The sequence below is a fragment of the Anolis sagrei genome, chromosome 12 (genome assembly GCF_037176765.1).
Source record: "Anolis sagrei isolate rAnoSag1 chromosome 12, rAnoSag1.mat, whole genome shotgun sequence".
NCBI lineage: Eukaryota > Metazoa > Chordata > Lepidosauria > Squamata > Dactyloidae > Anolis > Anolis sagrei.
The window spans coordinates 4,403,895-4,471,511 of NC_090032.1; the positions used below are offsets into that span (position 1 = coordinate 4,403,895).

The 67,617-nt window shown below is 45.1% G+C and overlaps 5 protein-coding genes across 5 annotated transcripts in view; all 5 read left to right on the forward strand.

The window, feature by feature from the left end:
- Positions 1-4,906: 4,906 nt before the first annotated feature.
- On the forward strand, positions 4,907-16,614 carry LOC132764193 (methanethiol oxidase-like). Its single transcript, XM_060758076.2, has 12 exons — positions 4,907-5,017; positions 5,530-5,586; positions 5,693-5,805; positions 9,463-9,648; positions 10,704-10,824; positions 11,033-11,215; positions 11,422-11,600; positions 14,730-14,808; positions 15,007-15,128; positions 15,294-15,386; positions 15,571-15,689; positions 15,832-16,614. Exons 1-12 carry the CDS (start codon positions 4,954-4,956, stop codon positions 15,992-15,994), a joined length of 1,479 nt encoding a protein of 492 aa, XP_060614059.2. The 5' UTR covers positions 4,907-4,953; the 3' UTR covers positions 15,995-16,614.
- Positions 16,615-26,431: 9,817 nt separating this feature from the next.
- LOC132764197 (methanethiol oxidase-like) lies at positions 26,432-32,155 on the forward strand. Its single transcript, XM_067472634.1, has 9 exons — positions 26,432-26,686; positions 27,561-27,681; positions 27,894-28,076; positions 29,163-29,341; positions 29,548-29,626; positions 30,791-30,912; positions 31,079-31,171; positions 31,466-31,584; positions 31,732-32,155. Exons 1-9 carry the CDS (start codon positions 26,519-26,521, stop codon positions 31,892-31,894), a joined length of 1,227 nt encoding a protein of 408 aa, XP_067328735.1. The 5' UTR covers positions 26,432-26,518; the 3' UTR covers positions 31,895-32,155.
- Positions 32,156-36,899: 4,744 nt separating this feature from the next.
- LOC137097707 (methanethiol oxidase-like) lies at positions 36,900-44,550 on the forward strand. The gene is made up of 12 exons (XM_067472335.1): positions 36,900-36,990; positions 38,213-38,269; positions 38,363-38,475; positions 40,400-40,585; positions 40,922-41,042; positions 41,261-41,443; positions 41,656-41,834; positions 42,057-42,135; positions 42,411-42,532; positions 42,699-42,791; positions 43,384-43,502; positions 43,655-44,550. Exons 1-12 carry the CDS (start codon positions 36,927-36,929, stop codon positions 43,815-43,817), a joined length of 1,479 nt encoding a protein of 492 aa, XP_067328436.1. The 5' UTR covers positions 36,900-36,926; the 3' UTR covers positions 43,818-44,550.
- Positions 44,551-50,144: 5,594 nt separating this feature from the next.
- Positions 50,145-60,424, forward strand: LOC137097708 (methanethiol oxidase-like). Its single transcript, XM_067472336.1, has 12 exons — positions 50,145-50,227; positions 51,785-51,841; positions 51,937-52,049; positions 53,492-53,677; positions 54,014-54,134; positions 54,339-54,521; positions 54,735-54,913; positions 55,134-55,212; positions 55,488-55,609; positions 55,777-55,869; positions 59,026-59,144; positions 59,581-60,424. The coding sequence occupies exons 1-12, from the start codon at positions 50,164-50,166 to the stop codon at positions 59,741-59,743; spliced, it is 1,479 nt and encodes a 492-aa protein (XP_067328437.1). The 5' UTR covers positions 50,145-50,163; the 3' UTR covers positions 59,744-60,424.
- A 6,711-nt stretch (positions 60,425-67,135) lies between these two features.
- LOC137097731 (methanethiol oxidase-like) overlaps positions 67,136-67,617 on the forward strand; it is a 10,610-nt gene continuing 10,128 nt past the window's right edge. Inside the window, exon 1 of the mRNA XM_067472635.1 lies at positions 67,136-67,218. Within this exon, the coding sequence (XP_067328736.1) occupies positions 67,155-67,218 (64 nt within the window). The 5' untranslated portion in view covers positions 67,136-67,154. The remainder of the gene's footprint in view (positions 67,219-67,617) is intronic.

Consider the following 67,617-nt stretch of genomic DNA (forward strand, 5'->3'; position numbering starts at 1 on the left):
TTTTACATTATGCCACAAGGAATGGGCATCCAAGGGAATGAACCGATCTCCCCAGAGATCTTTGGGTTGCTTGTTCAAAGTGATGTTACCAAAATATCACAAATATACTCATTGCTAACCAAGACCACTAAAAAACAAAGAGCAGTAGAGACAAGAATAGTCATGCTGAGATAGTATTGCTACCTTGAGTCTCCTTTGGCAGGGAAAAAGCAGGGTATAAATACATACAATCATCACCATGTTTGTATACTCATAACAACTGCAACACACTCACATATATACATGGTAAAATGCATAAAGCAGATTCTGGAGATGTCACGTTGCATCCCTCTTACTAGCTTGGGTACCTGGCAATGCCTGGCTTATTTTAAAAAGTCATTTTTAATTTTTTAATGAATGATCCCATTAAGAAAATGCATAACATTGTGGATGAACTACAACACACAATTCAAACTCCATCAGTACTTAAAGTTGGTCATGTTGGGCATGAATGGCAAGTTTGCTCCAGATGCATCATTGGTGGAGTTCAGTGTGTTCTCTGGCTGCAGGATGAACTACAACTCCCCGCACGGTGGGTCAGTTCCCTCAGACCCCTCCAGTTTGAGGGAACCCCTCAAAGCAGTGTAAACCTGCTTTGAGTCCCGGTCTATTGTCGGTGGGGATCACAGCTCCTCTGGATGTAGGTGAACTACAACTCCCAAAATCAAGGTCAATCCCTTCCAAACCCCTCCAAGTATTCACATTTGGGGATATCAGCTATGTGTGCCAAGTTTGGTCCAGATCCATCATCGTTTGGGTCCACAGTGCTCTCTCAATGTAGGCGAACTACAACTCCTCCAAATCAAGGTCAATTCCCCCCAAAGCTCTCCAGTACTTTTTTTTTGGTCACGGGGGTTCTATGTGCCAAGCTAGGTCCAGGTCTATCAATGGTGGGGTTCAGGATGTTATTTGCAGGTGAACTATAAATCCCTGTAGCTACAACTCCCAAATGTCAATTTCCCCCAATCCTTACCAGTATTCGAATCTGAGTATAGCAGGTATGTGGGGCAAGTTTGGTCCAGATCCATCATTGTTTGGGTTCACAGTGCTCTCTGGGTGTACTACAACTCCTATAAATTAAGGTCAATTTCCCCGAAACCTCTCCAATATTTTTCGTTGGCCATGGGGGTTCTGTGTGACAAATTCCTCCCAGGCTCATTTTCGGCGGGGGCCACAGTGCTCTGTCTTGATGTAGGGTGAACTACAACTTCCCTCATGTTGAGCCAGTCCTCCAAACCCTTCCAGTATGTTCAGTTGCTGATCAATTCCACTATGTTTGTTGTGAGTTGTAGAAAAAGTAGGAAAGGGTTATAGGAGAGGCTGTGGATTGGATCATGCAAATTCTGGACCAATGGAGAGAGTAAGAAACACTGAGATGTCTGTGGAGGAGGAAACAAAATCTAGGATGAAAGCATTCACTTGGATGGTGGGCAATACTGTGTTTGTGGAAGACATTGGCAGGGGTTGGCGGCTCTTGATGTTCACAACACTCTCTATAACCTACAATGTATTTGGAGGGAGGGTCTTTAGTGACTCCTCATCACTGGGAGTCATGGTTTTCTGTGAAAGTGGGAGCCCAAGCCACATACATACATATATATATATTATGATGCAGGCAAAACATCAGGAGAGAATGCTTCTAGAACATGGTGATACAGCCCGAAAAACCTACAGGTAGACATATGAAGATCTAAACCTGATATTGTGTTCCTATTGCTGCTGATTTAGTTCTTAGTTCAGAGAAAAACCTATTTGGTTGAAAATCCTGGAGGTGGTTAAGAATTGATCACTGGTATGTATTAGCCGTGATGTGACATATTTATAATATTATAATGCAATATAATACTACTAATAATATATTATAATTACGGTATCTATCTATATAAAAATGCTCTGTGCATAATGAGTACAAAAGAACCAATGAACGAAATCACACCATATTTGGCAACAAAACATCTCACAAGGAGTGACCATCACTCAAAAAATTATGATTTTGTCATTTGGGAGTTGTAGTTGCTGGAATTTATAGTTCACCTATAATCAAAGAGCATTCTGAACTCCACCAACAATGGAATTGAACCAAACTTGGCACAAAGTTCTCCCATGACTTACAGAAAATACTAGCAGCGTTTGGTGGGCACTGACCTTGAGTTTGGGAGTTGTAGTTCACCTACATCCAGAGAGCACTCAAACAATGATGGATCTGGACCAAACTTGCCACGAATATTCCATATGCCCAAATATGAACACAGATGGAGTTTGGGGGAAATAGACTTTGGCATTTGGGAGTTGTAGTTACTGGGATTTATAGTTCACCTACAATCAAAGAGCATTCTGAACCCCACCAATGACAGAACTGGGGCAAACTTCCCACACAGAACCCCCTTGACCAACAGAAAATACTTAAGGCAACTCCCTTCACCAGGGCAAGAAAATGTAACCAAAGCCCTCCTGACAGAGAGCCATCCAGCTATAGATATAGATAGATAGATATGATTCACATACACAGAGATATAGTGTCATAGATTTGAAAGGGACTCCTAAAGTTGGACAATTATATGTTGCATGTTCCAGAGTAGGCAAACCAGACAATGTCTACATCAACACTGTCAAAGAAACATCAAGAAATACTGTTCACCCACAAGAATAAAGACGTTACATATATTAGAAACCAGCACTTTCTAATTACTTTATTTTCCATATCATCAGACTGGGCCACAGCAAAGCGTGGCAGGGGACCGCTAGTATATTTATATTACATGTGACCTTACTAATAATATTACAATACATATAATGGTATAGCACAATATAGTAATATGTAATACTGATATTGTACTATGCTAATAACATACTACTACTACTATTAATGACAATAATAATAAAAATAATAAACTTGATCTATACCCCGCCACCATCTCCCCAATGGGGACTTAGAGCAGGTTACATGAGGCCAAGCCCAAACAGCAAATTACAATAAAACGAAACCAAAAACGCAAACAGTAAACAACAACATAATTACATAAAACATGTGAAAACATCACAATATATCATTACAATAGGCACAATCACAATGACAATGGGCGGGCTACATGTCATAATGAAAAGAGAGACTTATTAAACCTAATTAAAATGCAGGCGAGATAAGAAAGAGACAGATTATTTTCAGAGGAGGACTCATTATAGTGGGGGTTGTGGAATCAGGCTTTCCCACCAAGGGGGACGGACAGAAACATATACTCCAATGACAAAATGTTGAGGCTAAGCAATAGTGTGAGAATGTAAACCTATTCATCAAAAGCACAGCGGAAGAGCCAGGTTTTAAGGTCCTTTTTAAAGGTTTCTAGGGTAGGGGCTTTCCTAATTTCTCCAGGTAGTGAGTTCCAGAGTCGGGGGGCCACAGAGGAAAAAGCTCTCTTCCTTGTACTTACCAGGCGAGCTTGTGAAATTGGCAGGGGCAAAAGAAGGGCCTCCCCAGAAGATCGGAGGGCCCGAGTTGGTTCATGGAGGGAGATACGGTCCCAAAGGTAGGCGGGTCCCAAACTGTTTAGGGCTTTGTAGGTGATAACCTGCACCTTGAATTGGGACCGGAAAATAAACGGCAGCCAGTGGAGCTCCTTAAACGGGGGGTTGACCGCTCCCTGTAAGTTGCCCCAATTATTAATCTGGCTCCTGAACGTTGGACAAGTTATAGTTTCTGGGCCGTCTTCAAGGGTAGCCCCACGTAGAGTGCATTACAGTAGTCCAGTCTAGAGGTAACTAAGGCATGGACTATCATGGTCAAGTCAGACTTCACGAGGTAAGGTCGCAGTTGGCGCACAAGTTTTAATTGTGCAAAGGCCCTCCTGGCTACCGCCAACACCTGCGCATCAAGTGTCAGTGCTCAGTCCAGGAGGACCCCCAAACTGCGGACCTGTCGTTTCAGGGGGAGTGCGACCCCATCCAGTAGAGGTTGCCACCCAATACCCTGGTCAGCCGAGCGACTGACCTGGAGGACCTCTGTCTTATCCTCAGCTTGTTCTTCCTCATCCAGGTTGTCACAAGAGCCAGGCACTGGTCCAATATCCTAGGGGGTTCCTTGGAGTCAGGTGGAAAAGAGCAGTGGAGCTGGGTGTCACTTGCGTAGAGATGGCACCGCACCCCAAAACTCCGGATAACCTCTCCCAGCGGTTTCATGTAGATGTTAAATAGCATGGGGGACAGAATAGAACCTTGCGGGACCCCACAGGTCAATGGCCAGGGGTCCGAGCAGGAGTCCCCCAGCTTCACCAGCTGTGAGCGACCCTCCAGGAAGGACCGGAGCCACAGTAGAACCGTGCCCTCGAGTCCCATCCCAGCGAGCCTCCCCAGAAGGATATCATGGTTGACGGTATCAAAAGCCGCTGAGATACCCAAGAGAACCAGCAGGGTCACACTCCCCTTATCCAGTTCCCTGTGGAGGTCATCCACTAAGGCGACCAAAGCTGTCTCGTGTGTGTGTGTGTGTGTGTGTGTGTATGTGTGTGTGTATGTGTATATATATATATATATCTTGTAAGCCGCTCTGAGTCTCCTTTGGAATGAGAAGGGTGGCATATAAATGTCGTAAATAAATAATAAAAATATATACACCAACCTAATGGGAGAAAAACACAAGGAGTTCATCGGAAGAGGGAAGGTGATGTTTACGCTCTCTGTAATTAATTGAATCAAACAAATTGGGACCACAATGAAAAAGGCCACACCTGATATTGTTCCCTGATTTGTTTTCTGGAGTCAGCCCTATCCTTAATTAGTTCTTCCGGGGAAGAGGCTTTCTTCCTCAGCATTTCGATGCATGGTAATAAAGATGGACAGATATCCTCCACATGTATATAAGTTCCTTTAGGGAGTAGAGAGACACTTCTTGTTGTCAGATACATTGAGGCTGCAAAGGAGATGTCTCATATGCAGACCAAAGCATTGGATGGAAAACATCCAACCCAGAAGAACCCGAATAAAGGTAAGATGTCCGGCCATCTCAATTCGGGACATTTATTGTAATTTAGGGATTCATCCCTGAGTTTATTACATCCTCAAACTCAAGACTGTGTCTATGTCTGGATCCAAAGAGTCTCCAATCCTGGCTCTTGCTTCACTTCTTATCTTCATTGTTAGATGACTGTTTTTCTTATATGGTTCATTGACTTATTGCTTAATACAGAGTTTGCTTCCAGGATTTTCAAAACATTATCATCTATTAATTACTTCATTCAGTGGATCGCTGGCATTGGCTGGAGTCTGGACTCCTTCCAGGAAAATTGGGATAGACTCCCAGACTATGAAGCATAAGAGAAAATCAGCCAAGATTTTATAAGGTTTCATTTATCCACATCTGACAAAATGTGTTCTCTCTGGACGTGTTCCAGGTCCTCCATCATGACTCTAATAAGCCAGGTGCTCCTTTGATCCAAGGATTTCATTTTGATGTGAACAAACCAGATCTTTATCTTTCATTTTTCCCCAAATGTATAGGGAGGTATGGCCCAAGCCATGGACACGGCTACGCTTCGCCACTGGACGCCATGAAAGGTAAGTCGGGTCGATATTTTCTATCCAGAATCAGGTTCCAACTCCTCATATCCAACAAAATACATCCTTGTCTTAAAGATCCTGATACTAAGCTTTGTTTACACAGGCCCCAAAGAAAAACTGATGTATGTAGTGTGCGTTCTAAGTGGAACCAAGGCCCAGAAACCTGACTATTTGGCCACGGTGGACGTGGATCCGGAATCGCCAACTTATTGCAAGGTAAATCTTATTCCATAGCCTATATACTTGACACTACTTTTCCCCTTCTCTATCTTTGAGAAAGTCTATCTCACATTTTTTTGTCATGTCAGGAGTGTCTTGAGAAACTGCAAGTTGCTTCTGGTGTGAGAAAATTGGCTGTCTGCAAGGACATTGCCCAGGGGATGCCTGAATGTTTTTGATGTGTTCCCATCCTTGTGGGAGGCTTCTCTCATGTCCCCGCACAGGGAGCTGGAGCTGATAGAGGGAGCTCATCCACGTTCTCCCCAGATTTGAACCTGCAACCTGTCAGTCTTCAGTGCTGCCGGCACAAGGATTTCACCCATTGCTCCCCGGGGGCTCTGACCTCAAAATGCCTGAATGGCATGAATCTAGCAACTCTCCTTCTTTACTTCCTTCTCTCCCTTCAAACCTTCCCTCCTTTCCTTTCCCCTTCCTTCCTTCCCTTTTCTTTCTCTTCTCCCTCCATTATTTCAGGTTGGAAAGGTTTGGTACAGATCCATGAAGCCACGGAGGAGTCTTTGTGGCACAATTATACTGACAGAATACATACATACATACATACTTACTTATTTACTTGGGGAATCCCTCGTAGTCCAAGGATGATGGTCCTCCAAGTGTAGTATCCTGGGGGTGGATCCGTAGGTAACTGTGGAGCCCTATTCTTGATCTGCATCTTCTCCCGCAGTGAAGGCATCGGTTTCCAGGTGGAAAGCGGTCCCAGTCAGGGTTGGCTTGACATGCCTTGACGCGCCTTCCTCTTGGCACACTTCTCTCACCCTCCATTTGTGCCTCTTCAAATTCTGCAGCACAGCTGGCCACAGCTGATCTCCAACAGGAGTGCTCAAGGGCCAGGGCTTCCCAGTTCTCAGTGACTATGCCAGAGTTTTTAAGGTTGACTTTGAACCCATCGTTCAATCTCTTTTCCTGTCCTCCAACATTCCGTTTTTCATTCTTGAGTTCGGAGTAGAGCAACTGCTTTGGGAGACGGTGGTCGGGCATCCAGACAACATGGCCGGTCCAGCAGAGCTGATAGCAGAGGACCATCGCTTCAATGCTGGTCGTCTTTATGACATTTGTTCGCTTGTCTTCCCAAGAGATTTGCAGGATTTTTGCATGTGATGTCTGTAGACAGTCCATGTCTCGCAGGCATACAGCAGGGTTGGGAGGACTATAGCTTTATAAACAAGTACCTTGGTCTCCCTACGGATGTCCCGGTCCTCAAACACTCTCTGCTTCATTCCGAAAAATGCTGCACTTGCAGAGCTCAGGCGGTGTTGAATTTCAGTGTCAGTGTTGACTTTTGTGGAGAGGTGGCTGAATGGTAGCAGAATGGTCAACATACATACATACTTTGAAGGATTATCTTGCATGCACTCCATCTAAATTCTTCTTTTAATTTCTTGTATCTCTTGCTGTCACAATATTTCAACAAGAGCCCTCTTGCAAGGTTTTCTTGGCCAGATTTGCCTCCCTCTGAGGCTGAGAGAGTGCAACCTTCCTCCTGGCATCCAGGAGGTTTCCGTGGCTGAATGGGGATTTAAACCAAGATTCCCAGAGTCTCAAACCACTATCAAACTGGAATACTTTGCTTGGAAGATACTTTTTAGCCCCAGCTCGCCTGCCCACCTAGCAGGTCAAAAGCAGGAATGCGAGTAGATAAAATAGGTACCGCTTTTAGCGGGGTGGTAATAAAGGCACCTTTAAGGGTACGGATTGGAGGAAAATTCCTCGGTATGAAAGACGGAGCGACAGCACCCCCGATGGCCAGGGTCGAACACTGTCCCCAAGATACTGGAAATAAAATGGGAAAACTTCCTTTCACTCTGTTTGTGTTGTCTGTTGTTGCTAATTGTATAATCAGAATTGAATTGTGTATTCTGTGAGCCGGTCTAAGTCCCCTTCGGGATGAGAAGGGTGGGGTATAAGTACTGTAAATAAATACAATGCAGATTTCCTAGAAAGTTCTGGGCACAAAATAAGTGGGAGACACTTAAGAGAGTACTTTCAGACGGGCTCAAAGCCAACCTTAAAAACTCTGACATAGACACTGAGAACTGGGAAGCCCTGGCCCTTGAGCACTCCAGTTGGAGGTCAGCTGTGACCAGCAGTGCTGCAGAATTTGAAGAGGCACGAATGGAGGGCGAAAGAGAGAAATGTGCCAAGAGGAAGGCACATCAAGCCAACCCCGACCAGGACCGCCTTCCACCTGGAAACCGATGCCCTCACTGTGGGAGAAGATGCAGGTCACGAATAGGACTCCACAGTCACCTACGGACCCACCGCCAAGACACTACACTTGGAGGACCATCATCCTCGGTCTATGAGGGATTGCCTAAGGAAGTAAGTCTGTCTAAATTTCATCCGTGTGCTTAATCACTCCGGGATGGATGAGAAGTGGCTTCTTTCAGAGGACTGGCGTTGCCACAAAGGCCAAAATTGATGCCTAGATCACATGGAAGGCAAGACTTGAGAGTTAGGAGGATCAACCAGGCAGGGTGGAAACCATGTTCTCTGGTCTTGTGATGCTCTCAAAGCTCGGTTGGGCACAACACTCCCTGCAAAACCAGGGCAGTGTTGGTTTGGATGGTACGAAGCCATTTCATCCACTTCTGGGCATAGGAGTCCTGCCTAGCTGCTCTTCCCTCCGTTGGAAGACATCGGAGACACAGTTGGCATGGACAAAAACTTGTCATCTGGGCTGCTCTTCTCTCCCTCTGAAGCCAGGTCAGTGGCAGTTGTTATTTGCAGGTGAACTATAAATCCCCGTAGCTACAACTCCCAAATGTCAATTTCCCCAAATCCTTACCAAAATATTCAAATCTGGGTATAGCAGATATGTGGGCCAAGTTTGGTCCAGATCCATCGTTTGGGTTCACAGTGCTCTCTGAGTGTACTACAACTCCTATAAATTAAGATCAATTTCCCCAAAATCTCTCCAATATTTTTCGTTGGTCATGGGGGTTCTATATGACAAATTCCTTCCAGGTCCATTTTCGGTGGGGGCCACAGTGCTCTGTCTTGATGTAGGGTGAACTACAACTTCCCTCATGTTGAGCCAGTCCTCCAAACCCGTCCAGTATGTTCAGTTGCTGATCAATTCCACTATGTTTGTTGTGAGTTGTAGAAAAAGTAGGAAAGGGTTATAGGAGAGGCTGTGGATTGGATCATGCAAATTCTGGACCAATGGAGAGAGTAAGAAACACTGAGATGTCTGTGGAGGAGGAAACATATATAATCTAGGATGAAAGCATTCACTTGGATGGTGGGCAGTACTGTGTTTGTGGAAGACATTGGCAGGGGTTGGCGGCTCTTGATGTTCACAATACTCTCAAAAACCTACAATGTCATCCGGGCTGCTCTTCTCTCTCTCTGAAGCCAGGTCAGTGGCAGTTCAGATGGAGAAAAAGCATTTTATCCTGGCTGTTCTGCATTTTCTCAAAGGCCAGCCAATGATAGTTTGGATGGAACAAGGACACTTCATCACGGCTGCACATCTTCCCCTCCAAGGCCAGGCAGTGACAGTTGGGACGGTGCAAATAATATTTCATACCTGTCCATATATTAAGCAGGTTGGATTTCCCAGGTCATGTACAGTCCTTCGCTAACCTTTCCCATATTATTTTCAAAGCTCTTTCCTCCTCGTCTTCCCAATAGGTCATCCACCGTCTGCAGATGACTTCCCTGGATGACGAACTCCATCATTCGGGCTGGGGCGCCCCCGTCAGCTCCTTTGGGGACACCGGAATTGAGCGCAACTGCCTCGTCCTCACAGGCATGCTCTCCGGCCGTGTTTATGTGGTGGACACGGGCTCCGACCTGTGTGCTCCCAGCTTGCACAAAGTACGTAAAAAATTCGCACAGAGATAAGGTCAGGATGCATCTACACTATGGAATGTATGCAGTTTGATGCCACTTTGTGTGTTATAGCTAAATGCTATGGTGTCCTGGGAGTTGTCTTTTGCTGTAGCAATGGCACACTTGTGCACAGAAGGTATAAGCCTTGCAAAAGTTTGAGTCCCCTTTGAGTCTCCCCAGGGGTGAGAAAGGCGGTATATAAATACTGTAAATAAATAAAATAATAAAACTGCATTCCACAGCATTCAGCTAAGGCAATCGGAATAGTATCAGACTGCATTAATGCTAAAATATAGAAGATGTATCTAGATCAGGGGTCCACAAACTTTTTAAACAGAGGGCCAGGTCACAGTCCCTCAAACTGTTGGAGGGCCGGGTTATAATTTGAAAAAAAAAAACCATGAATGAATTCCTAGGACACTGCACATATCTTATTTGTAGTGCAAAAACACTTAAAAACAATATAATAATTAAAATGAATAACAATTTTAAGAAATGTAATTTGACTGATTTACGAGGCCATAAAAATCTCCAGGAAGCATGCAAAGAATGAGGAAGTACTTCATCAGTGTCACAAATGGATGGTGAAGCGACAGTTCCCCTGGTGGCTGGAATCTGGAATGTTAAATAGCCTCTGAGTGTCTGTCTATATATGTTATGTCTCTATGACATTGAATGTTTGCCATGTATATGTACATTGTAATCCGCCCTGAGTCCCCTGCGGGGTGGAGAAGGATGGAATATACTGTAAATAATAAATAAATAAATAAATAATAAACTTATTAGTATTTCAATGGGAAATGTGGGCCTACTTTTGGCTGATGAGATAGGATTGTTGTTGTTGTTGTTATGTGCTTTCAAGTAGTTTCAGACTTAGGTTGACCCTGAGCGGGGGCCAGGTAAATGACCTTGGAGGGCCGTATCTGGCCCCTGGGCCTTAGTTTGAGGACCTCTGATCTAGATCATAAGGAAAAGGGACTTACATAGGACAAAATGCTGAAATGATCTGTTTTCTCTCTCTCTCGCTGACACCTCAACAGATCATCGAACCTCGAGAAATCATCAAGAAAACCAACTTGGGTTTGTTGTACAGCCCGCGTTGCTTAAGCAGCAGGGAGTTTTTGATCAGCGCTGTTGGAGACGGATTAGCAAATGGAAGAGGTACTTTGGGCATAGATGCTCATTTGGGAAAACAATTAGCCCTCCACAATAAGAGAAAACCACACAAAGGAGCCCTAAACCTGCCATGTTGTAATAGGTTGCCTTAAATCCCATTCACTGGGGTGAAAGCAGGACAGAAATCATAAATATTGTTCTTTGAAAACTAATTGTCTTTTGACCCAAGTGGCTCCTGTGTTTTTGGTCCCAGGTGGCCTTCTCGTTCTGGACCCAGAAACCTGGGAAGTGAAAGGGAACTGGGTGTGTCCGGAAGATGGACCCATCGGGATATTTGACTTCTGGTACCAGCCGCGGCACAACGTCCTGATCAGCATAGAAGCAGCGCTGCCCAAGTTCATTATCAGTGGGTTCAGCCTAGACGATCTGAGAAAAGGTAGGAGCCCCCATGTGAAAGGGATCGAGGAGTCCAAGTAGACCACAAGCTGAACACGAGCCAAGAGTGTGATGGGGCAGCACAAAAAGCCAATATGAATCCACTAACAGGTGGATACTGTCAAAATCACAGAAGGCCTTAGTCATACGTGATCCTGCTTTTGTCAGATCTCAATTGGAATAATCCTGGTTCCTGTTCATCCACAGGGCGCTTTGGCAGTCAACTCAATGTCTGGGATTTGACCACTCACCGTCTCCTCCAATCGATTGAACTGGGTGAAGATGCGGCCCCAATTGAGATCCGCTTCTTGCATAACCCCAACTCCGACCACGGTTACGTGGCCTGCGCTCTGGAGAGTTCCATCCATCATTTCTTCAAGAAAGAGGTGAGAAGGGGGAAAGGGTGGCCAGGAGGCCAGTCAAATTATGTAACGCTTTGGGAGAAAATCCAAAAGGATATGGAAAAATGGGGGAAGCAAAATCTATCCTTCATGGGTAGAATTGCATTAGTAAAAATGATAATACTACCACAGTTACTTTTTCTTTTTCAAACAATTCCGGTCATTAGGAACAATTTTCTTTTTAAGAAATGGAACTCTGACATCTCCAAATTTATATGGGCAAATAAAAAACCGAGGGTAAGCCATAAAATCCTAACAGATGACATAAAACGAGGAGGCCTAGGACTACCAGACTTAAGAAGTTACTATGAAGCCTGCAATTTAGTAGCCATTAAAGATTGGACGAAACTCCAAAATAATCACATTTTAACCCTAGAAGGCCACGATCTAAGAGCTGGGTGGCACAGCTACATATGGTACGACCAAAGGAAAAAGGAAAAAAATTTCACAAACCATTTTATTAGGGCAGCCCTTATTAGGACGTGGGAGAAATATAAAAATAGATTTTTTAGACACACACCACTCTGGATCTCGCCAATCGAGGCAAAACATAAAAAGGAATTAGGGACGGAAATTTGGCTAACCTATAGCCAGATATTGAAGAAGAACGAAAAAGGAGAAATTATACCCAAATCTCATGAGGAACTCCAAAAGCTAAACCCAAAAATCACATGGTTAAATTACTTCCAAGTTAGGGAAGTCTTTAAAAAAGACGAAAAATTAGGCTTTGAACATGAAAGGGGAATTTGGGACACAGTCATGGAGAAAAACAAAAAAATAATAAAATTATTATACAAACAATTACAAATTTGGAATACAGAGGAGGAACAAGTTAAAGAGTGTCAAATAAAATGGGCTCAAGATTTAGGACATAATATCATGACAGATCAATGGGAGGAAATATGGACAAAAAAAATTAGATACACTATGGGCAGTGACATAAAAGAAAATTGGTTTAAAATGTTCTATCGATGGCACTATACGCCAGTAAAAATTGCAAAATTCCAAAAGAATAACCAAAAAACTTCAGTCAAATGCTGGAAATGTGGAAAGAAAGCAGGCACTTTCTTCCACCAATGGTGGGAATGTGAGGAAATCAAAAAATTCTGGAAAAAAGTTCACCAAGCCGCTCAAAAAATGCTAAAAATGAAATTCCCACAAAGGCCAGAGACCTATTTACTAGGGATCACAACAGAAACTAAAATGAATAAAAACCAAGATAAAATCCTATTTCTATTAAGTACAGCGGCTAGAATAGTAATAGCCAAAAAATGGAAACAAAAAGAAACACCAACCTATGAGGATTGGATTACCAAGGCATTCGACATTATACAAATGGATAATCTGTCCCAAAGAATAAACGGAGTGATCAAAAAAACAGACTGGACGGGACTCAAGGACTATCTGAAAACAAAAGAAATCCAAATAACAATAGATTTGACTAATTTCTAGAAGGAAGAAGAAAAACAAACATTGCCAGACAAGACAGGAAGAAACGGAAACGGACCACTAAGAAGAGGTAGACTCTTGGAGGGACCCTGGGAAGTCACCGCCATGGACAGAACTGTTTTGGTGATGGGCCCCACCTGACCCTCCCTCTTCCCCCTCCCCTCCCCCAGACCCCCCCCCCCACCATACCCTGCCACACTCCCCTCCCCCCCTTCACAACACAACCAAAAATGTAAACTGAATAAAAAATTATTCAAAAAAAAAAAAAAAACTACTTGTGGGAAGCTAGGATGGTTAGGTGCTTGGAGACCTGGTTCAGATCCCTCCTCCCGATGTGGGAACATACGCTCTCTCCCTTAGGTTTGGGAGAAAACAAAAGCAAACGTTTCCAAGAAAAAACACAGAGAGGACTTGCCATATATTCTGGCGTATACTTTTTAACCCAAGAAAATCTTCTGAAAAGTCAGGGGTTGTCTTATACGCGGGAGTAGTCTTATACACGGGAGTCGTCTTACACACTGGAGTAGCCTTATGCATGGTATTCCCTGTAGTAACCTACGGATGTGAGAGCTGGACCTTAGGGAAGGTTGAGCGAAGGAAGAGAGATGCTTTTGAGCTGTGGTGTTGGAGGAAAGTTCTGAGAGTGCCTTGGACTGCGAGAAGATCCAACCAGTCCATCCTCCAGGAAAGAAAGCCCGACTGCTCACTGGAGGGAAGGAGACTAGAGACAAAGCGGAAGTGCTTTGGCCACATCATGAGGAGACAGGAAAGCCTAGAGAAGACAATCATGCTGGGGAAAGTGGAAGGTAAAAGGAAGAGGGGCCGACCAAGGGCAAGATGGATGGATGGCATCCTTGAAGTGACTGGACTGATCTTGAAGGAGCTGGGGGTGGTGACGGCCGACAGGGAACTCTGGCGTGGGCTGGTCCATGAGATCATGAAGAGTCGGAGACGACTGAACGAATGAACAACAACAAGTCTTATGCATGGGAGTAGTCTTATATGCCAGGAGTCGTCTTATAGAACGGGTGCTGAAATTTCCAGTCCGGATTGGAGAATCTGTGGTTGCTGCATACTGTGGGGGGAGCTCAAAAATGGCAGTAGCTGTGTCCCTGCCATATGCAGTGACTGTATGAAAGCATTACGGGCGACGCTGTACAAGTATGGTAGAAGAAAATCCATTCATCAGGATTTGTGGACTTAATGTGGTCTCGATAGTGAGGTGAAGGGGCACCTCACCGGGAAGGTGTAAGTGAAGGGCGGAGCAAGCTGCAGGCATCTGGGGTGTCCAGGGTATGGAAAAAAGAGATAGAGTGGCTCTGGGCTCAGAAAAACACAACTCTTTTACCTGTCTGGCCCGCCCTTGTATCCTTTTACCGTACCTCCTCCTCTGCCTCTCAGATCTCGCTCCTGAAGACTGCAGTGAAGTGCTGCAGGTGCGCATGTGCGAGATCTAAGAGGCAGAGAAGGAGGTACAGTAAGAGGAAAATTACCATATTGAAATCAAATCTGATGCTTTTAAAAAAATTATTTGGTGTGTGTTGGAATAGGGGTAGTCGAGTTTATCCAAACTCTATATTTTAACTGGAAAAGTTGGGGGTCATCTTATACGCCCAGGGTATTTTTTTCTGACCGCTTCACTGATCAACTTGATTTCCCATATAGGATGGATGTTGGGCGGCTGAGAAAGTGATCCAAATCCCAAACAAGAAAGTCACAGGATGGTGCTACCCCGAAATGCCAGGTTAGTAAAAACAAGCAAACAAACAAACAACAACAAATTGGCTATGTATACTTAAATATGTAAAAGGAAGACGGAATAAGCATGATTTATGATGCCCTGGAAACTGGGTTGGACTGTGTCTTCTAGCCTGGCAGAAGGGTTTTGAACAGGATGGCCCTTGGGGGCTACAATGATCTGATTATCTTGCTCCTTCAACAGCGTTCCTTTTCGATATCGTCATTTCCATGGATGACCACTTCCTCTACTGCAGCAACTGGTTGCATGGTGATGTCCGCCAATACGATATCACAGACCCGCATTGTCCCAAACTGGTTGGACAGGTAAGCTTCCAACCTACCCTAATCAGATATTTCCAGGTGATGGATCCTATCACCTCTGGCTGCTATCTGGGGATGATGGAAATGGTGTCCCATCCCAGGGACTCCAATTTCTTGAACACCGTTATTTTTCCTTCTCAACTGACCATGTCTCTTTGGGATCTTTAGGTGTTTCTGGGGGGCAGCCTTGTGAAAGGGGGTCCTGTAACTGTCCTTGAGGATCCAGAGCTGGACTGCCAACCTGATCTCTTTGTCATCCAGGTAAGGTCTAAAATGGACAAAAAACTGGGCAGGTAATTCAGAGACAGGTCAAAATGCAAAGGCATTCCGATTCTCAACTGAGAGAGAATGGGCCTTTCTGTGTTTTCTACTCTTTTTAACAGGTTTCCTTACCTTATTTACATGTTTCTTAATCCCAGGGCTATTTCTTTCCCGCTCTTTTTAGGGCAAGATAGTCCAAGGAGGGCCTCAAATGCTTCAGCTGAGCTTGGACGGCCGCCGTCTCTATGTCAACTACTCTCTTTACACGCCTTGGGACAAGCAGTTTTATCCCAAATTTATCGAGTAAGTGTGGCCTTGGGGGAGTCACACTCTCTCCAACTCAGAGGAAGGCCTCTTGTCTAGACATCTAGCTTGCAAAACCTCATGATCAGGTGTCCATGTGTCTCCACAACCTTGACTTTCCTCCACATTATGCTTTTTCCAGGCAAGGCTCAGCAATGGTCCAGGTGGACGTGGACACCGAGAAGGGCGGCCTTTGCGTGAACCCGGAATTCCTGGTGGATTTCGGGCATGAACCGTTTGGTCCGGCTCGGGCGAAAGAGATGCGCTATCCCGGTGGGGATTGCACCTCCGACATCTGGGAGTAGCATGCATCCATTCCAGGTCGTCTTCATATCGGAAGGAGAATCACTTAAGAATTAGAACTATTGTCCAACGCTTGCTGTTGTTACTTTTCTCTGGGTGTCCTTGGGACTGCATCCTGCCTGCTTCCTCCCTTCTCCAGCTCTGAAAGGGCCTAAATCACAATGTCTCCATGACAACTCTTGTGATGGTAGGCATGCTCTCTCTGTGGCTCTTTCTTTCCTTTCCCCCTTTCCCTCATAAGCATTCATGCTCTTTTCTTCCTTTCCTCCTTGCTTTTCCTCATAATCTTCCTTCTTCTTTCTTTCCTTTATCTTCCCTTCTTTTTCTCTTACCTCTCTTCCTTCTCCCTTCTTTCTTCCCTTGCTCGCTCTTCTTTCCATTTCTCTCTCCAATCGTACCTTTTCCCCTTTCCTTTCTCTTCTTTCCTTCATTCCTTTTTCATTCTCCCCCTTTCCTTCAGTCCCCTTTCTTTTCCTTCATTTTCTGCTCCCTTCCTCCTCATTTCCTTCTCTTCTTTTTCTCTTTCTTACCTTCCTATCAACAGCTTGGTGGGCAAGGCCTTTTAGAAGGAGGGTCTAAAAAATATTACAAATAGGCTGATCCTGTTAACAAATAAAGTTGTTTGAATGATAATAAGACTTTTCCTTGAACTATTAGAAAGCTGGGAGACTTAACCATGGAAAGCTTCACTCTTCTATATAAATACAAATGTAATGTTCGTTTGTGGGATTAACAGAACTCAAAATCCAGTGGGCAATTGACACCAAAATTGGACAGCATACACCTAACAACCCAATGTATGTCCTTCACTCAATTTTTTTGATTTTGTCATTTGGGAGTTATAGTTGCTGGATGTGTAGTTCACCTACAATCAAAGAGCATTCTGAATTCCACTAATGTTGGAATTGAACCAAACTTGGCACACAGTACTCCCATGACCAACAGAAAACACTAGAAGGGTTTGGTGGGCATTGACCTTGAGTTTGGGAGTTGTAGTTCTCCTACATACAGAGAGCACTGTGGACTCAAACAATGATGGATCTGGACCAAACTTGGCACAAGTATTCCATATGCCAAAATATGAACACAGATGGAGTTTGGGCGAAATACACCTTGACATTTGTAGTTACTGAGATTTATAGTTCACCTACAATCAAAGAGTATTCTGAATCCCACAAACGACAGAATTGGGGCAAATTTCCCACACAGAACCCCCATGACCAACAGAAAATACTTCAGGCCATCCAGTCCAACTCTCTCCACCAGGGCAGAACTTTGTCAGAACCCTCCGGACAAAGAGCATTCCAGTCATAAAGATAGATAGATCTATCTATCTTTAGACACACACACACAGATATAGTCTCACAGATTTGAGAGGGACCCCTAAAGAAGCACAATTATATGTTGCATATTCCAGAGTAGGCAAACCAGACACTCCCCACATCAACACTGACAAAGAAACAACAAGAAATACTGTTTACCCACAAGCATAAAGAAATTACATATATTGGAAATCAACATTTTCTCATTACTTTATTTTCCAGATCACCAGACTGGGCCACAGCAACACATGGCAGGGGACGACTAGTTTTAACTAAAGTTGGATGAATAGAATAAAAATAATCTAGGAGCCACCAGTGGTGCAATGGGTTAAAGCGCTGAGCTGCTGAACTTGCTGACTGAAAGGTTGCAAATTTGAATCCAGAGAGCAGAGTGAGTTCCCGCTGTTAGCCCCAACTTCTGCCAGTCTAGAAGTTCAGAAACATGAAAATGTGAGTAGATCAATAGGTGCCGCTCCGGCAGGAAGGTAAGGGCGCTCCATGCAGTCATGCCAGCCACATGACTTTGGAGGTGTCTACGGACAATGCTGGCTCTTCAGCTTAGTAATGGAGGTGAGCGACAACCCCTACAATCGCACACGACTAGACTTAATGTCAGGGGGAAACCTTTACCTTTACCTTTAATGTGCACATGCCTCAAACATTTAAAGGTAAATGAAATGCAATGGAAAATACAGACAAAATGGTATAGAACTCCTGTGCAATTAGCTCACATAACTAGAACTTCCCCAAAACAATGTTGGCACAACCACGGGAAAACTGGAACATACACCCACATGTGGTGGGATTGTGAAAAAAAGAAAGAAGTTCCTTAAAATAATTAAGAACAAAATGGAAGAGTTGAGAGCAGAGTGACTGCTTTGGGAGATGGTGATCGGGCATTCAGACAACATGGCCAGTCCAGAGGAGCATCGCTTCAATGCTGGTGGTCTTTGCTTCTTCCACAACGCTAACATTTATCTGCCTGTCTTTCCACAGAGGCCTTTCTCCCACAGTGAGGCCTACTATCACTGAGACGTTCTCTCACAGTGAGGCCTTTCTTCTACTGAGGTGTTCTCTCACAGTGAGGCCTTTCTTCCACTGAGGCATTCTCTCACAGTGAGGCCTTTCTCCCACTGAGGTGCTCTCTCACAGTGAGGCCTTTCTCCCACTGAGGTGTTCTCTCACAGTGAGGCCTTTCTCCCACTGAGGCATTCTCTCACAGTGTGGCATTTCTCCCACTGAGGTGCTCTCTCACGGTGAGGCCTTTTTCTCACTGAGGTGTTCTCTCACAGTGAGGCCTTTCTCCCACTCAGGTGTTCTCTCACAGTGAGGCCTTTCTTCTACTGAGGTGTTCTCTCACAGTGAGGCCTTTCTCCCACTGAGGTGTTCTCTCACAGTGAGGCCTTTCTTCTACTGAGGTGTTCTCTCACAGTGAGGCCTTTCTCCCACTGAGGCATTCTCCCACAGTGAGGCATTTCTCCCACTGAGGTGCTCTCTCACAGTGAGGCCTTTCTCCCACTGAGGCATTCTCCCACAGTGAGGCACAGTGAGGCACTGAGGTGCTCTGAATCCATCCATCTCCAAGTGCCTGAGTGAATGGGAAAACCTAAGTCTTCAAAAAGCCCTTTCTGGCTCCCTCAGAAAAGTGCAAAAGCACTTTAATTCCATCTATGTATGGTTTGATCTTTTGTTTGCATTAATTTGTTCCTTTTTGACATTTGCAAGCTCCCCGGTATCTTGGTTTTTGGAAAGGGATGAGATGTGAGGGGGAAAGTAGAGGAGGAAGAACAGGGAGGAAGAAAAAGTCATTGCCTCTTTTATATTACTATTGTTCTATGAATGCCACGTGGCTTTCATCCCTTTCCTTCCTTTCTTCCCTCATCCCTCCTTCACTTTTCCGTTCCTTTCTTTCCTTCCTTTTCTTTCCCTTCTTTGTCTCCTTCCTTCCTCCTTCCCTTTTCCCCCACATGGCTTCTGTATCCTTTATTTCTTCTTTTTCTCTTTCTTTTCTCTCTTTATCCTGTGTTTCCTTCTTTTTTCACCTTTTTTCCTTCTTTCCTTCCCGTCATACATGTCACTATTCTTTCATATTCCTCCCTCCTTTTTCTTTTTTAACTCCTCTCTCTTCTTCATTCCTTTCTTTCCCTTGTTTTTCCCAATACATTTCACCTTTCTTTCTCTTTATCCTTCTTCCTTATCCTTATCTCTTCTTTTTCTCCTTGCTTCCTCCCTTCCTTCCTCCCTTCCCTTCCTTTCTCTTCCTCCTTTCCCCCTTTTTCATTCTCCTACCTTTATTCCTTCTCTTTCCATTGCTTTCCCTTCTTTTTCCCCTTCCTTCCTTACCTTCCATCCCCTCATACACATCACCTTTCTTTCCTTTCTTTTTCTTTCCTTTCTCTTTCTTTCCTTTCTCTCCTTTCTCTTCGTTCTTTCCCTCCTTTTTCATCCTCCTACCTTCATTCCTCCTCTTTTCTTTCCTTTCCCTTATTTTTCTCCTTCCTTCCTTCCTTCCTTCCTTCCTTCCTTCCTTCCTTCCGTCCTCCCTCCCTTCCTCCCTCCCTTCCTCCCTCCCTCCCTCCCTCCCTCCTTCCCCTTCCCCTCCTAAACATCTTTCTTTCCTTTCTCTTCCTTCTTTCCCTTCTTTTTCATTCTCCTACCTTCATTCCTTCTCTTTTCTTTGCTTTCCCTTCTTTTTCTCCTTCCTTCCTTCTTTCCTTACCTTCCATCCCCTCATACACGTCGCCTTTCTTTCTTTTCTCTTGGCTCTTTCCCTCCTTTTTCATCCTCCCTTGATTCCTCCTCTTTCCTTTCCCTTATTTTTCTCCTCCCTCCCTTCCTTCCTCTCTTCCCTTCCCCTCATAAACTTCTCCTTTCTTTCCTTTCTCTTCCTTCTTTCCCTCTTTTTTCATTCTCCTAATTTCATTCCTTCTCTTTTCTTTGCTTTCCCTCCTTTTTCTCCTCCCTTCCTTCTTTCCTTCCTTCCCATCCCCTCATACACATCACCTTTCTTTCCTTTCTCTTCCATCTTTCACTTCTTTTTCATCCTCCTACCTTCATTCATTCTCTTTTCTTTGCTTTCCCTTCTTTTTCTCTTTCCTCTCACCCTCTCATGCACATGTTCCCTATCTCTCCCAGTGACACTTCACCTAGCAACAGCCTTTTGTGGTACAAAATGCCAGAGAGACAAACAAAAATAAACACTTTTTAATTTTATATAGAGAGATACAAGATAGATAAGTGCAAAACATCACATATATTGGAAAAGGACAACTACACGGACCAAAGCTTCAGCAATGCTCTTTTCTTTCTTATTGAATCAACACAGTGCAAACTATTTTTGTATTCTGAAATTTGGTTTGCAGCAATCGACCCAAACTGAGGACAAACGCAGGAGAAAGTGAAAGAGACTGGGACATTTTAAGTGAGGGTGGAAAAGTGGGACTGCAGAGGATTAAACTGCCAAATTCGAGGCATTGAAAGGTATGGGAAAAGGCTGAACTTTATAAAGATGTGGCTCTTTAGGTTCTACATCTATCGATCTATCGATCTATCTATTTTTACAGCTTTCCTCGCGTCTATCAGTTTGGAAGAAGCAATGGGAGAAAAACACAAGGAGATTGTTGCAAGGCTATGGTTATGGTCCCCCAAATAGCACGTTCTAAGCCAAGTGTTCAAGTGTGGGTAGTGGTTTGGGACTCTGGAGACCTGGGTTCAAATCCCCATTCAGCCATGGAAATGAATTGAATGAAGCAGGTTGTGGTCACAAATGAAAAAGGCCACATCTGAAATTGCTCCCGCTTGTTTGTTCCCGGAGTCAGCCGTTTCCTTAATGGGCTTCTCCAAGGAGGACGCTTTCTTCCTCAGCATTTTGATGCATGACATAAAGATGGAGAGATATCCTCCGCATGTATATAGGTTCCTTTAGGGAGAGGAAAGACTTTTTTCACTATCATTCACATTGAGATTGCAACGGAGATGTCTGAGCTCAAAACCAAAGCATTGGAGGTAAAAACGCCAAACCACAGGAACCCGAATGAAGGTAAGACATCCAGCTGTCTCATTTTGGTATGTTTATTCTGATTTAGAGAGTCACCCCTGACTTCTGTAATATGTTTTGCTGCAATATGTTGTCTGGGCTTGGCCCCATGTAAGCTGCTCCGAGTCCCCACAGGGAAGATGGTGGCGGGGTATAAATAAAGATTATTATTATTATTATTATTATTATTATTATTATTCATTTCATCCTCGAACTCAAGCCATGTTTGGACCCAAAGAGTCTCCAATCCCAATTTTAATTTTTAGATGACAGCTTTTCATATTTTTCCTTATTGCTTAATACCGGGTTTGGTTCCAAGATCTTAAAAGCATTATCATTTACTTATTATTTAATGCTTTGGATTGTTGATATCGATTACAGTTTGGACTTCCTCCAAGAAAATTGGAATAGATTCCCAGACTATGAAACAAAAGCGAAATTTTATGTGGTTTCATTTATCCACGACTGACAAAAGATGTCCTCTCTAGGCATGTTCCAGGTCCTCCATCATGACTCTAATGATCCAAGTATTTCCTTTCAATGTGAATAAACCAGATCTTGATCTTTTGTTTTTCTCCAAATGTACAGGGAGGTATGGCTCATACGATGGACCTACTAACACTTCGTCATTGGATGCCATGAGAGGTAAGTCGGGCCAATGTTTTCTACCCAGAATCAGGTTCCACCTCCATATATCTTAAAGATCCTGATACTGCACTTTGTTTCCGCAGGTCCCAGAGAAAGGTTGATGTACGTGCTGTGCGTTTTAACCGGAACCGAGTCCCGAGAACCTGATTATTTGGCCACGGTGGACGTGGACCCGGAATCACCATGTTATTGCCAGGTGACTCTAATTTTATAGCAAAATAGCTTTTATATCTGAAAGTAAGAGTTCCTGAAGCTTTGGAGAGCTTTTGTTCAACCATTTCAAAGCTCCCTGCTTGAGCGGTGATGGCACGATCGTCAACATAGCTGCACTCCAGCTAAAATCTTATTTTAATTTCTGCTGTCATGATACTTCAGCAACAATCCTATTTCAAGGTTTTGTTGGCCAGATTTGCCTGTGAGAGGCTGAGAGAGTGCAACCTTCTGATGAAGGCATGATGGAAATACATAATACACATATTGGAAAATATATTAGAAATAGGAATTAGAAAAGATATATGAAATCACAAAGGTATATGTATGTATGCATGAACATTCACTTGGGAAGAGATTCTCTTCTTAAAAGCTGCAAATTAGATGCCAGAAAGAGGTCTATGGAAAGGAATGTCTAAGGTTTCTGGCAAATATCAAGACACATTTCATATCAAGCAGGGCTTATTGTAAGATTAATGGGCCTGGCTATCAAGAGACTTCTTGTATGATGCATGCATATTATTTTAAAGGGTAGATAAACCAAGGCAATTATTTTGTTCACCACCCTATTTCCTGGACTACCAGCAGGGTCCATATCCGGTTGGCGCCAACCGAGAATAAACCGTGCTTTTACAGACCTCAGGAACTCTCTTTTGTCTCTTTTCCTCAAACCTTCTCCCTGCCATTTCACTTCCTCCTGGTACCCAGGAGATTTCCATCGTGGAATGAGGATTTGAGCCTAGGTCTCCCGAATCCCAAACCACTATCCACATTTATTTATTTATTTATACTATTTCTATTCCGCCCTTCTCACCTCGCAGGGGACTCAGGGCAGATTACAATGTACATGGCAAACATTCAATGCCATAGACACACGACATATATAGACAGACACACAGAGGCTATTTAACTTTCCAGCTTCATGAGGGTATGCTTTGAATTCCGGCCACCGGGGGAGCTGTCGCTCCACTGTCCACTTGTGATACTGATGGAGTACTTCCTCATTCTTTTGCACACTGCTGGAGAGTTTTATGGCATCATTAAAAAGTTATTTATTTATTTTATTTCCCGCATTTGTACTGCCTTTCTCAGCCAGAGGCAACTCAAGTAAAGAAGCAAATTACTTTGGGTCTTTTGAGCTGGTGAATCCTGGTGCTTCCAACTCTTACATGCTCCTTTGAACCATGTTATCAAGAATTAATACCCAGATTAGTTTAGTGTTTACACCTTATTTTATTTTTCTGGTTATTTAATATTTAATGTTTATTTTACTTCAGTGATATTTGTCTTTACTGTTCTAAGGTAGCACAAATCCTATGTAAAATCATACTACGCATTTTTGACATTAATATTGAAATCTGAAATATATACAGAAAGTCTTTACTTTTTGTATATAAATTAGCCTCCCCACATAAGCAGCACCTAAATGTCCTACTTGACAGATGCAACTGTCTTTCGGGTTGCAAAGGTTGACAGCAAGCTAGACAAATGGGCGGGAGCCGACATTTGAACACTTTGCTCAGAAGGTGTTTTTTATGGGACTCATGAAACCTTCCCGATGCTATCAGTCTAGATATTAAGACTAATGAAATAAGACTGTATTTGCCTCAAAGGAAGAGCTTCAACTGGAGAGAAAACCAAGACTCCGAGTGATATAAGGGACTCAATATTTCAGGGGGCAAACTACTGTGGCATATTGCAGAGGATAACTTTGAGACTACTGCTCTAGCATTACAAATGAGTGCCAAGATGAAAGTTGGCAGTAAATAATTTTAGATTTTGGAGCTTTTAGGATTCGGCTTAGACATGGGAGCACCAACTCTCAGAGTCGAACATGACTGGACTTAATGTCAGGGGAAAACCTTTACCTTTACCTAGGATTTGGGATTTTTGGATAAGGGATACTCAATCTATACCATGTATTCCCAGCTTTATTTCTTTTACGCGATTATTATTATTATTATTATTAGAAGCACAACAAGATGAATCCACAGCAGACAAGATCATTCTGCTGGTTGTTATATTGGATCACATGTCGGACACTTCCCAAGTGTTTAGGACTGTGTGATGTATCGGCAAATAATGCGTGCAGATCCTAGTAGTATTAGTAGTAGTAGTAGTAGTAGTGTGGCCTTCTGCAGTTAGCAAATGGTAATTTTATCAGTGCCGATTGTGTTTAAGTGCAAGCCAAGGTCTTGAGGCACTGCACCCAGTGTGCCAATCACCACTGGGACCACCGTTACTGGCTTGTGCCGGAGTCTTTGCAGTTCGATCTTTATTATTATTATTATTATTATTATTATTATTATTAGTAGTAGTAGTAGTAGTAGTATTGTCTCACTTTTATCTCTTGATTGAGATGCAGAAACATACTGCATGTGAACATGGAGGCTCTATTTAGCCATCCCGACTAAGTAGGTGATTACAGTAAAATACGCCATTATTTTCTCTAATCTACTGAGATTATGCTATCTTTTTTAACCCTAGGGGAAGAAAAGCACAAGAAAAGCCAAGACTGTCAACAACAAAATGCAGATTTCACAGAAAGATCTGGGCACAAAATAACTGGGAGATCATTAAGATAGTACTTTCTTTCTGCCCGAGTTTCATTTGTGTGCTTAATCACTCTGGGGCAGATGAGAAATCGCTTCTTTCATAGGACTGGCACTGCCACAAAGCGCCTGGGCATGCTCCCAAAAGAAATACAGCCAAAATCGACACATAAATCATCTGAAAGTTAGAAGGAGCAACCAGGTGGGGTGGAAGCCATGTTCTCTGGTCTCAAAGTTCAACTCGGTATGGAGATCCCTCAAAGATCAGGGCAGTGCCAGTTAGAATGGAATGAGGGCATTTCGTCCACTGATGGACCTTGGCATGATGGAGTCCTGCCTGGCTACTCTTCTCTCCCTTCAAAGCTATTGCAGATACAGTTGGCATGGACAAAACATGTCATTCCTGGCTGTTCATCGTTTTCTCAAAGGTCAGGCAAAGACAGTTGGTATGGAACAAGAGCATTTCATCATGGCTGTGTCCACCTGCTCTTCTCTCCCTCTGATGCCAGGGCAGTGGCAGTGGAGCAAGGGCATTAGACTGATAGGTCTAGGCATCCTAGTTGGATCTGCCTGCTCTTTACTGGCTAGAAGGCCAGGGAATGACTATTGGGGTGGTGAAAGGGCATTTAATCCTGCCTGCTTTTCTTTCCTTTGAAGGCCAGTGGCAGCCGGGGTGGAGAAAGGACATTTCATCTTTGCTGTTCTCCTCCCCCTCCAAGGACAAGGCAGTGGTGGTTGGGATGGAGAAGGGCATTTCATCTTGGCTGCTCTTCTTTCCCTCAAAGGCCAGACAATGACAGTTGGGATGGAGAAGGGCATTTCATCTTGGCTGCTCTTCTTTCCCTCAAAGGCCAGACAATGACAGTTGGGATGGAGAAGGGCATTTCATCTTGGTTGCTCTTCTTTCCCTCAAAGGCCTGACAATGACAGTTGGGATAGAGAAGGACATTTCATCCTGGCTGCTCTTCTTTCCCTCAAAGGCCAGACAATGACAGTTGGGATGGAGAACGGCATTTCCTCCGGCCTGCTCTTCTTACCTCGAAGGCCAGGCAATGACAGTTGGGATGGAGAAGGGCATTTCTTCCAGGCTGCTCTTCTTTCCTTGAAGGCCAGGCAATGACAGTTGGGATGGAGATAGGACATTTCCTCCTGGCTGCTCTTCTTTCCCTTGAAGGCCAGGAAATGACAGTTGGGATGGAGAAGGGCATTTCCTCCTGGCTGCTCTTCTTTCCCTCGAAGGCCAGGCAATTACAGTTGGGATGGAGAAGGGCATTTCATCCTGGCTGCTCTTCTTTCCCTCGAAGGTCAGGCAATGACAGTTGGGATGGAGAAGGGCATTTCATCCTGGTTACTCTTCTTTCCCTCAAAGGCCAGGTAATGACAGTTTTGATGGAGATAGGACATTTCATCCTGGTTACTCTTCTTTCCCTCGAAGACCAGGCAATGACAGTTGGGATGGAGATAGGACATTTCATCCTGGTTGCTCTTCTCTTCCGTCAAGGCAGTGGCAGTTGGGGTGGAGAAGTTAAGACAATGCTAGACTAATAGGAATGAAGGAGCTGTGCCCGTCTGTTCTTCTCTCCTTCCAAGACCAGGACATTGGGAGTTGGGGTGGAGTGGAAAATTTTTCATCCACTTTCTGGATATTTAGCGAGTTGGATTTCCCAGCCCATATTTGGTCCTTCGCTGACCTCTCCCATATTGTCTTTCAATGCTGTATCTTCTTCATCTTCCTCGTAGGTCATCAACCGTTTGTGCATGCCTTACCTGGACGACGAACTCCATCACTTGGGCTGGAACGCCCCCAGCAGCTCCTTCGGTGACACCAGCAAGGAGCACAACTGTCTCATCCTCCCATGCCTGGGCTCCGGCCGTGTTTATGTGGTGGACACAGGCTCCAAGCCGTGCGCTCCCACCTTGTGTAAAGTACGTCATGGATTCGCACAGCGAAAAAGTGTGCTGTTGGATGTATACAGTTCAACACCACTTTATGTATACAGGCACCAGCACACTTAGGCAGGAAAGGCTATAAACCTTGCAAAATTGGATTCTATAGCATTGAGTTCAGACAATCAGAATGGCATCAAACTACATTAATGCTATAATTAATAGCTTTAGCACAGCAGGGTAATCACCAGGTGCAGTAAATCTTGCCAACTGAAAGGTTGACAGTTCAAAGCCGGGTCAGGGTGAGCTCCTGACCTTCAGCCCAGCTCCCCATCCAGTTAGTGGATTGAAAAGAGAAATATGAGTAATAATAATAATAATAATAATAATAAACTTTATATATACCCCACCACCATCAGTACATCAATACATCAGTACAATACATCAGTACAACAACAAAGCAAGCAAGCAAATACAACAATACAAATAATATAACTAACATATAAGCAGTAACACACAAAGTAGATGAATAGGAACCACATTAAGCAGGGAAGCATTTTTGGCACGGCGTTTCAGAGGAAAGGTTACGAACAAAGAAAGCTCTTTGGAAAGGAGATGGGAGTGACAGCACCCCCCTGTGGCTAGAAACAAGCACAGCCTCCAAAAGATGCCAAATGATGAGAAAAAGCCTATATATACCTCTATCTATTGTGTGTCTTGTCATTGTATAATCAGCATTTAATATCTGCCGTATATATGTTCTGTGATCCGCCCTGAGAAGAGTGGAATGTAAGTACTATAAATAAATAATAAATAAATAATATAAAAATGCACCTAGATTTTAAGGAAATGGGACTTACACGGGACGGAATGATTCAAACACCTATTTTCTCTCTCCCCAACCTCTCGGCAGGTCATCGAACCCCGAGAAATCATTAAGAAATGCAACCTGAGTTTCTTGTACAGCTCGCGTTGCTTAGGCAGCGGGAAGGTCATGATCAGCGCCATGGGAGACGCATTTGGCAACAGAAGAGGTACTGCAGGCATAGATGCCCATTTGGGAATACAATTCGCCCTCCACAATAGGGGGAAAGCACACAAAGGAATCCTAAACCTACCACTATTCTACTAGATAACCTGCCTTGAATCCCAATCATTGGGGTGAAAGCAGGATAGAAATCATAACATTGCTCTTTGCAAACGCATTGCCTTCTGATTTCAGTGGCATCTGTTTTTCTGCTCCCAGGTGGATTTCTCCTTCTGGACCCGAAAACCTGGGAAGTGGAAGGGACCTGGGAGTGTCCAGAAGATAGACCCGGCCAGGTGTGTGACTTCTGGTTCCAGCCGCGACACAACGTCCTGATCAGCACCGAAGCGGGGGAGCCAAAGTTTATTATCAATGGGTTCAGCACGGACAATCTGAGAAAAGGTAAGAGCTGTGCCGTCACACCCAGACCCTATAACGTTAAAACTAAGATGTGCTTCTCTCTTTATCTAGGAGAACTGCTGGGGGTTTTACTTTGAAGCAATAACTCAATACTTTCAGCAACCGATGCCGGTCAAGATATGCACATCAACAAAGTATTTATTTTCAAAGTCCTTGGCAGACTTGGCACAGCTTGATAAAGTTACAACACAAACAGTCAATTTGAGAAACCACAGAGATGTTCTTTCTTTCCCTTTTTCTTCAATTACTGAGGTAACCTATCTCCAAATGGTAGAAAAAATCCTGAGATATTTCACCCTAACCCTGAGCTGTTAGAAAGAACAGGTCTTCCCCTATCTAAGCACAAGGTCAGTTTTGGAGATGAAGTACTGCTCAGTAGTACTCAATAACTATTTCTCTCTATTTCTCAATAACTCAATTACTATCTCAACATCTTAATATCTCTCTCTCTATAACTCAATAACTCAATAGCTTTCTTCAATAACTATAGTATCTCAATAAGCTTCTCTTTATCTCAGTTGCCTTTCTTAATAACTCAATTTCTATCTATGACTCAATTTCTTAATTTTACCCAATTGTACTCACAATGGGTTTTTCAGAGCTTCCTGCCTGACCAACAGCACATATGAGACTCTTTTCTCTACTGAAGGAGGTAGGGGAGATTCCAAAATGGAGATCTCAACCCCAGGAAAAAGGGCGGACTCCAAACCCAAAGAGATACTTTCTAAACCAATAATTGCAGAGGGCCTGCAGCCTGGATTTCCAGACTCTGATACCATTTAACTTCCAGAGTGCTGCTGGGTCTGTAGCAACCCTGGGGAAATGCAAAGGAATGCTATCGCATGCAGTTAAAAGACAAGAGCACCCATGTGAAAGAGGTCGAAAAGTCCTAGTAGATCAGAAGCTGAACATGAGCCAAGAGTGTGATGCGGCAGCGGAATAAGCCAATGCAATTCCAGACTCTATCAACAGGAGAAGAGTGTCAAAATCAAGGGAGGCCATAGTCCTACTTGATTCTGCTTTCTTCAAACCTCCCTTGGAGTAATCCTGGATCCTGTCCGTCCACAGGGCGCTATGGCCGTCACCTCAACGTCTGGGACTTGACCACCCACCGCCTCCTCCAGTCAATTGACCTGGGTGAAGATTCGGCCCCGATGGAGATCCGTTTCTTGCACAACCCCAACTCGGTCCATGGTTTTGTGGCCTGCCCTCTGGAGAGCTCCATCTACCATTTCTTCAAAACAGAGGTGAATAGGGGAAAGGGTGGCCATGAGGGAAGTTCATTGGTTGCCAGTAGCCAGGATGGTTTAATGGCTTAGTGCCTTGAGACCTGGGTTTGGGTCCCTACTGCGCTATGGAAACCGAGGAAAAGGCAAACCCCTCTCCAAGAAAAACGTGGGAAGGACATCCATTTTTCTGACCACCTCACCGGTCATTTTGGTTTTCCCTGCAGGATGGATGCTGGACGGCTGAGAAAGTGATCCAAGTTCCGAACAAGAAAGTATCAGGATGGATCTATCCCGAAATACCAGGTTAGTAACAAGAAAGCAGCAAATTGGAACTGCAGTTTTACTTACTACTTACTAACTTAGGCAATCCCTCGTGGTCCAGGTATGATGGCCTTCCATGTGTAGTGTCTTGCCAGTGCATATGTAGGTGACTGTAGAGCCCTATTCTTGACTCGCATGTTCTTCCATGGTGAGGACATTGGCTTTCAGGTGGAAGGCAGTCATGGTCAGAGTTGACTTGATGCTCTTTCCTCTTGGCACATTTCTCCCTTTCACCCTCCATTCGTGCCTCTTCAAATTCCGCAGCACTGCTGGTCACAACTGACCTCCAGTTAGAGCACTCAAGGGCCAAGGCTTCCCAGTTCTCTCTCGGTGTCTATGCCACAATTTTTAAGGTTAGCTTTAAGGCCATCTTTAAATCTCTTTGCCTGTCCACCAACAGTCCATTTTCCATGCTTGAGTTGGGAGTAGAGTAACTGCTCTGGAAGACGGTGATCGGGCATTCGGACACCATAATATTCAGTCCAGCAGAGTCAATAGTGTAGGAGCATCACTTCAATGCTGCTGGTCTTTGCTTCTTACAGCACGCTCACATTTTCCTGCTGTCCTCTCAAGAGATTTGCAGGATTTTTCAGAGGCAACGCTGATGGAATCATTCTAGGAGTTGAGTGTGAGATCTATAGACAGTCCACGTTTCTTAGGCGTGGGTTGAATAGGGTTGGGAGGACAACAGCTTTATAAAAAAGCACTTTGGTCTCCCTACGGATGTCCCGGTCCTCAAACACTCTCTGCTTCATTCGGAAGAATGCTGCACTCACAGAGCTCAGGCAGTGTTATATTTCAGTGTCAATGTTGACTTTTATGGATAGGTGGCTGCCAAGGTACTTACTTTGTAGTTTTATCAAGGTAAGTACATATGGAGCAATGAATTGAAACTGCAGGAACAGAGATTCCACCTAAACATTAGGAAGAACATTCTGAGTGGAAGACCTGTTCAGCAAAGGAATATGCTTCCAAGGAGTCCAGTGGAGCCTCCTTCTCTGGAGGTTTTGAAGCAGAGGATACATGGCTTTATGTTGGGAGGGCCTGGGTTGTGTCTTCTAATCTGGCAGAAGGTATTCGAAGATCTGGATGGCCTTTGAGGCTTCCTGTAACTCAGTGATCCTCCTCCTCCTCTTCCTCCTTCAGGATTCACTAAGAATATTGTCATTTCTATGGATGACCGGTTCCTCTATGCAAGCAACTGGATGCATGGTGACGTCCGGCAATACGATATCACCAACCCACACTGTCCCAAACTGGTTGGGCAGGTAAGCATCCAACCTTCCCTAACTATAAGTTTCCAGATGGTGGATCCCGTCACAGGAAGCTGCTGGCACGGGATGATGGGGACTGGTGTCCCAGCCCAGAGACTCCAATTTCTTTGACGCTGCTATTTTTACTGCTCTACTGACCATGTCTCTTTGGGATCTTTAGGTGTTTGTGGGGGGCAGCCTTCAGAAAGGGGGTCCTGTAACTGTCCTTGAGGATCCGGAGCTGGACTGCCAACCCGATCCCTTTGTGATCCAGGTAATAATAACAACAATAATTTTTAAAAAACCTTTATTTATACCTAGCCACTATCTCCCCAAGGGGACTCGGGGCGGTAAGGTCAATGATGGACCAGACAGATTTGGGATTTGGAGACAGATCAAAATGGGAAGAGGCTGCATAGAAATCTGGCCTTCCAAATCCGATACTCGTCTTGAATTTGCTCCTTGACTTTATTTTGAGAAGACCTGCAGAGAAAACTGCCCGTTCTGTGTTTCTAGTCCTTTGACATGTTTCCTAATCCTGGGGCTATTTCTTCCCCACTGTCTCTAGGGCAAGAAGGTCCAAGGAGGGCCTCATACGCTGCAGCTGAGCTTAGACGGCACTCGTCTCTTCGTCACAACCTCTTCTTTCACACCTTGGGACAAACAATTTTACCCCAAGCTGATTAGGTAAGAGTGACCTTGGGCGAGTTGTACTCTTTCTACCCCAAAGGAAGGCCTCTGTACACATCCAGCCTGAAGAGTTGTGTGATAAGGTGTCCATGCATTGAAAACAACTTGACACCACTTAACTTTCACCCCGTATGTCTTTTCCAGGGAAGGTTCGGTCATGGTCCAGCTGAATGTGGACACCGTGAAGGGTGGACTTTCTGTGAACCGGGAATTCCTGGTGGATTTCGGGCATGAACCGTTTGGTCCGGCTCGGGCAAAAGAGATGCGCTACCCTGGCGGGGATTGCACCTCCGAGATCTGGGAGTAACTTTCCAAGTCATCGATAAATCAGCGGGATAATCACTCAAAAATGGAATCTATGCAATACTTTTTTGTTCATTGCTTGCTGTTGTGACTTCTTGTTAGAAATAGCAACCTTTTTCAAGCCTCCAATAGTTATTGCTATGTATATAATTCAGATTGCTTACTGTATTGTATTGGTTTGTACTTTTTCTTTAACTCTGTGTTGTGGGAAGGGCTGCAGACCATGTGATCAGGTCTGGGCTTGTTCAGGACTCAGACTCCATTTTAGAAATGGTTTTTGCTTAGAGATTTTAGTAGGAACAGATGTATGTTTTCTCAGACTATGCAGACTCCATTGGGCTTTCAGACAAGGCAGAGACTCTATTAGACTCTCATGTATTGTACTGTATATGTATGTATTGGTTTGTATTTTTTTTCTTTAACTCTTTTTTGTAGGAGGGGCTGCAGACCATGTGATCAGGTCTAGGCTTGTTCAGGACTCAGACTCCACTTTAGAAACAGTTTTTGCTTAGAGACTTCAGTAGGAACAGATGTGTTTTCTCAGACTACGCAAACTCCATTGGACTTTCAGACAAGGCAGAGACTCTATTAGATTCCCAAACCAGAGAGACGCTATTGCTTCTATGAATGATGCCCTGCTACCTGCACAGAGAAACTACCCTATATACTCGAGTATAAGCTGACCCAAATATAAGCCAAGGCACCTAATTTTACCACAAAAACTGGGAAAATGTATTGACTCGAATATAAGCCGAGGGTGGGAAATGCAGCAAAATAAAACTAGATATCAATAAAATTACATCAATTGAGGAACCAGTAGGTCAAATATTTTTGAATATTTACATAACACTGTAATGTAAGACTGTCCAGCTCTGATGAAACCATTATTCTAGCCTCCTTCAATGTAAATGTGCTTACGTATCCTTACAAGAATAATAAAGAGAGCAAAATAATAAATTTAATAACAATAATAGAGTAAAATAATAAATGTAATAAACAGAGTACAGTAATAAATATAATAGAGTAAATAATAAATGTAATAAAAATAATAATAGAGTAATAACATAAATATAATAAAAATAATACTAATAACAGAGTAAAATAATTAATAACCTTAGCTCAAGTATAAGCCGAGGGGAGCTTTTTCAGCCTAAAAAAGGAGCTGAAAAATTACGCTGATACTCGAGTATATACAGTACTTCAAATGGATTTGTAACTAGATTGATATGCAAAGTGCCTGTATGCTGAATACATGAAGTTTGTGAATAAACCAACTATGTTACTTTTTAAGAAGTCTACTTATTTTTGTCTCTTGAGAGCATGATTTAAAGGTAAATATAGGTTAAGGGAGAGTAGGTGTTTTTGGGCAACAAAAAGAACACTTCTGAAACTCTGCTATATCTATATAAATAAAAATGTAATGTTCGTTTGTGGTATTCACGGCACTCAAAAACAGGGCCGTAGCCAGAAAAATTTTTTGGGAGGGGTTGAAATTTTCAGGGGGGTGGTGGTGGTGGTGGGTGGGTGTGAAATTTTTGTGGGGGGGGGGTTTGAAACCTGCCTCCTAGCTCACACTGAAGCAAAGAGCACAGCAGGAGGCAGAGCAGCCTTCAATAGCCTGCAGCTCCACCCGTCAACCACCTCCACCAAGTCTGGTCTCCTTAATGAGAGCATTCAACAACCCCCCCCCCCCAACTTGGTTGCTTCATTACATTGGCTATTGCTGCAAGTAATGACAGTGTGAATAAATTGTCAATATTTGCCTGAGATAGTGCTTGCAGTTCTGGAGGGACTCTTAATTTTTTGCATCTCATAGACTTAGCATGGGGATTTGGTTAACCATTTAAAATTCATGAGTAAACCAGGTTTTTTAAAAAATCTGAAACATTTCAGGGGGGGGGGGGGTTGAACCCCTAAAACCCCCCCTTCGCTACAGGCCTGCTCAAAAACACCTAGACGAATTGGCACCAAATTTGGCCACAAGACACCTACTAGGAGTGACCATCACTTAAAAAAATTGATTTTGTCATTTGGGAGTTGTGGTTGCTGGGATTTATAGTTTACTTACAATCAAAGAGCATGCTGAACTCCACCAACGATGGAATTGAACCAAACGTGGCACACAAATATACCCAAATATGAATACAGATGGCGTTTGGAGGAAATAGATCTTTGGGAGTTGTAGTTACTGGTATTTATAGTTCAACTACAATCAAAGAGCATACTGAACATAACTCAAAAACCACTGGATGAATTACCACCAAATTTGGCCACAAGACACCTCCTAACCCAAGGAATGACCATCACTCAAAAAAATTGATTTTGTCATTTGAGAGTTGTAGTTGCTGGGATTTATAGTTCACCTACAATCAAAGAGCATTCTAAACCCCACCAACGACAGAACTGGGACAAACTTCCCACACAGAACCCCCATACTTAAGACCACCCAGTCCAACTCTCTTCACCAGGGTAAGAAAACGTAATCAAAGCCCTCCTGACAAAGAGCCATCCAGCCATAGATATAGATAGATAGATATGATTCTCTCTCACACACACACAGATATAGTATCATAGATTTGAAAGGGACCCCTAAAGAAGGACAATGATATGTTGCATGTTCCAGAGTAGGCAAACCAGACATCAACACTGACAATCATCAGACTGGGCCACAGCAACGCGTGGCAGGGGACCGCTAGTATATGTATGTTTTGTACACTGGCATATGATTCAGTCTAATAACTGAAGCCACATTGTCTTGCATGAATGCCATTTTCGCAAAAGGTTATGACTCTAATGCAGGCATGGGCAAACTTTGGCACTTCAGGTAATTTGGACTCCAACTCCACCATTCCTAACAGCTGGTAGGTAGGTAGGAATGTACCACAAAGACTCATTCATGGTTTGATTGCTCTGGACCAAACTTGTCACACAGACTCTTCATGATCCAACCTAAATAATTGTGGATTTTCAGCTTATTTATTTATTTCGTATCAAAAGTATCGCATAAATTAGTATAAGACCGATAAAAATAGAAGGAGTGCAGGTGGTTAAATGTCTTTTGATTAAAAACAGGCAACAGCAATGGCACTGCCTGTAGCCTCCAACAATTCTGTCAGTGTGTATTTCATGTATGATGTATGTTTAAATGTAATTTTGTGTAGAAGAATAGTGATTGTAATAGATTTGTATGGCCAGGATGCATGTTTACACAAAAGAGCTGTGAGAATGTGACCCTGAGTTCTTGCTGTGTGAAGAATTAGGGAGTGTCAGAGATAACTCCTTTCCAGCTGCAGTTTGTCTTTAGTGCCTATCTCTTTCGCTTTGCATTCTTTATGTCTGTTTCGCTGCTGGTTTGTGTTGAATTTATGAACTGCTCAAGTAAAGCTGAAACCTACTTTTTATCGGTGACTCCAGAGTCCATTATTCTTAGCTACTGTGATACTTCTGCTAGCACTAACAAATTTTTCCTCTGTACATGAAGCAGGACATAATGGACAAGCATACAGATGCAGAGTTGTCTGTTCTGCTCCACAGTCACATAAGGTGTGGGATTCTTTTAGGTAGTGCCATTTTGCCAGGTTGTCTTTTGATCTGCCCACTCCACTTCTGAGTGGGATTTCAGCTAAAAACACTCTTTTCAGGCCCAGAGCAAGAAAAAGAACAAAGAGGATTGGCTGTTGGTAGGCGAAAAATCCACTGGGATGTCACTAATGACCTCATCACATGGGGCTTCTTTAGTATCCTGGTACGCTTCCCCACCAGTCAACAATGGATAGGCGCGCTGCCCATCACGCAACATTGCTGGACTTCCAGTGGAGGCCCCGCCCACAAGTGGAGTGGAAGTGTCGTATGCTGCTTCCCTTGCAACACGGGAGCCTTCCCACTTTGGCAATGCTTCCCTCATGTGATGTCTTCTGTCTTTCTTTCCTTTCTCTCTTTCTTTCTCTTCTCCCTTTGCTCCCTCTTTCCTTCCTTACTTTTTTCTTTCTTTCTCTACTTCCTTCTTTCTCTACTCCTTTCTTTCCATCCCCCTGTTCTTTTCCTCTTTCTCTCCTTTTTTCCTTCCCTACCTCTTTCCTTCCTTCCTTTTCTCTTTGCTTCAATGCGTCCTTCTCTCTTTCCTTTCTTCTTTCTTTCTCCAATTCCTTTCCTCCCTCTTCCTCCCTTTCTTTCCTGTATTGTAATTTAGCTTTTTGGGGCTTTTAAGCTTTCCACTGTTTTTTTTTTTTGGGGGGGGGGGATATAGGTGATGGTCACTCATTGGTCTGTTAGGGGTGTAGTGTCCAAATTTCATGTCATTTCATCCAGTGGTTTTTGAGTTATATTAATCCCACAAACGAACATTACATTTTTATATATATAGATGTTATATATAATCCCGGAGCCCCTGGTGACGCAGTGGGTTAAACCGCTGAGCTACTGAATTTGCTGATCGAAAGGTCGCAGGTTCAAATCCAGGGAGCGGTGTGAGCTCCCGCTGTTAGCCCCAGCTTCTGCCAACTAGCAGTTCGAAAAACATGCAAACGTGAGTAGATCAATAGGTACCGCGGGAAGGTAATGGCGCTCCATGCAGTCATGCTGGCCACATGACCTTGGAGATGTCTACGGACAATACCAGCTCTTTGGCTTAGAAATGGAGATGAGCACCAACCCCCAGAGTCGGACACAACTGGACTGAATGTCAGGGGAAAACCTTTACCTTTGCTATATATAATCCCCTCTGTTTTCATCCTCTTCCTTCCTTCCTTTCCTCCTTTTTCTTTCTTCCATCCTTCCTCCATTCTCTATTCCTTGCTTTCCCTTCTTCTCTTATAAACAAAACAACGAAGAAAAAGCAATAAACACAAGTGAAATTATAGTTGTTTGTTTCCGGAGTCAGCCGTTTCCTTAATCGGCTTTTCCATGGAAGACGCTATCTTCCTCAGCATTTTGATGCGTTACATAAAGATGGAGAGATATCCTCCGCATGTATATAGGTTCCTTTAGGGAGTGGAGAGACACTCCTGGCTGTCAGATACATTGGGGTTGCAAAAGAGATGTCTAAGCTCCAGACCAAAGCATTGGATGGAAAACATCCAGACCAGATGAACACGAATAAAGGTAAGACATCCGGACGTCTCCATTTGGGACATTTATTGTGATTTAGGGATTCATTCCTGACTTTATTTCATCCTCAAATTCAAGGTGGTGTCTATGTCCGGATCCAAAGAGTCTCCAATACAAGGTCCTATTTCACTTTTCCCATCCATATTTTTTAGATGATTGCTTTTCATATATGGTTTATTTACTTATTGTGAGTGCAGCATTTTCCTGAATAAAGCAGGGAGTGTTTGAGGACCGGGACATCCGTAGGGATACCAAAGCGCTTGTTTATAAAGCCATTGTCCTCCGAACCCTGTTCTATGCCTGCGAAACGTGGACTGTCTACAGATGTCACATGCAACTCCTAGAACGATTCCACCAGTGTTGCCTCCGGAATATCCTGCAAATTTCTTGAGTAGACAAGTGGACAAATGTCAGCGTGCTGGAAGAAGCAAAGACCACCAGCACTCAACTCCGCTGGACCGGCCACGTTGTCCGGATGCCTAACCACCGTCTCCCAAAGCAGTTGCTCTACTCCGAACTCAAGAACGGAAAACTGAATGTTGGTGGGCAGGAAAAGAGATTGAAAGATGGGCTCAAAGCCAACCTTAAAAACTCTGGCGTAGACACCGAGAACTGGGAAGCCCTGGCCCTTGAGCACTCCAGATGGAGGTCAGCTGTGACCAGCAGTGCTGCAGAATTTGAAGAAGCATGAATGGAGGCCAAAAAAGAGAAACGTGCCAAGAGGAAGGCGCGTCAAGCCAACCCTGACCGGGACCGCCTTCCACCTGGAAACCGATGCCCTCACTGCAGGAGAAGATGCAGATCAAGAATAGGGCTCCACCGTCACCTACAGACCCATCGCCCAGACATTGACCCTAGAAGACCACCCTACTTGGACAGCGAGGGATCGCCTAAGTAAGAAAGTATTGCTTAATACAGGGGTTGGCTCCTTGATCTTCAAAACAATTTCATTTCCTTATTACTGAATACAGTGGATTGTTGATATTGGCTGGAGTTTGGATGTCCCTAAGAAGAGCACCATGATAGATTCCCAGACCACGAAGTGGAAGAGAAATTCAGCTAAGCTTTTATATGGTTTCTTTTATCCACCTCTGGCCAAACATGTCCTAGGTCCTCCAGCAGGACTCTTATGATTCAGGTGCTTCTTTGATCCAAGTATATCCTTTCGATGTGAATAAACCAGATCTTGATCTTTTGTTTCTCCCCAAATGTATAGAGAGGTATGGCTCATACCATGGACCCGGCTATGCTTCGCCACTGGATGCTATGAAAGGTATGTTGGGCTGATATTTTCAGATTCTACCTCCTCATTTGCAACAAAATGCATCCTTGCCTTTAAGATCCTGATACTAGAATGTTTCTGCAGGCCCCAGAGAAAAGCTTATGTACGTACTGTGTGTTTTGACCCCAAGCGAGTCCCGGCACCCTAACTATTTGGCCACGGTGGATGTGGATCCAGAATCGCCATGTTATTGTAAGGTAAATCCTATTTTATAGTTTTCATTTCTCTCCTTTCCCTCTCGTTATTGGAGATAATGGATCATGGCCTGTTTAGTATCATTGACCATTGGAATATAGATCATGAATAATAATAATAATAATAATTAATCATCATCATCATCATCATCATCATGACCAAGGAATTAGCGACTGGGATGGAGAAAGGGCTTCTCATCCTGGCTGTTCTTCTCTTCCTCTATGGCCAGGGCAGTGGCCGTTGGGGTGGAGGAAGGGCTTCTTATCCTGGCCGTTCTCCTCTCCCTCAATGACCAGGCAGTGGCCATTGGGGTGGAGGAAGGGCTTCTCATCCTGGCTGTTCTCCTCTCCCTCAATGGTCAGGGCAGTAGCCGTTGGGGTGGAAAAAGGGCTTCTCATCCTGGCTGTTTTTCTCTCCCTCGATGGCCAGGGCAGTGGCTGTTGGGGTAGAGAAAGGACTTCTCATCCTGGCTGTTTTTCTCTTCCTCTATGGTCAGGGCAATGGCTGTTGGGGTTGAGGAAGGGCTTCTCATCCTGGCTGTTCTTCTCTCTCTCAATGACCAGGGAAGTGGCCATTGGGGTGGAGGAAGGGCTTCTCATCCTGGCTGTTCTCCTCTCCCTCGATGGCCAGAGTAGTGGTCATTGGGTGGGGAAAGGGCTACTCATCCTGGCTGTTCTTCTCTCCCTCGATGGCCAGGGCAGTGGCTGTTGGGGTAGAGAAAGGACTTCTCATCCTGGCTGTTTTTCTCTTCCTCTATGGTCAGGGCAATGGCTGTTGGGGTTAAGGAAGGGCTTCTCATCCTGGCTGTTCTTCTCTCCCTCAATGACCAGGGAAGTGGCTGTTGGGGTGGAGAAAGGGCTTCTCATCCTGGCTGTTCTTCTCTTCCTCTATGGCCAGGGCAATGGCTGTTGGGGTTAAGGAAGGGCTTCTCATCCTGGCTGTTCTTCTCTCTCTCAATGACCAGGGAAGTGGCCATTGGGGTGGAGGAAGGGCTTCTCATCCTGGCTGTTCTCCTCTCCCTCGATGGCCAGAGTAGTGGTCATTGGGTGGGGAAAGGGCTACTCATCCTGGCTGTTCTTCTCTCCCTCGATGGCCAGGGCAGTGGCTGTTGGGGTAGAGAAAGGACTTCTCATCCTGGCTGTTTTTCTCTTCCTCTATGGTCAGGGCAATGGCTGTTGGGGTTAAGGAAGGGCTTCTCATCCTGGCTGTTCTTCTCTCCCTCAATGACCAGGGAAGTGGCTGTTGGGGTGGAGAAAGGGCTTCTCATCCTGGCTGTTCTTCTCTTCCTCTATGGCCAGGGCAATGGCTGTTGGGGTTAAGGAAGGGCTTCTCATCCTGGCTGTTCTTCTCTCTCTCAATGACCAGGGAAGTGGCCATTGGGGTGGAGAAAGGGCTTCTCGTCCTGGCTGTTCTTCTCTTCCCCTATGGCCAAGGCAGTGGCCGTTGGGGCGGAGAAAGGGCTTCTCATCCTGGCTCTTCCTGGTTTCTCTTCTCCCATGATGGCCAGGGCAGTGGCATTTGGGGTCCACCTGGGTTCTCTTCTCTCCCTCAAAGGCCAGTTAGAATGGAGAAAGAGCATTTCATCCTGGCTGCTCTTCATTCTCTCAAAGGCCAGTCAATGACAGTTGGGATGCAACAAGGGTGTTTCACTCTAGCTGCTCTTCTTCCCCTCCAAGGCCAGAGTAGTGGTAGTTCAGGTGGAGGAGATAAGTCTTTCATCCATTGCTGGACATAGGGATGACAGAGCTGTACCTGGCTGCTCTTCTCCCTCTGAGACCAGGGCAGTGACAGTTGGGGTGGAGTGGATAATTTTTCATCCCCGTCCATACATTTAGTGGGTTAGATTCTCCAGCCTGTGTTGGGTCCTTTTCTGAATCTTCCCTACCTGATTTTTCAATGCCACATACTTCTCGTCTACCTGCCCAGGTCATTCACCGCCTAAGCATGCCTTACCTAGACGATGAACTCTATCGCTCAGGCTGGAACACCTCTAGCATCTCCTTCGGCGACACCAGCAAGGAGCGCAACTGCCTCATCCTCCCATGCCTGAAATCCGGCCGTGTTTATGTGGTGGACACGGGCTCCGACCCGTGTGCTCCCAGCTTGTGCAAAGTACGTCAGGGAGTCACATGGGAAAACAATCAGGGTGCATCTACATTGTGCAATGAAGACATTTTGACACAACTTTCTATGTAATCGTATGCTATGTAATCGTATGCTATGGAGTTCTCGGAGTTGTCGTTTCCTGAGGTACATTTGGGCAGAAAAGGATCTAAACCTTGCAAAACTACAACTCCCAGGATTCCATAGCCTTGAGCCATGGCAGTCAAAATGGCATCAAACTTCATTAATGCTATTATATAGGAGATGCACTCTAGATTTTAAGGGAAAGGGCTTTACATAGGATGGCATGCAGAAATTATCTGTTTCCTTTCTCTGACACATCAGATTATCGGAACCCGAGAAATCATCAAGAAAGCCAACTTGGGTTTTTTGACCAGCTCACGTGACTTGGGCAATGGAGAGGTTATAATCAGCGCCGCTGGAGATGCATTTGGCAAAGGAAAAGGTACTGGAGGCATAGATGCCTATTTGGGAATACAATCAGCAACCCACAATAGGGGGAAAACACACAACTCACCTACCAACCCTAAACCTGCCAGTATTCTAATAGGCAACCTGCTTTGAATCCTAATCGTTGGGGTAAAAGCAGGACAAGAATCATAATATTGCTCTTTGCAAACACAATATCTTCTGACTCCAGTGGTTCCTGTTTTTTGGTCCCAGGTGGACTTCTCGTTGTGGACTCTGAAACCTGGGAAGTGAAAGGGACTTGGGAGAGCCCGGAAGATGGACCCATCGAGATATTTGACTTCTGGTTCCAGCCGCGGCACAATGTCCTGATCACCACCGAAGGGGGGCAACCTAAGTTCTTTGTTAATACTTTCGACCCAGACAATCTGAGAAAAGGTAGGAGCTTCAATGTGAAAGGGATCTAGGGGTTCTTGTAAACCATAATGTGAACACAACCCAACAGTGTGATACGGGTGCTAAAAACGCCAATGCGGTTCTAGACTGCATCAAAGGAGTCTAGTGTCCAGATTGCGGGAAGCGATAGTCCCATGCTATTCTGCTTTGGTCAGACTTTGCTTGGAATAATCCTGGATCCTGTTTGTCCCCAGGGCGCTACGGCCACCAAATCAATGTCTGGGACTTGACCACCCACCACCTCCTCCAGTCGCTCAATATGAGTGAAGACTCAGCTCCGCGGGAGATCCGCTTCTTGCACAACCCCAACTCAGCCCATGGTTTTGTGGCATGTGCCCTGGAGAGCGCCATCCACCATTTCTACAAGACAGAGGTGAAAAAGGGAAAGGGTAGTCCCAAGACAAGATCATTAGCTGCGGGGAGCCAGGGTAGTTTAATGGTTTGGCGCCTGGAGACCTGGTTCAGATCCCTACTCCGATGTGGGAACCCACCCTCACCATCGGTAGAAGTCAAGCCAAACACCCCCCAAGAAAAACCGTAGAGAGGGCGTCCATTTTCCTAACCATCTCACTGGTCAGTTTGGTTTTCTCTGCAGGACGGATGTTGGGCGGCTGATAAAGTGATCCAAATCCCAAACAAGAAAGTATTGGGATGGATCTACCCCGAAATGCCAGGTTAGTAACAAGAAAGCAGCCATTCGGTATTGTAATTTCACCAAGGTGAGAAGATACAAAGCAATGAATTGAAATTGCAAGAATAGATTCCACCTAAACATAAGGAAGAATGTCCTGACTGCAATAGCTCTTCTACAGGGGAATATGTTTCCTAGGAATCTGGTGTCTCCTTGCTGGAAGTTTTGAAGCAGAGGCTAGGTGGTCATCTGTTGGGAGGGATTGAACTGCCTTGCCTTGGGGTCTCCTGTGACTTGATGATCCTGCTCCTCCTCCAGGGTTTCTTTATGATTTACTCATCTCCATGGATGATCGGTTCCTCTACCTAAGCAACTGGGCGCACGGCGATATTCGGCAATATGATATCACCAACCCATACTGTCCCAAACTGGTTGGACAAGTAAGCTTGCAACCTTCCATAAATATATGTTTCCAGATGATGGATTCCATTGTCCCTGGCTGCTAGCTGGGGATGATGGGGACTGGTGTCCCAGCCCAGGGAATCCAATTTCTTTGCCCCTGTTGTTTTTAGTTCTCGACTGACCATGTCTCTTTGGGATCTTTAGGTATTTGTGGGGAACAGCCTTAGGAAAGGGGGTCCTGTAACTGTCCTTGAAGATCTAGAGCTGGACTGCCAACCCGATCCCTTCGTGATTCAGGTAAGGTCGACAACGGACCAGGTGGATTTGGAAATAGATCAAAATGGGAATAGGCTGCATAGGAATACAGCCTTCCAAATCTGAAACTTACATTGGATTTGCTCCATTACATTCGCAAGTTGATTTTGAAAAGGCTTGCAGTTGATTTTGTTGAGTTTCATCCTTAGACTGCAGAAGTTTCTTGTGTCATCAAGTTTCCAAACCTCGATGAGTAGCTAGGCTAGAGATAGGACTAGGATGAGGAATTCATCCCCCCCCCCCCATTCATATGCATGTTTCCTCCCAATTTGATGATGTAGCAATGGAATTCTGTGCGGGTGCATTTTGTCTTTCTCTAGGCAAAATTTAGGCGGGCGCATTTTGCCTTTCTCTAGGCAAAATTTAGCTGCATGGATCTTTTACCTCCTTTAGAAGATAAGACCAGTAAGCTAGTTAGCTCCAACACTTTTTCTATCAGGAATTATATTTATGTTGGAATCATCCCAACTGTGGGTTATTTTCAGTCTAACTGCTCGGATTGCCCATCAGATTTTGAAAAGGCAATTTTTACATGTTTCCTAATTCTGGGGCTATTTTTCCCCACTGTCTTTAGGGCAAAAAGGTCCAAGGAGGGGCTCATATGCTGCAGCTGAGCTTAGACGGCCACCGTCTCTACGTCACCACCTCTCTTTACACACCTTGGGACAGGCAGTTTTACCCGGACTTGATCAGGTAAGAGTGGCCTTGGGGGAGTCGCACTTTCTCCTACTCAGGGGAAGGCCTCTTATGTACAAATACACCCTGGAAAACCTCATGATTAAGTGCCAATGTGTTGGGAAAAACGTGACAGTACACAATCTTGACTTTCATTATGTCTTTTCCAGGGATGGTTCGGTCATGCTCCAGCTGGATGTGGACACCGAGAAGGGCGGCCTTTGTGTGAACCCGGAATTCCTGGTGGATTTTGGACATGAACCGTTCGGTCCAGCTCGGGCGAAAGAGATGCGCTATCCCGGTGGGGATTGCACCTCCGAGATCTGGGAGTAACATGCATCCTTTCCAAGTCGTCTTCATATTGGCAGGAGAATTGCTTAAGAATTGGGATCTATGCAATACTTTTTTGTCCAATGCTTGTTGCTTTGACTCCTTGTTGTAAATGTCAACATGAGACATACCATTCTTGTAGTAGCATATATCTATATCTTTTTTGGGTGTCCTTGGGACTGCTTCCTGTTTACTTCCTTCCTTCTCCAGCTCTGAGAGTACCTATCTCACTATGTTTCCATGGCAATCCTCTTGTGATGGTGGGAAAGCTCAGTTTTTGACTCTTTCTTTCCTTTTTCCTAATCCCTCACATGCATTCTCTCTTCCTTTGCTTTCCTTCTTCCTTGTTTTTCCTCTTAACCTTTCTCCATCTCCTTTCTTTCCTTTATCTTCCCTTCTTTTTTTCTGACATCTCTTCCTTCTCCCTTCTTTCTCTCCTTCCTGGCCCTTCTCTTCTTTCCATTTTTTTTCTTTACACTTATACCTTTTCCCTGTTTCGTTCTTTCCTTTTTCTTCCCCCCTCCGTCTCCTTTCTTTCCCTTTCATTTTCTCCTTCCTTCCTCCATTTTCTGTTCCCTTCCTCCTCCTTTCCTCCTCTTCTTTTTCACTTTCTTACCTTCCTATCAATGGCTTGGTGTGCAACGCCTTTTATAAGGAGGGTCTCTGTCGAGATCCTCAGTTTTGACCAAGAATATTATAAATAGGCTGAGTCTGTTAACTAATAAAGTTGTTTGAACAATAATAAGACTTCTCTTTGAAACAGTTCCATGCTCACATGCCTCAAGGGAAAGTCTGATATTACCAAAGTGCAGTTCTCATCCAAAGCTTCAAGAAATGGGCATCCGAGGGAATTAACCAGTCACCACCTTGGGTTGATTGTTTAAAACAGTGGTTCCCAACCTTTTTTTTTACAAGGACCACTTGACCAGGGGCTACTTTGACAAGAGATGACTTGACTAGGGATCACTTGACCAGGGACCACTTTGACCAGGGATCACTTGACCAGAGATAACTTGACCAGGAACCACTTTGACAAGGGATTACTTGACCAGGGACCACTCTGACCTAAGACAACTTGACCAGGAATTACTTGACTAGGGACCACTTTGACCAGAGATGACTTGACCAGTGATAACTTGACCAGGGACCACTTTGACCAGAGATGACTTGACCAGGGATGACTTGACTAAGGACCGCTTCAACCAAGGACCACTTTGACCAGGGACCACTCTGACCAGGGATGACTTGACCAGGGACCACTTTGACCAGAGACAACTTGACCAGGGATTAATTGACTATGGAGCACTTTGACCAGGGACCACTTTGACCAGAGATGACTTGACTAGGGATAACTTGACCAGGGACCACTTTGACCAGAGATGACTTGACTAGGGACCACTTTGACCAAGGACCACTTTGATCAGGGACCACTCTCCAACATTAATTCCAAAAGGGTTTTGTTGTTCATTCGTTCAGTCGGGCATCCGGACAACATGACCAGTCCAGTGGAGTTGATGGCGGAGGAGCATCACTTCAGTGCTGGTGGTCTTTGCTTCTTTCAGCACGCTGACATTTTTCCGCTTGTATTCCCAAGAGATTTGCAGGATTTTCCAGAGGCAGCGCTGTTAGAATCATTCCAGGAGTTGCATGTGACGTCTGGGAGAACAATAGCTTTATAAACAAGCACCTTGGTATCCCTACGGATGTCCCGGTCCTCAAACATTATCTGCTTTATTTGGAAAAATGCTGCACTCGCAGAGCACAGGCGGTGTTGTATTTTGGTGTCGATGCTGACTTTGGTGGAGAGGTGGCTGCCAATGTAGCGGAAATTGTTGTTACTAGTTAAATAGTGTTACTAATTAACTAAATGATATTACCGAACACCCCAAAACAAACAAGGCCTTTCTCACATAACCCGGGCACTGCCGGGTACTCAAGCTAGTTACCAATACATCTCAAATACACTGACTGCTAACCAAGGCTACTAAAAAACAAACAACAGTACAGACGAGAATCTTCTTGCAAAGATAATCTTTCCACTTTAAGTCTCCTTTGAAAGAGAAAAAGGCAGGGTACAAACACATACAATCATCACCATCACCATCAGTGAAGGGGGACATCTGTTGGGTCTAAGTTTAGATTTACCTCCAGCTACTGCTGGAGTTCTATTTCACCAGTGAGGAGCACTACTAACTTAGGCAATCTCTCATTGTCCAGGTATGATGGTCTTCCGTGTGTAGTGTCTTGGCAGTGGATATCTAGATGACTGTAGAGCCCTATTCTTGACCCACATGTTCTTCCACGGTGAGGATATTGGCTTCCAGGTGGAAGGCAGTCGTGGTCAAAGTTGACTTGATGCTCTTTCCTCTTGGCACATTTCTGCCTTTCACCCTTCATTTGTGCCTCTTCAAATTCCACAGCACTGCTGGTCACAGGTGACCTCCAGTTAGAGCACTCAAGGGCCAAACCATCCCAGTTCTCTCTCTGTCTATGCCACCGTTTTTAAGGTTAGCTTTAAGGCCATCTTTGAATCTCTTTTCCTGTCCACCAACATTCCGTTTTCCATTTTTGAGTAGGGAGTAGAGCAACTGCTTTGAGAGACGGTGATCGGGCATTCGGACAACGTAACATTCAGTCCAGCAGAGTCGATAGTGACTTCAGTAGGAACAGATGCATGTTTTCTCAGACTATGCAGACTCCATTGGGCTTTCAGACAAGGCAGAGACTCTATTAGACTCTCATGTATTGTACTGTATATGTATGTATTGGTTTGTATTTTTTTCTTTAACTCTTTTTGTGGGAGGGGCTGCAGGCCACGTGATCAGGTCTTGGCTTGTTCAGGACTTAGACTCTATTTTAGAAACAGTTTTTGCTTAGAGACTTCAGTAGGAACAGATGCACATTTTCTCAGACTATGCAGACTCCATTGGGCTTTCAGACTAGGCAGAGACTCTATTAGACTCTCAGACCAGAGAGATACTATTGATTCTACAAAAGATTCCCTGTGTTACTTGCACAGAGAAACTATTTCAAATCTATTTGTAATTGGATTGATATGCAAAGTATCTGTATGCTGAATACATGAAGTTTGTAAAAAAACCAACTATGTTACTTTTTAAGAAGTCTACTTATTTTTGTCTCCTCCGAGCATTATTTAAAGGCAAATATAGGTTAAGGGATAGTAGATGTTTTTGGGCAACAAAAAGTACACTTCTGAAACTCTGCTATATATATGTGTGTATGTTTTTGTACACTGGCATATGACTCAATCTAATAACTGAAGCCACATTGTCTTGCATGAATGCCATTTTCCCAAAAGGTTATGACTCTAACACAGGCATGGACAAACTTCAGCCCTCCAGGTGTTTTGGACTCCAACTCCCACCATTCCTAACAGCCGGTAGGTAGGTAGGAATGTACCACAAAGGCTCATCCGTGGTTTGATGGCTCTGGACCAAACTAGTCACAAAGACCCTTCATGATCACAACCTAAATAATTATGGGAAGGGTATGGACCTTGGAAAACGATAACTACCAGGACCGCATAGTATGGAGCTATGGTATTTAAAGTGGGGTGCAAGGGCATTAATTCCATACTGGAAATGCACCCAGAGAAGGGTATGGACTGGGAAACTATGACTTCCAGGACTGCACAGCATGGAGACATGGCATAATAACAATAATAACAACAATAATGTATTGTCGAAGGCTTTTAGGGCCGGAATCACTGGATTGTTGTAGATTTTTCGGGCTGTATGGCCATGTTCTAGAAAATGGCTATACAGCCCGAAAAATCTTCAACAACCCAATAATAATAATAATAATAATAATAATAATAATAATAATAATAGCATTTAATTTAGGTCCCAACTGCATTTATTCTTCAATGCAGATGCACCCAGAGAACGGTGCAGACCTTGGGAAACTATCGCTCCTAGGATTGCATAGTATGGATTTATGGGTCCCGACTGCTTTAATTCTCCAGTACAGATGCGCCCAGCAATTGGCTTGGTTCTTCCCACAATTTCCCTTCCCACAAACTGGGGAAATGTTTCATTTTAAACCTGAGAGCAATGAATGCCATCACGTTACAGAATTGGCCAAACATCCGGATCAGTACCAGAAATCAACTTCTCCACCACCTCCTGAAATGTTTGAAAAGAATGCTGGCCCCAACGCTTAAAATACGCAAAGAACACTGTATCTAACACCTGAACCCAACCTAAAGTGCTGAGAACAGTGGCTTTCCACATTTTAAGTGTAGCATTCAGCGGAATTTAGTAAATGTGATGAAGTGAAAAGTCAGGGAGAAGTAGAGAAGGAAGAGCAGGGAGGAAGAAAATGGTAGTTTCCTATTTTATATAACCAATGTTATATATAATCCCGGAGTTCCTAGTGGAGCAGTGGGTTAAACCGCTGAGCTACTGAATTTGAGGATCGAAAGGTCGCAGGTTCAAATCCAGGGAGCGGCATGAGCTCCTGCTGTTATCCCCAGCTTCTGCCAACCTAGCAGTTCGAAAAACATGCAAATGTGAGTAGATAAATAGGTACTGCTTCTGCGGGGAGGTAATGGTGCTCCATGCAATCATGCTGGCCACGTTACCTTGGAGGTGTCTACGGACAATGGCAGCTCTTCAGCTTAGAAATGGAGATGAGCACCAGAGTCGGACACGACTGGACTTAATGTCAGGGGAAAACCTTTACCTTTACTATATACGGGTGCGGCAGCATAACTTCCTTTTTTCAAAACTTAATAAAACCCATTGTATGAATCAGAATTTTTAAAAATAATGTAGGTACATACCTAAAGTTTTGTTTTATGTAGTTCTGAAGATCAAATTAGGTAGGTGACGTCCCCCATTCTCCATACACTGAGTAAACCTATTTCTGGCGTTTGTCATGACTCTTGCCAGCATAGCAGGTGTTACGTTGGCAATTTCTTCCTGGATGTTGGTCTTCAAATCTTGTAGGGTCCTTAGACGGTTCACATAAACACGGGATTTCAAAAAACCCTATAGAAAAAAATCACAAGGGGCCAAATCTGGAGAGCGGGCCGGCCACTCCAAATACCCCCGAATTGAGATGAGGCGCTCTGGGAAGTGTTCCCTCAAAACAGCCACCAATGCTCTTGGAGTGTGTGCAGTTGCACCGTCTTGTTGGAACCAAATGTCCCCGAAGTCCAACCCATCTAGCCGTGGGAAAAAAATTCCTGTAGCATGTTTACATTTGAATTCACTGTCATTGCGACTTCATTTTCCTCAAAGAACCAGGGACCAGTAATTCCAGCTGAGGAAATTGCACACCACACTGTGATTTGAGGTGAATGCAAATGCCTTTGATGCAATTCTTGAGGATTGTTGGCAGCCCAGTAGCGCATGTTTTGTTTGTTGACGGATCCTCACAAATGAAACTGGGCTTCATCACTAAAAAAAACAATAGCGTCCTCAGGAACGACTTCGAGAAGAACCTCACACGCGCTCCTCCGAGAACTGAAGTCACGTTCAGAAAGTTCCTGCACAATCGCCATCTTGTAAGTATGGAAATGAAGATCATCATGAAGAATTCTCCTATCAGAACGATCGGAAAGTCCAAGGGCAGACACATGTTTGCGCGCAGAATGCCGTGGTGATCGCAACATTGAAGCTCTCACTGCCTCAATGTTCTCAGGTGATTTCATGGGCCGAGGGACTCCGGTTCTTCGTCTTGTCGCACTTGTAGTTTGTCTGAATGTAGTGACCCATGTCACAATGGATTTCCAGTCTGGGACAGGGGCCAATGAGACTAAATTAAAGCGATTCCGAAAGGTGCACTGGGTTGCGATCACAGAACATCCGCTCGAAAAATAGGCCTCAACGGCAAAAGCACGCTCCTCACTGTTCCAACGAATGATGGCGATTGAATTGAGTCAGGACAAAACTTTATACTCCTGCCTCTCGAAAGAGACCACTAGTGCTCCACTACGTCTTCAACCGACTGAATGGCGCACATTTTTAAAAAGGAAGTTATGCTGCCGCACCCTGTATAGTCCCCTCTGTTTTCATCCTCTTCCTTCCTTTCTTCCTTTCCTCCTTTTTCTTTCTTCCTTCCTCCATTCTCTATTCCTTGCTTTCCCTTCTTCTCTTAGAAACAAAACAATGAAGAAAAAGCAATTACCACACCTGAAATTGTTGTTGTTTGTTTCCGGAGTCAGCCGTTTCCTTAAGGGGTTTTTCCAGGGAAGACGCTTTCTTCCTCAGCATTTTGATGCATTACACATAGAGATGGAGAGATATCCTCCGCATGTATATAGGTTCCTTTAGGGAGTGGAGAGACACTCCTGGCTGCCAGATGCATTGAGGTTGCAAAAGAGATGTCTAAGCTCCAGACCAAAGCATTGCATGGAAAACATCCAGACCAGATGAACACGAATAAAGGTAAGACATCCGGACGTCTCCATTTGGGACATTTATTGTGATTTAGGGATTCATCCCTGACTTTATTTCATCCTCAAATTCAAGGTGGTGTCCATGTTTGGACCCAATGAGTCTCCAATCCTAGGTCCTGTTTCACTTTTCCCATCCATATTTTTTAGATGATTGCTTTTCATATATGGTTTATTTACTTATTGTGAGTGCAGCATTTTCCTGAATGAAGCAGGGAGTGTTTGAGGACCGGGACATCCGTAGGGATACCAAGGGGCTTGTTTATAAAGCCATTGTCCTCCCAACCATGTTCTATGCCTGCGAAACATGGACTGTCTACAGACGTCACATGCAACTCCTGGAACGATTCCATCAGTGTTGCCTCAGGAATATCCTGCAAATCTCTTGGGTAGACAAGCAGACAAATGTCAGCATGCTGGAAGAAGCAAAGACCACCAGCACTGAAGCGATGGTCCTCCGCCATCAACTCTGCTGGACCGGCCACGTTGTCCGAATGCCTGACCACCGTCTCCCAAAGCAGTTGCTTTAGTCTGAACTCAAGAATGGAAAATGGAATGTTGGTGGGCAGGCAAAGAGATTGAAAGATGGGCTCAAAGCTAACCTTAAAAACTCTGGCATAGACACCAAAAACTGGGAAGCCCTAGCCCTTGAGCGCTCCAGATGGAGGTCAGCTGTGACCAGGCCCGTAGCCAGGATTTTGATTGGGGGGGGGGGGGTTTGAGGTTTTTTCGGGGTTGGGGGGTTGGGGGGGGGCTGAGTTTCAGGGGAGGCTGAGTCTGAGTGAAAGAGGGTCTACCCTAGCAAACCTTTTGTATCATTACCCCAATACTCCCATGCATGTGGGATATATTGAGTATGGTGATCAGAGCATGACATGAATAAACATAACAATTTAAATAATGCACCAGTAAGGCCTTTTCGCGAACCACCATGAGCATTTCGGTGGGGGGGGGGGGGGGCGGCTGCTGAAAACCTTCAAGCCCCCCCCCCCCCCCCCGGGCTACATGCCTGGCTGTGACCAGCAGTGCTGTAGAATTTGAAGAGGCACGAATGGAGGGCGAAAGAGAGAAATGTGTCAAGAGGAAGGAGCGTCAAGCCAACCCTGACCAAGACCGCCTTCCACCTGAAAACCAATGCCCTACTGCGGGAGAAGATGCAGATCAAAAATAGGGCTCCACAATCACCTACGGACCCACTGCCCCTAGAAGACCATCCTACTCAGACGAGTAAGAAAGTATTGCTTAATACAATGGTTGGCTCCTTGATCTTCAAAACATTTTCATTTCCTTATTACTTAATACAGTGGATCGTTGATATTGGCTGGAGTTTGGATGTCCCTAAGAAGAGCATCGTGATAGATTTCCAGACCACAAAGTTGAAGAGAAATTCAGCTAAGATTTTATATGGTTTCTTTTATCCACCTCTGGCCAAACATGTCCCAGGTCCTCCAGCAGGACTCTTATGATTCAGGTGCTTCTTTGATCCAAGTATATCCTTTCAATGTGAATAAACCAGATCTTGATCTTTTGTTTCTCCCCAAATGTATAGAGAGGTATGGCTCATACCACGGACCTGGCTATGCTTCGCCATTGGATGCTATGAAAGGTATGTTGGGCTGATACGTTCAGATTCTACCTCCTCATTTGCAACAAAATACATCCTTGCCTTTAAGATCCTGAAATGAGAATTTGTTTCTGCAGGCCCCAGAGAAAAGCTTATGTACGTACTGTGTGTTTTGAGCCCAAGCGAGTCCCGGCATCCTAACTATTTGGCCACGGTGGATGTGGATCCAGAATCGCCATGTTATTGTAAGGTAAATCCTATTTTATAGTTTTCATTTCTCTCCTTTCCCTCTCATTATCGGAGATAATGGATCATGGCCTGTTTAGTATCATTGACCATTGGAATATAGATCATGAATAATAATAATAATCATCATCATCATCATCATCATCATCATCACCAGGGAATTAGCGACTAGAGTGGAGAAAGGGCTTCTCATCCTGGCTGTTCTTCTCTTCCTCTATGGCTAGGGCAGTGGCCGTTGGGGTGGAGGAAGGGCTTCTCATCCTGGCCGTTCTCCTCTTCCTCAATGACCAGGGCAGTGGCCATTCGGGTGGAGGAAGGGCTTCTTATCCTGACTGTTCTTCTCTCCCTCGATGGCCAGGGCAGTAGCCGTTCAGGTGGAGAAAGGGCTTCTCATCCTGGCTGTTCTCCTCTCCCTTGATGGCCAGGGCAGTGGCAGTTGGGGTGGAAAAAGGACTTCTCATCCTGGCTGTTCTCTCCCTCGATGGGCAGGGCAGTGGTCATTGGGTGGGGAAAGGGCTTCTCATCCTGGCTGTTCTTCTGTCCCTTGATGGCCAGGGCAGTGGCTGTTGGGGTGGAGAAAGGACTTCTCATCCTGGCTGTTTTTCTCTTCCTCTATGGTCAGGGCAATGGCTGTTGGGGTTGAGGAAGGGCTTCTCATCCTGGCTGTTCTTCTCTTCGTTGATGGCCAGGGAAGTGGCCACTGGGGTGGAGAAAGGGCTTCTCATCCTGGCTGTTCTTCTCGTCCTCTATGGCCAGGGCAATGTTGGAGTTGAGGAAGGGATTCTCACCCTCGCTGTTCTTCTCTCCATCGATGGCCAGGGCAGTGGCCGTTGGGGTGGAGAAAGGGCTTCTCATCCTGGCTGTTCTTCTCTCCCTTGATGGCCAGGGCAGTGGCCGTTGGGGTGGAGAAAGGGCTTCTCATCCTGGCTGTTCTTCTCTCCCTTGATGGCCAGGGCAGTGGCCATTGGGGTGGAGAAAGGGCTTCTCATCCTGGCTCTTCCTGGTTTCTCCTCTCCCATGATGGCCAGGGCAGTGACATTTGGGGTCCACCTGGCTTCTCTTCTCTCCCTCAAAGGCCAGTTAGAATGGAGAAAGAGCATTTCATCCTGGCTGCTCTTCATTCTCTCAAAGGCCAGTCAATGACAGTTGGGATGCAACAGGGTGTTTCACTCTGGCTGCTCTTCTTCCCCTCCAAGGCCAGAGTAGTGGTAGTTCAGGTGGAGGGGATAAGTCTTTCATCCATTGCTGGACATAGGGATGACAGAGCTGTACCTGGCTGTCCTTCTCCCTCTGAGACCAGGGCAGGGGCAGTTGGGGTGGAGTGGATAATTTTTCATCCCTGTCCATACATTTAGTGGATTAGATTCTCCAGCCTGTGTTGGGTCCTTTTCTGAATCTTCCCTACCTGATTTTTCAATGCCACATACTCCTTGTCTACCTGACCAGGTCATTCACCGCCTGCGCATGCCTTACCTAGACGATGAACTCTATCGCTCAGGCTGGAACACCTCTAGCATCTCCTTCGGCGACACCAGCAAGGAGCGCAACCGCCTCATCCTCCCATGCCTGAAATCCGGCCGTGTTTATGTGGTGGACACGGGCTCCGACCCGTGTGCTCCCAGCTTGTGCAAAGTACGTCAGGGAGTCACATGGAGAAACAATCAGGGTGCATCTACACTGTGCAATGAAGACATTTTGACACGACTTTCTATGTAATCGTATGCTATGTAATCGTGTGCTATGGAGTTCTCAGAGTTGTAGTTTCCTGAGGTATATTTGGGCAGAAAAGGATCTAAACCTTGCAAAACTACAACTCCCAGGATTCCTTAGCCTTGAGTCATGGCAGTCAAAATGGTATCAAACCGCATTAATGCTATTATATAGAAGATGCACCCTAGATTTTAAGGGAAAGGGCTTTACATAGGATGGCATGCAGAAATTACCAGTTTTCTTTCTCTGACATATCAGATCATCGAAACCCGAGAAATCATCAAGAAAGCCAACTTGGGTTTTTTGAGCAGCGTACGTGACTCGGGCAATGGAGAGGTTATGATCAGCTCCATTGGAGATGCATTTGGCAAAGGAAAAGGTACTGGAGGTGTAGATGCCTATTTAGGAATATAATCAGCAATAGGGGGAGAACACACAACTCACCTACCAACCCTTTACCTGCCAGTATTCTAATAGGCAACCTGCATTGAATCCTAATCGTTGGGGTGAAAGCAGGACAGGAATCATAATATTGCTTTTTGCAAACACAAAGACTCCAGTGGTTCCTGTTTTTTGGTCCCAGGTGGACTTCTCGTTGTGGACTCTGAAACCTGGGAAGTGAAAGGGACTTGGGAGAGCCCGGAAGATGGACCCATCGAGATGTTTGACTTCTGGTTCCAGCCGCGGCACAATGTCCTGATCACCGCCGAAGGGGGGGAACCCAAATTCTTTAGTGATACTTTCAACCCAGTCAATCTGAGAAAAGGTAGGAGCTTCAATGTGTAAGGGATCTAGGGGTTGTAGTAAACCGTAAGGTGAACACAACCCAACAGTGTGATACGGGTGCTAAAAACGCCAATGCGGTTCTAGACTGCATCAACAGGAGTCTAGTGTCCAGATTGCGGGAAGCGATAGTCCCATGCTATTCTGCTTTGGTCAGACCTAGCTTGGAATAATCCTGGATCCTGTTTGTCCCCAGGGCGCTACGGCCACCAAATCAATGTCTGGGACTTGACCACCCACCGCCTCCTCCAGTCGATCAATATGAGTGAAGACTCAGCTCCGGTGGAGATCCGCTTCTTGCACAACCCCAACTCAGCCCATGGTTTTGTGGCATGCGGCATGGAGAGCGCCATCCATCATTTCTACAAGACAGAGGTGAAAAAGGGAAAGGGTAGTCCCAAGGCAAGATCATTAGCTGCGGGGAGCCAGGGTAGTTTAATGGTTTGGCGCCTGGAGACCTGGTTCAGATCCCTACTCCGATGTGGGAACCCACCCTCACCATCGGTAGAAGGCAAGGCAAACTCCGCTCAAGAAAAACCATGGGGGGCGTCCATTTTCCAAACCATCTCACCGGTCAGTTTGGTTTTCTCTGCAGGACGGATGTTGGGCGGCTGATAAAGTGATCCAAATCCCAAACAAGAAAGTATTGGGATGGAACTACCCCGAAATGCCAGGTTAGTAACAAGAAAGCAGCCATTCGGTATTGTACTTTCATCAAGGTGAGAAGATACGAAGCAATGAATTGAAACTGCAAGAATAGATTCCACCTAAACATAAGGAAGAATGTCCTGACTGCAATAGCTCTTCTACAGGGGAATATGTTTCCTAGGAATCTGGTGTCTCCTTGCTGGAAGTTTTGAAGCAGGGGCTAGGTGGTCATCTGTTGGGAGGGATTGAACTGCCTTGCCTTGGGGTCTCCTGAGACTTGATGATCCTGCTCCTCCTCCAGGGTTTCCTTTTGATTTACTCATCTCCATGGATGATCGGTTCCTCTACTTAAGCAACTGGGCGCACGGCGATATTCGGCAATATGATATCACCAACCCACACTGTCCCAAACTGGTCGGGCAAGTAAGCTTGCAACCTTCCATAACTATATGTTTCCAGATGATGGATTCCATTGTCCTTGGCTGCTAGCTGGGGATGATGGGGACTGGTGTCCCAGCCCAGGGAATCCAATTTTCTTTGCCCCTGTTGTTTTTAGTTCTCGACTGACTATGTCTCTTTGGGATCTTTAGGTATTTGTGGGGAACAGCCTTAGGAAAGGGGGTCCTGTAACTGTCCTTGAAGATCTAGAGCTGGACTGCCAACCCGATCCCTTCGTGATTCAGGTAAGGTCGACAACGGACCAGGTGGATTTGGAGATAGATCAAAATGGGAATAGGCTGCATAGGAAAACAGCCTTCCAAATCTGAAACTTACATTGGATTTGCTCCATTACATTTATTTATTTATTTATTTATTTACTTCATTTGTTGACCGCCGTTCTCAGCCCTAGGGCGACTCACGGCAGTGTACAACATATAAAAACACAGTTTACAATAAAGCAATAGCACAACGAAATATCAACATAACTATCAATAATACAACAATCATATAATTACACTAAATCATCCGCGCCGTCTCATCGTAGAATCATAAACCAATCTCGTAATCCATATTCCGTTCCAGTCGTCATTGCCAATTGTTGTAGCACTTAGTTAAACGCCTTCTCAAATAACCATGTCTTTAGGCTCCTGCGGAATGACATAAGGGAGGGCGCCTGTCTGATGTCTACAGGGAGGGTGTTCCACAGCCGGGGGGCCACCACCGAGAAGGCCCTATCTCTCGTCCCCGCCAGACGTGCCTGTGAGGCAGGCGGGATCGAGAGAAGGGCCTCCCCAGACGATCTCAAGGCCCTCGTGGGCTCATAGGCCGAGATGCGGTCAGAAAGGTATTTTGGGCCGGAACCGTTTAGGGCTTTGTAGGCCAACACCAGCACCTTAAATTGGGCCGGGTAGCAGATCGGCAGCCAGTGGAGCTGGAACAGCAAGGGCGTTGTGTGCTCCCTGCATCCCGCTCCTGTTAGTAACATGGCTGCCGCGCGCTGGACTAGCTGAAGCTTCTGGGCCGTCTTCAAGGGCAGCCCCACGTAGAGAGCGTTGCAGTAGTCAAGGCGGGATGTGACCAGAGCGTGTACCACCGTGGCCAAGTCAGACTTCCCGAGGTACGGGCGCAGCTGGCGCACGAGCCTAAGCTGTGCAAATGCTCCCCTGGTCACCGCTGAAACCTGGGGATCCAGGCTCAACGACGAATCCAGGGTCACACCCAAGCTGCGAACCTGCGCCTTCAAGGGGAGTGCGACCCCATCCAGCACAGGCTGTAACCCTATACCCTGTTCGGCCTTGCGACTGACCAGGAGTACCTCTGTCTTGTCTGGATTTAATTTCAGTTTGTTAGCCCTCATCCAGACCGTTACAGCGGCCAGGCACCGGTTCAGGACCTCGACAGCCTCCTTAGTAGCAGGTGGGAAGGAGTGACAGAGTTGGACATCATCTGCGTACAGATGACACCGCACCCCGAAACTCCGGATGATCTCACCCAGCGGCTTCATGTAGATGTTAAACAGCATGGGGGACAGTATAGAGCCCTGTGGAACCCCACAGGTCAAAGGCTGTGGTGTTGAACAGGTGTCCCCCAATAACACCTTCTGGGTGCGGCCCTCCAGAAATGACCGGAGCCATTGCCGAACAGTGCCCCCAAGGCCCATTTCCGCAAGGCGCCCCAGAAGGATACCGTGGTCGACGGTATCGAAGGCCGCTGAGAGGTCCAGGAGCACCAACAGGGACACACTCCCCCTGTCTAGCTCCCGGCGCAGATCATCCACTAAGGCGACCAAGACCGTCTCAGTTCCATGTCCTGGTCTGAAACCAGACTGTGCCGAATCCAGATAATCCGTGTCTCTCAAGAATACCTGGAGTTGTGAGGCCACCACGCTTTCCATGACTTTGCCCAAAAAGGGGAGATTGGAAACAGGCCGAAAGCTGTCAAATTTAGTGGGGTCCAGTGATGGTTTCTTCAACAGCGGTTTTATAATAGCTTGTTTTAAGCTCGCTGGAATCTTGCCTTCCCGAAGGGAGGCATTAACCACCACCGTTACCCACTCAGCCAATCCCCCTCTGGCCTCCTTCAGAAGCCAGGATGGACAGGGGTCTAGGATGGACGTGGTGGGCCTCATTCCTCCAAGTATCTTGTCCACATCCTCCTGGGGCGGACCATCTTAATGGGTCCTCCACCTTTGCAGAGGTTAGGGGACGCAGTGAGCCTAAATCTGATCAGGAAGTGGTCAGTCCATGGCAATGGAGAGATGGACAACTCCTCCACACCGCCACCCTGCTCCCATCCCTGGCAGAAAACCAAGTCCAATGTATGTCCAGCACAGTGGGTGGGGCCAGATATTTGTTGGGACAGCCACATGGTTGCCATGGCAGACATGAAGTCCTGAGCCGCTCCTGTGAGGGTCGCCTTGGCATGGATATTGAAGTCTCCCAGCACGAGAAGCCGTTGAGACTCCAACGCCAGGCTCGAGACTACCCCCGCTAGCTCAGGTAGGGAGACTGTAGTGCAGCGAGGTGGACGGTACACTAGCAGAATCCCTATTCTGTCCCGGTCACCCACCCTCAGGTGGACGCATTCAAAATTTGTGGTCTGCAGGATGGGACTCCTGGTCAGATGGATGGAATCTCTATAGACCACTGCGACCCCGCCTCCCCGTCCTCCGGATCTCGGTTGGTGCTGTACGGAGAAGCCTGGAGGACAAAGCTGGGTAAGATTCACGCCTCCAGCTTCATCCAACCAGGTGTCCGTGATGCACGCCAGATCTGCCCGCTCATCCAGGATTAAATCTTGGATAAAGGTCGTTTTTCCGTTGACAGATCTGGCGTTCAACAGCACCATCTTCAACCCGGAGGGCCCGCCAACCTGGTTACACCAATTTACCTTAGGAGACCGGTTTGGGATTATTAATGTAGATAAGCGGTCTGAATTAAGCCGAATAGCGGTCCGAATTAAGCCGAATACATTCGCAAGTTGATTTTGAAAAGGCTTGCAGTTGATTTTGTTGAGTTTCATCCTTAGACTGCAGAAGTTTCTTGTGTCATCAAGTTTCCAAACCTCGATGAGTAGCAAGGCTAGAGATAGGACTAGGATGAAGAATTCATCCCCCCCCCCCATTCATATGCATGTTTCCTCCCAATTTGATGATGTAGTAATGGAATTCTGTGCGGGCGCATTTTGCCTTTCTCTAGGCAAAATTTAGCTGCATGGATCTTTTACCTCCTTTAGAAGATAAGACCTGTAAGCTAGTTAGCTCCAAGACTTTTTCTATCAGGAATTATATTTATGTTGGAATCATCCCAACTGTGGGTTATTTTCAGTCTAACTGCTCGGATTGCCCATCAGATTTTGAAAAGGCAATTTTTACAAGTTTTCTAATTCTGGGGCTTTAGGGCAAGAAGGTCCAAGGAGGGCCTCATATGCTGCAGCTGAGCTTAGACGGCCACCGTCTCTATGTCACCACCTCTCTTTACACACCTTGGGACAGGCAGTTTTACCCGGACTTGATCAGGTAAGAGTGGCCTTGGGGGAGTCGCACTTTCTCCTACTCAGGGGAAGGCCTCTTATCAGGCCCGTAGCCAGCATTTCGTTTCGGGGGGGGGGGGGCTGAATTTTTTTTTCAGGGGGGGTTTCGGGGGGGGCTGAGTCTGAGTGAAAGAGGGTCTAGCCTAGCAAACCTTTTTTATCATTACCCCAATACTCCCATGCATGTGGGATATATTGAGTATGGTGATCAGAGCATGACATGAATAAACATAACAGTTTAAATAATGCACCATTAAGGCCTTTTCGCGAACCACCATGAAAATTTCGAGCCCCCCCCCCCCCCGGGCTACATGCCTGCCTCTTATGTACAAATACACCCTGGAAAACCTCATGATTAAGTGCCAATGTGTCGGGAAAAACGTGACAGTACACAATCTTGACTTTCATTATGTCTTTTCCAGGGATGGTTCGGTCATGCTCCAGCTGGATGTGGACACTGTGAAGGGCGGCCTTTGTGTGAACCCGGAATTCCTGGTGGATTTTGGACATGAACCGTTCGGTCCGGCTCGGGCGAAAGACATGCGCTATCCCGGTGGGGATTGCACCTCCGAGATCTGGGCGTAACGTGCATTCTTTCAAAGTCGTCTTCATATCGGCGGGAGAATTGCTTAAGAATTGGGATCTATGCAATATTTTTTTGTCCAATGCTTGCTGCTTTGACTCCTTGCTGTAAATGTCAACATGAGACATACCATCCTTGTAATAGCATATATCTGTATCTTTCTCTGGGGACTACTTCCTCCCTTCTCCAGCTCTGAGAGTGCCTACCTCACCATGTCTCTATGGCAATTCTCTTGTGATGGTGGGCAAGCTCACTTTGTGACTCTTTCTTTCCTTTCTCCTTATCCCTCACATGCATTCTCCCTTCCTTTGCTTTCCTTCTTCCTTGTTTTTCCTCTTAACCTTTCTCCATCTCCTTTCTTTCCTTTATTTTCCCTTCTTTTTTTCTGACATCTCTTTCTTCTCCCTTCTTTCTCCCCTTCCTGGCCCTTCTCTTCTTTCCATTTTTTTTCTTTACACTTATACCTTTTTCCTGTTTTGTTCCTTCCTTTTTCTTCCCCCCTCCGTCTCCTTTCTTTCCCTTTCATCTTCTCCTTCCTTCCTCCATTTTCTGCTCCCTCCCTCCTCCTTTCCTCCTCTTCTTTTTCACTTTCTTACCTTCCTATCAATGGTTTGATGTGCAACACCTTTTATAAGGACAGTCTCTGTCGAGATCTTCAGTTCTGACCAAGAATATTATAAAGAGGCCGAGTCTGTTAACTAATAAAGTTGTTTGAACAATAATAAGATTTCTCTTTGAAACAGTTCCATGCTCACATGCCTCAAGGGAAAGTCTGATATCACCAAAGTGCAGTTCTCATCCAAAGCTTCAAGGAATGGGCATCCGAGGGAATGAACCGGTCACCCCAAAGAGGTTCACCACCTTGGGTTGATTGTTTAAAGCAGTGGTTCCCAACCTTTTTTTTTACAAGGACCACTTGACCAGGGGCTACTTTGACCAGAGATGACTTGACTAGGGATCACTTGACCAGGGACCACTTTGACCAGGGATCACTTGACCAGGAACCACTTTGACCAGGGATGACTTGACCAGGGACCACTCTGACCAGAGACAACTTGACCAGGGATTACTTGACTAGGGACCACTTTGACCAGAGATGACTTGACCAGTGATAACTTGACCAGGGACCACTCTGACCAGAGACAACTTGACCAGGGATTACTTGACTAGGGACCACTTTGACCAGAGATGACTTGACCAGTGATAACTTGACCAGGGACCACTTTGACCAGAGATGACTTGACCAGGGATGACTTGACTAGGGACCGCTTCGACCAAGGACCACTTTGACCAGGGACCACTCTGACCAGGGACCACTCTGACCAGGGATGACTTGACCAGGGACCACTTTGACCAGAGACAGCTTGACCAAGGATTAATTGACCAGGGACCACTTTGACCAGAGATGACTTGACTAGGGATAACTTCACCAGGGACCACTTTGACCAGAGATGACTTGACTAGGGACCCCTTCGACCAAGGACCACTTTGATCAGGGACCACTCTCCAACATTAATTCCAAAAGGGTTTTGTTGTTCATTCGTTAAGTCGTTTCCGACTCTTCGTGACTTCATGGACCAGTCCACGCCAGAGCTCCCTGTCAGCCGTCACCACCCCCAGCTCCTTCAAGGTCAATCCAGTGACTTCAAGGATACCATCCATCCATCTTGCCCTTGGTCGGCCCCTCTTCCTTTTTCCTTCCATTTTCCCCAGCATCATACTCTTCTCCAAGCTTTCCTGTCTTCTCATGATGTGGCCAAAGTACTTCATCTTGGCCTCTACTATTCTTCCCTCCAATAAGCAGTCGGGCTTTATTTCCTGGAGGATGGACTGGTTGGATCTTCTCGCAGTCCAAGGCACTCTCAGAACTTTCCTCCAGCACCACAGTTCAAAAGCATCTATCTTCCTTCGCTCAGCCTTCCCTATGGTCCAGCTCTCACATCCGTAGGTTACCATGGGGAATACCATTGCTTTGACTAAGTGGGACTTTGTTGCATCACACTGGCAACAAATATCCAAAAGGGTTACGAATCGGTTTTTGGTCAACTTTAGATAGGACTTGGTTATGTGGGGTGCTGATCCAGAAAACCGCATTGGATAGACCACATCAGCTCTAGTTTCTGATACAGAACATATGCCATCCAGTAATCGTCATCTGCTCACCCACAGAAAACCATATTTAATAATCTAGAGCTGATGTGGTAGTAGTTATCTTTCGTGGGTAGTCAGTCTCCCCTCCCAACATCCCTGTTGCCTCGGCACAAGAAGAGAGTTTGCAAGACTAGTCACTCTAGTTGCTATGTGGTTTCGAGACAACGCTGTATTAATGGTGAGGCCGCAGACCATATTTTCATTCTACTGGTGGTCCATAGACCACAGATTGGGAACCACTGGTTTAAAGTGATGTTACCAAAATATCACAAATACACTAATGGCTAATCAAGGTCACTAAAAACAAAGAGCAGTAGAGACAAGAACAGTCTTGCAGGGATAGTTTTGCCTCCTTGAGTCTCCTTTGGAGAAAAAAATCATCATCATCATCATCTGCCTTGTCTGCCATGTCTATGTCTAGGTTTACCTAAGGAGGTACTGTAATAGATCCTTTCTATGGATGACCGGTTCCTCTATGCAAGCAACTGGGTGCATGGTGATGTCCGGCAATATGATATCACCAACCCACACTGTCCCAAACTGGTCGGGCAGGTAAGTTTGCAACCTTCCATAACTATAAGTTTCCAGAAGATGGATTCCATCACTCCAGGCTGCTGGCTGGGGATGATGGGACCAGGGACTTCCATTTCTTTGCCACTGTTGTTTTTACTGCCCAACTGACCTTGTCTCTTTGGGATCTTACACCGCTGTGAGTCGCCCCCGGGCTGAGAACAGCGGTATATAAGTAAAGTAAATAAATAAATAAATAAATAAATAAATCTTTAGGTGTTTGTGGGGGGCAGCCTTGAGAAAGGGGGTCCTGTAACTGTCCTTGAGGATCTGGAGCTGGACTGCCAACCCGATCCCTTTGTGATCCAGGTAAGGTCAATGATGGACCAGACAGATTTGAGATTTGAAGACAGATCAAAATGGGAAGAGACTGCATTGAAATCTGGCCTTCCAAATCCAATACTCGTCTTGAATTTGCTCCTTGACTTTATTTTGAGAAGGCCTGCAGAGAAAACTGCCCGTTCCATGTTTCCTGTCCTTTTGTCATGTTTCCTAATCCTGGGGCTATTTCTTCCACACTGTCTCTAGGGCAAGAAGGTCCAAGGAGGGCCTCATACGCTGCAGCTGAGCTTAGATGGCACTCGTCTCTTCGTCACAACCTCTTCTTTCACACCTTGGGACAAACAATTTTACCCCAAGCTGGTTAGGTAAGAGTGACTGTGGACGAGTTGCACTCTTTCCACCTCAAAGGAAGGCCTCTGTACACATACAGCCTGAAAAGTCGTGTGATAAGGTGTCCATGGGTTGGAAACAACTTGACAGCACACAATGTTGACTTTTACCCGGTATGTCTTTTCCAGGGAAGGTTCGGTCATGGTCCAGCTGAATGTGGACACTGTGAAGGGTGGCCTTTCTGTGAACTGGGAATTCCTGGTGGATTTCGGGCATCTCAGGCAAAAGAGATGCACTACCCTGGCGGGGTATCCCGAGATCTGGGAGTAGCATGTATGCTTTCCAAGTCATCGACAAATCACTCAAAAAATCACTCAAAAAATGGAATCTATACAATACTTTTTTTGGTCAATGCTTGCTGTTGTGACTTCTTGTTAGAAATAGCAACTTTTTTCAAGCCACCACTAGTTATTGCTATGTATATAATTCAGATTGCTTATTGCATTGTATTTGTATTGTGTTTGTACTTTTTCTTTAACTCTTTGTTGTGGGAGGGGCTGCAGACCACGTGATCAGGTCTGGGCTTGTTCAGGACTCAGACTCCATTTTAGAAACAGTTTTTGCTTAGAGCAGTAAGAACAGATGCATGTTTTCTTAGGCTATGCAGACTCCATGGGCTTTCAGACTAGGCAGAGACTCTATTAGACGCTCAGACCAGAGAGATACTATTGATTCTACGAATGATGCCCTGTGTTACTTGCACAGAGAAACAATTTAAATCTATTTGTTATTGGATTGATATGCAAAGTATATGTATGCTGAATACATAAACCAACTATGTTACTTTTTAAGATGTCTACTTATTTTTGTCTCCTACAAGCATTATTTAAAGGCAAATATAGGTTAAGGGATAGTAGATGTTTTTGGGCAACAAAAAATACACTTCTGAAACTCTGCTATATATGTGTGTGTATGTTTTTGTACACTGGCATATGACTTAATCTAATAACTGAAGCCACATTGTCTTGCATGAATGCCATTTTCCCAAAAGGTTATGACTCTAACACAGGCATGGACAAACTTCAGCCCTCCAAGTGTTTTGGACTCCAACTCCCACCATTCCTAACAACCGGTAGGTAGGTAGGAATGTATCACAAAGGCTCATCCATGGTTTGATGGCTCTGGACCAAACTTGTTACACAGACCCTTCATGATCCAACCTAAATGATTGTGGGAAGGGTATGGACCTTGGAAAACGATAACTACCAGGACCGCATAGTATGGAGCTATGGTATTTAAAGTGGGGTGCAAGGGCATTAATTCCATACTGTAAATGCACCCAGAGAAGTGTATGGACTTTGGGAAACTATGACTTCCAGGACTGCACAGCATGGAGACATGGCATAATAACAATAATAACAACAATAATGTATTGTCGAAGGCTTTTAGGGCCGGAATCACTGGATTGTTGAAGGTTTTTCAGGCTGTATGGCCATATTCTAGAAGATAGTCATACATCATGAAAAACTACAACAATCCAATAATAATAATAATAATAATAATAATAATAATAATAATAATAGCATTTAAAGTAGGTCCCAACTGCATTTATTCTTCAGTGCAGATGGATCCAGAGAAGGGTGCAGAAGGGTGCAGACCTTGGGAAACTATAGCTCCTAGGATTGCATAGTATGGATTTATGGGTCCAGACTGCTTTAATTCTCCAGTACAGATGCGCCCAGCAATTGGCTTGGTTCTTCCCACAATTTCCCTTCCCACAAACTGGGGAAATGTTTCATTTTAAACCTGAGAGCAATGAATGCCATCACATTACAGAATTGGCCAAACATCCGGATCAGTACCAGAAATCAACTTCTCCACTAACTCCTGAAACGTTTGAAAAAAATACTGGCCCCAACGCTTAAAATACGCAAAAAAACTGTATCTAACACCTGAACCCAACCTAAAGTGCTGAGAACAGTGGCTTTCCACATTTTAAGTGTAGCATTCAGAGGAATTTAGTAAATGTGATGAAGTGAAAAGTCAGGGAGAAGTAGAGAAGGAAGAGCAGGGAGGAAGAAAATGGTAGTCTCCTCTTTTATGTAACTAGTGTTGTATATAATCCTGGAGCTCCTGGTGGAGCAGTGGGTTAAACCGCTGAGCTACTGAATTTGAGGATCGAAAAGTCACAGGTTCAAATCTGGGGAGTGGCGTGAGCTCTTGCTGTTAGCCCCAGCTTCTGCCAACCTAGCAGTTCCAAAAACACGCAAATGTGAGTAGATCAATAGGTTCTGCTTCTGCGGGGAGGTAATGGTGCCCCATGCAATCATGCTGGCCACGTTACCTTGGAGGTGTCTACGGACAACGGCAGCTCTTCAGCTTAGAAATGGAGATGAGCACCAGAGTCAGACACGACTGAACTTAATGTAGTATTTACTATATACAGGGTGTGGCAGCATAACTTCCTTTTTTCAAAACTTAATAACACCCATTGTATGAATCAGAATTTTTTTTAATAATGTAGGCACATACCTAAAGTTTTGTTTTATGTAGTTTTGAAGATCAAATTAGGTAGGTGACGTCCCCCATTCTTCATACACTGAGTAAACCTATTTCTGGCGTTTGTCATGACTCTTGCCAGCATAGCAGGCTTTCTGTTTGCAATTTCTTCCTGGATGTTGGTCTTCAAATCTTGTAGGGTCCTTGGACGGTTCACATAAACACGGGATTTCAAAAAACCCTATAGAAAAAAAATCACAAGGGGCCAAATCTGGAGAGCGGGCCGGCCACTCCAAATCCCCCCGAAATGAGATGAGGCGCTCTGGGAAGTGTTCCCTCAAAACAGCCATCAATGCTCTTGAAGTGTGTGCAGTTGCACCGTCTTGTTTGAACCAAATGTCCCCTAAGTCCAACCCATCTAGCCGTGGGAAAAAAATTCCTGTAGCATGTTTACATCTGAATTCAGTCACTGCGACTTCATTTTCCTCAAAGAACCAGGGACCAGTAATTCCAGCTGAGGAAATTGCACACCACACTGTGATTTGAGGTGAATGCAAAGGCCTTTGATGCAATTCTCAAGGATTGTTGGCAGCCCAGTAGCGCATGTTTTGTTTGTTGACGGATCCTCACAAATGAAACTGGGCTTCATCACTAAAAAAAACAATAGCGTCCTCAGGAACGACTTCGAGAAAAACCTCACACACATTCCTCCGAGAACTGAAGTCACGTTCAGAAAGTTCCTGCACATTCGCCATCTTGTAAGGATGGAAATGAAGATCATCATGAAGAATTCTCCTATCAGAACGATCGGAAAGTCCAAGGGCAGACGCATGTTTGCGCGCAGAATGCCGTGGTGATCGCAACATTGAAGCTCTCACTGCCTCAATGTTCTCAGGTGATCTAATGGGCCAAGGGACTCCGGTTCTTCGTCTTGTCGCACTTGCAGTTTGTCTGAATGTAGTGACCCACGTCACAATGGATTTCCGGTCCGGGACAGGGGCCAATGGGGCTAAATTAAAGCGATTCGGAAAGGTGCACTGGGTTGCGATCACAGAACATCCACTCGAAAAGTAGGCCTCAACGGCAAAAGCACGCTCCTCACTGTTCCAACAAATGATGGCGACTGAACTGAGTCAGGACAAAACTTTATACTCCTGCCTCTCGAATAAGATCACTAGCGCTCCACTACGTCTTCAACCGAATGAATGGCGTGCATTTAAAAAAAGGAAGTTATGCTGCCGCACCCTGTATAGTCCCCTCTGTTTTCATCCTCTTCCTTCCTTTCTTCCTTTTCTCCTTTTTCTTTCTTCCATCCTTCCTCCATTCTCTATTCCTTGCTTTCTCTTCTTCTCTTATAAACAAAACAATGAAGAAAAAGCAATTACCAAACCTGAAATTGTTGTTGTTTGTTTCCGGAGTCAGCTGTTTCCTTAAGGGGTTTTTCCAGGGAAGACGCTTTCTTCCTCAGCATTTTGATGCATTACACATAAAGATGGAGAGATATCCTCCGAATGTATATAGGTTCCTTTAGGGAGTGGAGAGACACTTCTGGCTGTCAGATACATTGGGGTTGCAAAGGAGATGTCTAAGCTCCAGACCAAAGCATTGCATGGAAAACATCCAGACCAGATGAACACGAATAAAGGTAAGACAACCGGACGTCTCCATTTGGGACATTTATTGTGATTTAGGGATTCATCCCTGACTCCTCAAATTCAAGGCGGTGTCCATGTTTGGACCCAATGAGTCTCCAATCCTAGATCCTGTTTCACTTTTCCCACCTATATTTTTTAGATGATTGCTTTTCATATATGGTTTATTTACTTATTGCAAGTGCAGCATTTTCCCGAATGAAGCAGAGAGTGTTTGAGGACCGGGACAGCCATAGGGATACCAAGGTGCTTGTTTATAAAGCCATTGTGCTCCCAACCCTGTTCTATGCCTGCGAAACGAGGACTGTCTACAGACATCACATGCAACTCCTGGAACGATTCCATCAGTGTTGCCTCCAAACAATCCTGCAAATCTCTTGCGTAGACAAGCA

Excerpts from the sequence above, each read along its gene's own strand:
- LOC132764197 (XM_067472634.1), top strand. The coding sequence starts at position 26,519 with ATGCCTTACCTGGACGACGAACTCCATCACTTGGGCTGGAACGCCCCC. Across the intron at positions 29,627-30,790 it reads GATCTATCCCGAAATACCAG|GATTCACTAAGAATATTGTC; the intron begins GTTAGTAACAAG and ends TTCCTCCTTCAG. Across the intron at positions 30,913-31,078 it reads GTCCCAAACTGGTTGGGCAG|GTGTTTGTGGGGGGCAGCCT; the intron begins GTAAGCATCCAA and ends TGGGATCTTTAG.
- LOC132764193 (XM_060758076.2), top strand. The coding sequence starts at position 4,954 with ATGTCTCATATGCAGACCAAAGCATTGGATGGAAAACATCCAACCCAG. Across the intron at positions 5,587-5,692 it reads GCCACTGGACGCCATGAAAG|GCCCCAAAGAAAAACTGATG; the intron begins GTAAGTCGGGTC and ends TTGTTTACACAG. Across the intron at positions 10,825-11,032 it reads CGGATTAGCAAATGGAAGAG|GTGGCCTTCTCGTTCTGGAC; the intron begins GTACTTTGGGCA and ends TTTTGGTCCCAG.
- LOC137097708 (XM_067472336.1), top strand. The coding sequence starts at position 50,164 with ATGTCTAAGCTCCAGACCAAAGCATTGCATGGAAAACATCCAGACCAG. Across the intron at positions 54,522-54,734 it reads CCCAGTCAATCTGAGAAAAG|GGCGCTACGGCCACCAAATC; the intron begins GTAGGAGCTTCA and ends GTTTGTCCCCAG. Across the intron at positions 59,145-59,580 it reads TTTTACCCGGACTTGATCAG|GGATGGTTCGGTCATGCTCC; the intron begins GTAAGAGTGGCC and ends TGTCTTTTCCAG.
- LOC137097707 (XM_067472335.1), top strand. The coding sequence starts at position 36,927 with ATGTCTAAGCTCCAGACCAAAGCATTGGATGGAAAACATCCAGACCAG. Across the intron at positions 41,043-41,260 it reads TGCATTTGGCAAAGGAAAAG|GTGGACTTCTCGTTGTGGAC; the intron begins GTACTGGAGGCA and ends TTTTGGTCCCAG. Across the intron at positions 41,444-41,655 it reads CCCAGACAATCTGAGAAAAG|GGCGCTACGGCCACCAAATC; the intron begins GTAGGAGCTTCA and ends GTTTGTCCCCAG.